Source organism: Spinacia oleracea, chromosome 1, assembly GCF_020520425.1.
Source record: "Spinacia oleracea cultivar Varoflay chromosome 1, BTI_SOV_V1, whole genome shotgun sequence".
NCBI classification, from domain to species: Eukaryota; Viridiplantae; Streptophyta; class Magnoliopsida; order Caryophyllales; family Amaranthaceae; genus Spinacia; species Spinacia oleracea.
The window spans coordinates 51,415,911-51,487,999 of record NC_079487.1 but is presented as its reverse complement, the minus strand read 5'-3'; the positions used below and the strand labels follow the sequence as shown (position 1 = coordinate 51,487,999).

General features: G+C 35.5%; 1 protein-coding gene and 1 long non-coding RNA gene across 7 annotated transcripts in view; both read left to right on the top strand.

Moving 5' to 3' along the window:
* The first annotated feature begins 17,806 nt into the window (after window positions 1-17,806).
* LOC130468140 (uncharacterized) lies at window positions 17,807-52,460 on the top strand. Of its 6 annotated transcripts, none has more exons than XR_008928781.1 (9): window positions 17,807-18,083; window positions 18,335-18,391; window positions 20,279-20,359; window positions 25,019-25,069; window positions 25,670-26,593; window positions 30,331-30,570; window positions 30,661-30,872; window positions 31,367-31,665; window positions 31,750-32,385. It is a non-coding gene; the product is annotated as an uncharacterized lncRNA (long non-coding RNA). The 6 variants fall into 6 exon arrangements; XR_008928611.1 differs by having other exon boundaries at window positions 24,979-25,069; XR_008928659.1 differs by lacking the exon at window positions 18,335-18,391 and adding an exon at window positions 52,172-52,460 and having other exon boundaries at window positions 17,810-18,083; window positions 24,979-25,069; window positions 31,750-32,193.
* Window positions 52,461-60,454: 7,994 nt separating this feature from the next.
* LOC110791816 (pentatricopeptide repeat-containing protein At5g02830, chloroplastic) overlaps window positions 60,455-72,089 on the top strand; it is a 13,619-nt gene continuing 1,984 nt past the window's right edge. The window contains exons 1-10 of the mRNA XM_021996572.2: window positions 60,455-61,190; window positions 61,829-61,916; window positions 63,388-63,592; window positions 66,835-66,942; window positions 68,283-68,447; window positions 68,610-69,203; window positions 70,015-70,080; window positions 70,159-70,239; window positions 70,474-70,571; window positions 71,895-72,089. The exon at window positions 71,895-72,089 is cut by the window's right edge and continues 13 nt beyond it. Of these exons, the coding sequence (XP_021852264.1) occupies window positions 60,614-61,190; window positions 61,829-61,916; window positions 63,388-63,592; window positions 66,835-66,942; window positions 68,283-68,447; window positions 68,610-69,203; window positions 70,015-70,080; window positions 70,159-70,239; window positions 70,474-70,571; window positions 71,895-72,089 (2,177 nt within the window). The 5' untranslated portion in view covers window positions 60,455-60,613. The remainder of the gene's footprint in view (window positions 61,191-61,828; window positions 61,917-63,387; window positions 63,593-66,834; window positions 66,943-68,282; window positions 68,448-68,609; window positions 69,204-70,014; window positions 70,081-70,158; window positions 70,240-70,473; window positions 70,572-71,894) is intronic.

Below are 72,089 nucleotides of genomic sequence, written 5' to 3'. Positions count from 1 at the left end.
ACCCCACCTTGGTCTGGCTACTGCTGCCATGAACATGAATTTTGGTATCTTGGTTCTTGAACTTGCACTTCTATGTGGATAGGGTTCATTGTTTGCAAGATAAACTCTCTGGTTTTTTTGAGTCAAATAAAACCACTTCTCATCAATATGAATGAAGTCATACATGCTGTAATAAGTTGGTTCCTGTGGTATAGTGTAATCCATTATTAGTCTGAGTACCCACCTCATCCTTGCCATTTTGCATGCATCTGAAATGCCTGGATGCAAGGGACTTGAGTGTGGCTTAATAATTTTCCTCTTGATGAGCCTCCATACTGTTGTTGGTCCCAAATTGAGCATTCTTGCAAGATCTACAATGCATGTTCTGTCCCCCATGGCTATTTGTGCAATAGAGTCATATGTGACTTGAACCTTTTTCCTGCCACACTTGTGATACTTACTTTCCACCACATATGAATTCATTGCTGCCTTCTGCTTCTTTGCTTTGTCCCATATTGACCCTATGGTTTTTCTGTTGTAATCAAATTCTATGGCTGCATCCCTTATTGTCCCAAACAAAAGAGTTTCTGAATCTGGAATTTTTCTATTCAGCAGGTACACCAAAATTTCAAGCCTCAATTCATTATTTATTCTAGGAGTCCTAGGCTTATGATGATCTGTTCTGGGTGTTGCTGTTTGATGATGAATTGGTGATGCATTTTCTGATGGTGGTGGAAAGTTCAAATCAAAAAGAAATGGTACCTCTTGAAAGTTGGTAGTTTGCTGGTGCCCTTCCCCTTCTACTTCTGGTACTTGCTGTACATATTCAGTGCTGTTTGGTACATCTTCATTAAACCCAATGTCCCCAAAATCAGCAGCAGTATTTTGAGAAGCTTGTACCAAGTCAGCAGCATCATCACCTACCTCTGAGTCAGAATCGGAGTTAATGCCATCGCCTTCATCATCAGAAAATCCGAGGAAATCGTCATCCTCTTGATCTGAAGCCATTAAGTCCCCTGTTTTTTTGCTATTTAATGCTGAATTGAGGAAGAAATTTTGGTGTTTTGCTTGTATTTATTGAACTTGGTAAAAGTCAGATTTTGGTCTTTTGTGGGGGGAAAGTGACCCTATTTATAAAGGGAATTCACTATGTCAACCCCTCAAAAATTTGGAGGGAAATTAAAAATCCCCTGTTTTTTTATTTGGGGGGAAAATTTGGAGGGAAAACTGAAATCAATTGTTTGGGCTTAATTTCCAGCCAAAAAAAACGTGAGTCATTGTATGCTTAAATCTGATTGGTCCATGTAACAGCTGATGGGTCCCATACCCCATGTGACTGAATTTTTTTTCTGATTTCTTTCATTACTTTAATAAAATATCTACTTTTCTCCCTATTAATTAAATACTTTCTCTCTCTTTACTTTATTCAATTTCTTACACCCAATCATTATTCTTACACCCAATCATTACTCATATCCCAATACAAACCAAGATTCAGTTTTCTTAAACCACACCCAACATTCTTTAGGGGAAGAAACAAAAGGGAATGGAGGGAAGTAATAAATAATAAATAATAAATAATAAATAATAAATACTAAATAATACAATAATAAATAATAAATAATAAATAATAAATAATACATAATAAATAATAAATAAATAATAATAACTAAAATAATACATAATAAATAATAAATAATAAAATAATACATAATAAATAATAATCATAAATAATCAAATAATAAATAATGAATAATAAATAATAAATAATAAATAATAAATAATAAATAATAAATAATAAAATAATAAATAATAAAATAATAAATAATCAATAATAAATAATAAATAATAAATAATAAATAATAACTATAATAACTAAATAATAATAATAATAATAAATATAAATAATAAATAATAAATAATAAATAATAAATAATAAATAATAAATAATAAATAATAAATAATAAATAATAAATAATAAATAATAAATAATAATATAAATAATAAATAATAAATAATAAATAATAAATAATAAATAATAAATAATAAATAATAAATAATAAATAATAAATAATAAATAATAAATAATAAATAATAATAATAAATAATAAATAATAAATAATAAATAATAAATAATAAATAATAAATAATAAATAATAAATAATAAATAATAAATAATAAATAATAAATAATAAATAATAAATAATAAATAATAAATAATAAATAATAAATAATAAATAATAATAATAAATAATAAATAATAAATAATAAATAATAAATAATAAATAATAAATAATAAATAATAAATAATAAATAATAAATAATAAATAATAAATAATAAATAATAAATAATAAATAATAATAATAAATAATAAATAATAAATAATAAATAATAAATAATAATAATAAATAATAAATAATAAATAATAAATAATAAATAATAAATAATAAATAATAAATAATAAATAATAAATAATAAATAATAAATAATAAATAATAAATAATAAATAATAAATAATAAATAATAAATAATAAATAATAAATAATAAATAATAAATAATAAATAATAAATAATAAATAATAAATAATAAATAATAAATAATAATAAATAATAAATAATAAATAATAAATAATAAATAATAAATAATAAATAATAAATAATAAATAATAAATAATAAATAATAAATAATAAATAATAATAATAAATAATAAATAATAAATAATAAATAATAAATAATAAATAATAATAATAAATAATAAATAATAAATAATAATAATAAATAATAAATAATAAATAATAAATAATAAATAATAAATAATAAATAATAAATAATAAATAATAAATAATAAATAATAAATAATAAATAATAAATAATAAATAATAAATAATAATAATAAATAATAAATAATAAATAATAAATAATAAATAATAAATAATAAATAATAAATAATAAATAATAAATAATAAATAATAAATAATAAATAATAATAATAAATAATAAATAATAAATAATAAATAATAATAATAAATAATAAATAATAAATAATAAATAATAAATAATAAATAATAAATAATAAATAATAAATAATAAATAATAAATAATAAATAATAAATAATAAATAATAAATAATAAATAATAATAATAAATAATAAATAATAAATAATAAATAATAAATAATAAATAATAAATAATAAATAATAAATAATAAATAATAAATAATAAATAATAAATAATAAATAATAAATAATAAATAATAAATAATAAATAATAAATAATAAATAATAAATAATAAATAATAAATAATAAATAATAAATAATAAATAATAATAAATAATAAATAAATAATAAATAAATAATAAATAATAAATAATAAATAATAATAAATAATAAATATTTAATAATAAATAATAAATAATAAATAATAAAATAATTAATAATTAATATAAATAATAAAATAATTAATAATTAATAATTAATAATTAATATAATGTTAATATTTATAACAATTCTCATAATAATAAATAATAACTACAATAATCATAATTATTTATTAATAACAATAATTACATATAATATTAATATAATAATAGTAATATTTAAGTAATAATAACGATAATAATAATTATTATATATATAAGTAATAAATGTCAATTTTAATTGCAATATCAAGAATGAAAATAATTACAAAGAAAGATGAATCCGTTCTTTTGAACTGAACTGAATTGAACTGAATGAAGCTGAACTGAACTTAATGGAGCTGAACTGAACTGAACTGAACTGAACTTAATGGAGCTGAACTGAACTGAACTGAACTGAACTGAACTGAACTGAACTGAACTGAACTGAACTTAATGGAGCTGAACTGAACTGAAATGAACTGAACTTAATGGAGCTGAACTGAACTGGACTGAACTGAACTGAACTTAATGGAACTGCAAAAAATCCAAAAGAACAGGGCCTAAGATCATCATAAAGCGTTATCCCCAAATGTATCACAGCCACACATTTCTTTTTATTTTATCTTTAACGTTTTAGGCCCAAATGATACTAAATGATTTTAGAAAATGTAATTTTTTTTTTTGGCAGTAACTACAAAGAGTGATTTCCTTCAATATTTTTTAATGATTCGTAAATTCCCAAAATACGCTACTTTTTCACTTATTTCCCATTCTACCGTCCACGTCAGCAAGAAAGCCGGTCTAATTGTTTTATAAAATCTACAATAAACCGCTGTCTGAAACTGCGGTTTAAAGAGTTAAACCGCTATCTGAAATAGCGGCTTATAAAACCACGCGGTTTTATAAAGTTTTGTTTTAAAAGAAACTGCTATCTCAGATAGCGGTTTATACCATTGAACCGCCATCTGAGATAGCAGTTTGCTTTAAAACAAAACCGTCATCTCAGATGGCGGTTCAACGCTGAACCGGAAAAAAAAAAAAAAAACTTTCTTTCTCCCTTGCTGACGTGGACGGTATGGTGGGAATTAAGTTAAAAAGTAACCTATTTTGGAAATTATTGGATCTTTATGCAATATTGAAGGAAATCGCTCAACTACAAACAGAAAACAAAAACAAAACAAGGAAAACCTAGACACAAACTACCTAAGTTTCCTATAATCTACAACTATTTTCTTAGCACTCATAGTTTTATCCTTATTACATTTTTCTATTACACAGTAATCAAGATCATTCGATATTCTTTTGATATCACCACATATGGTGACCAAATCCATTCTGCAAGCAGGGTAGCATCTGAAAATCTTAATGATATCTATGCAGCTTGTGTAAATCTCTATAATTCGTAAATCATTCGATACTTCGTTTAAGATGGTTTGGGCATGTAAGCAGAAGATCAAGTGATGCCCCGATTAGGAGGATAGAAGGGTGGCAAAGTGATAGAATTGCAAGGGGTAGGGGAAGACCTACGAAAACTTGGAGGAAGGTGATTGAGCACGATACGAGCTTTCTTGGGATCGAGGAAAATATGGCGTTGGATAGGACAGAGTGGAGGGAGAGAATATACATTGATGACTTCATTTGACTTATACAACTTTCATGTTTCATGTTTCTGTTTCTTTCTATTTTCTATTTTCTATTTTTTATTTTTTATTCTTATTTTTAGTTTTTATTTTATTTTTAAAATTATTAAAATTCCTTTTAATTTTACATGATATTTTGAAATGTACTTATTTTACTTATTCAGTTATTTTAAACTTTACTTATTTTTATTATCTCTTACAATATTTCTTCTATAATGTATATACATTTTTCTCTTATCTTACTTTCATTAATTCCACTTTCTCTTCCTTGTTTTTTTCTTTTTACTTGTTGCTCCTTTCTGATTTGATTGGTGACAATGACGATCTCCTACGACGATTCATGTTAGCCGACCCCAAATCATTTTGGGACTAAGGCTTTGTTGTTGTTGTTGTTGTTGTTGTTGTTGTTGTTGTATGTGGAGATGGACCGCTTTTTGAAGACCAACCAAAATAGCCTTCATTTCAGCCTGACAAGCATCCGAAGCTTCCAACTTCTGACCATCTTGAGCAATCAGTCTATTATTATCCACAATGCTCCACCCAATCGCAGCAGTACCACAACCCTTTTTCTTTACTTTCTTCCATGATCCTGCAATAATAAGATTGACAAAAACTGGTTTGTGAGAGTCTTTGATCACATATAGATTATTCGTACCTTCTTGGTGATTACAATTTCTTTTTGGCCACTGCTTCGTCTTAGAAGCCTCCTCTGCTTGCTTTACATGTTTATCAATCAGACACATAATACCAGCTAGTGGGATTAAGTTCAACTCTTCTGAAGATGATCTCATTACTATGTAACCATATTGACCATAAAACAGCCGTAAAGATTATAACACGCGGGCTATTATGCCCGTCTTCTTTCCAAAAGAGATTCAGAAAGTTCTTAATCCACTCTCTTACATCAACATGCTGGTTGGCATGAACATTAATCCCCAATGGTGAAGCTTTCCATGCGTGACTAGAAATGGGGCAGTCTCTGAACAAGTGGTTATCATTCTCTTGTGATGCCTTACATAAAACACACTCTGCTTCCATCATCATTCCTCTCTTACATAAATTACTTTTAATTGCAATGGCTCTATTCATAACCTTCCAAATAAACATTTTCCACTTTGGAATCATATCACATTTCCATAATCTTTTCCAAAACTTATCATCTTTGTCCATACTTTGATTTAAATTCTTCTCCAGGATCAGCTGATTGTAAATGGATTTGAAAGTAGGTTGCCCCGTGCTATTAGCCATCCAACTAAATTGATCATCATTATCCTCTTGAGAGATATGCATATATATACTCAGAATCTCCCTAGTTGTATCAAGAGAAAAAGTTTTTCAGATTAAATGAGTATTCCACCTTCTTTCATTTGGATGAAAAAGGTCTTTAACCTTAACGATTCCACATCTGTTATCAACTTCATCATTTTTAAATGAAACTTTCCTTGAGGGGAGCCACTTTTCTTGCCTAATATCTACATTGCCATGTGTATAACCCTTCCAATACCCTTGCTAGCTTCTTGAACACTTTTGCATAAGCCTTTGAACCCCCATGATGCTTTATAATGGATATCCTTAGATAACGCAGCTTCAATAGGAGATTTCTTATAAGCAGCTTTCATCACTCTTGAAATTAATAAAGATGGAGTATTATGAATTCTAAAAGCTTGATTAGCTAGAAAGGCTTTATTATAAGTGTCAATATTACGCAGACCAATCCCACCCAATCCCTTAGGGAGTTCCAACGTAGTGCGCTTTGTCCAACAAATACCCTTATTATTAACAGAACCCTTCCACCAATATCTCATTAGAGTTGAGTTTATTTGATCAGTAATATTTTTTGGCACATAAAAAACTGCTAACACATTTGAAGAAAGAGCTGTCAGAATAGCAATGATAAGAATTAACCTACTAGCTTGAGACAAACTCAAGTGTTTCCAAGATAGAGTTTCCTATGGACTTTATCAACCAGGGGTTGAAAAGATTTAGAAGATCTTCCATCAACTTCCACATCACACCCAAGGTATCTTCCCAATTTTTCCGAACAAGGGGTACCAAGAATTTGTTTAAGTTCATGTTTTACAGAATCAGGAGTGTTTGGACTGAAGATAACACTGGATTTATCAAAGTTTATTGCTTCACCCGAAATTTTGCATAAAGAATCTATAGTAATCCTTATTTTTTCACAAGAGTTCTTATTTTCTTTAAAACAAAAAAATGAATCATCGGCAAAAAAATAGGTGAGAAATGGAGGGAGCTGACCTTGAAATTTTAATTCCCTTGATACATTGTGATTCTTCCGGCTTTATCATCATCTTGGAAAGCACTTCCATCACTAGAATGAAGATATATGGTGAAATTGGATCACCCTGCCTTAGTCCACATTTGGGCTTGAAAGGCACACTTGGTTCACCATTGATGATGATTGAGTAGGAAACAATTGTGATGCATTGCATAATCCAGTGTCTGCATCTAGCAGGAACAAGCATACTATCCAAGAGCCATTCCACAAATTCCCAACTTACCCTATCATATGCTTTATTCATATCAATCTTAAGAACCGCAAATCTCTCTAAACCTTTCCTTCTTCTTTTTATATAAGTCATGATCTCATGAGCTAGAAGGAAATTATCTCCCATATACCTCTTAGGCACAAAAGCATTTTGGAAAGGACCAACAACCTCTTGCATGATAATCTTCAGCCTATTCGTAATGCTTTTCGAAATAATCTTATATATAACATTGCAAAGGCTGATGGGACGAAATTGAGTAGCTTTCTCTGGACTTTCTATTTTTGGAATGAGAGCTATTAAGGTTTGATTCCATTATCTAAGTATGTAACCTGTTCTGAAAAAATGTAACACTACTTCTGTTATTTCCTTTCCAACAATTTCCCATCCTTTTGGATAAAAAATAGCTGGTATACCATCAGGCCCCGGATCTTTCAACCCACCCATCTGAAACACTGATGTTCTAACATCCTGCTCAGTAAAGTTTTCATTTAACTTGACAATTTGCTGTTCATTTAGCTTTGGGATTAAGTTTCTCATTTCATCTGGAATCCTTACACTCTCCACAATTTCATCCTCTTTAAATAAAGCTCTGAAATGTTTGCATATAACATTCTTGATCTCCTCTGACTCCGAAACCCAATTACCATCTTCATTTTGAATCATTCTGATTTCATTCCTTATCTTTCTTTGTTTTACACATCGAAAGAAAAAAGCAGTATTACTATCCCCTAGTGCAGCTCATTTCCCTTTAGCTCGTTGTTTCCAATATGCCACCTTAACTAAAGCTTTCTCAAAACATTCTTCTCTCACTATTTTTTCTTGTATCATACCTTCATTGATATTGAATTGATTTTGACTATTGATTTGTTTTTGACTATTATCACAAATGCCCATTATATCATCCCATATTATATTGTTTGCCATTTGAAACTCCTTACACCATGTAAATAGATCATATTTTATCTGCTGCAGTTTTCTTAAACATTTGTACATGGGGGATCCTTCTATTTCTTTTTTCCAATTAGTAGTCACAATCTCTTTTGGGCGATCCATATCTAGGCACCAACTATCAATCTTTCTTATCCTAGTCTTTTTCTTTTTTATATTAAACGTATCAAGGATAATAGGAGAGCGATTTGAAACTAAGATTGGCAGATTTAGAATGTTAGCTTCTGGATATAATTGACACCATTCATCCGTAACATAGCCTCTATCTAACCTTTCATATATGCACTCCTCCCTTGTTCTGTTATTACACCAGGTATAATATACTCCATGAAATGGAATATCAACTAATTGCCATTTTTGTCTCAAATTCATAAACATTTCCTTTCCAGGGATACTACTTGACCCACCCAATTTTTGAGCATGATATTCCACTTGATTAAAGTCCCCTATTAACAATGTTCTACCACATGATTTACTTAATAATTCATCTACTGACTTCCACACGTCTTCCCTATTTTCAATATAAGGAGAACCATAAACCAAAAGCAATTCCCATTCATTTAAAACATTCCCCATTACATCTGCCACTTTACAAAATATATAATTAGTGGCCTTTTCAGCTACTGACATCTTCACAAAAGAGCACCAAAAAATTTCTTAGCCACCCACATAATCAGGTGCTTCTACATAATCATACTTGCCGAAATTAAGAATTCTAGATACTTTACTTATAACTTCACTGTTAGCCTTAGTTTCCATCAGAAAAAGCACATCAACTGAAAATTTTCGGATGGTCTAGAGCAAAAATGGAATTGTAGGGTCATCCGATGAATTCAACCCCCTACAATTCCATGCCATAATCTTCATTGGGCCCTTTGAGGTTGATCAGGCTCAACCTCAAAGCCATTAATTGACAAAGAAGCAGAAACTGATACCTCATTTCTCAGTGGAGTTCAAACTTTTGCTCATTGATGAACTTCGATCCCCTCTGTCTATCACAAAATTCCCTTCATATACTGCCTTGACAAAATCATCCATTACTTGTGCATATGAAGGTATCTCCACTCCAATTAACTCACTTCCCTTACACCTTTTTAATGCCACATTTCCATCTGCAGATACAAGAGACTCTTCAGCTGGCCTCTTTTTCATTGGCCTACCAATCTTCCCTTTTTCCATAATCTTTTCTTGAACTGGTTCACGAAATTTGAATTGAACTGTTTACCTTCCAATCACCTGGGTTCAATCTCCCTTCTGGAAAATACTTCTTCAACTTCCTATATTCACGCACCTTCTTCTTACCTTCTTGATTCCTCCTACCTGAGTTTCTTCCTTGCATATTTTCACCTAGAACTGTAACTTGGACAAATTTCAGTTTGGAAACTCTTTCCCTATCATCTTCCTTGTTTACTTCTTCAATCCCATGGATTTGTTCTTCCATAATGACATTGAATATCCGCAGATTTTCAAATTCCTCCCCTGGGATATCCCTTTGAGGTGAATAATAGGTACTGGAAGATCTTGATTGAAGTGAGGCATGAGATTCAGGATACAAGAGAGGTGACTTTGGAGAATCAGCAATGTTTAGATTTTCCCACACTTGAGACCATGATCTTGTTTCTGAAATTGGAATTGAGTCTTCCGAAATATACCATAATAACCGAATTCCAAGTTATGATTTAGCAGCTGATTAGGGTTTTCAGGAACTAGACCAAAAATTTCTTCACGAGTTGGGCTCGTTTGTTGATCATTCACAAGATGAACTTGGTCATTTTCTGCAAACTGGTTCTCCATTTGGGCCGGCCCATTGGACTGCATCGATCCTTGAGACTGAACTGGTCCACCTGTTGGAAGACTTCTCATACCCGAAGGTGGTGAATCTGAAGGTGAACTTGGCCTTCTAAGATTATTTGGCTCACTGAAATATGGCGAATCCTCTTTTGAATCAAACTTGGGTGGGCTAATATAACCAACAGACCGTGGATAAGCATTTGGCAGTTTGGCTATAAGTCTTCTCATTTTAGGCCCAATTAATACATTAGTTTCCTCTCCCTCTTTATTTAAATTCCTCGAGAATCTCAATGAGTTTACTTATCTAGAATAAGAAAAGCTTTGAGAAGCCATGTGGCCTTTAAACTTCTCAGAAGACTTCTTTTTTGATTTTTTAAAATAAGTTGTCTGTTTGGGCCCAAGATTTCCTCGTGGAAACTCCTCGGGAGCTCCAATTTCCCCAATCTTCTGCTTCCCTTTGACACGTCTAATTTCACTACTGGTTCTATCATTCCCCACTGGTTGATCGACCACCATTGAAGCTGCTCTGTTTCTTCCCTGCTCTGGTTCTCTGATCACCGAGTTACCTTGCCTTGCATTATTCACGTAGTAATTTTGATTTGTATATTACACAGTCAGTGTCTTTCTCCCGATGAAGACGATGAACTTGACCATTTACTCTCCATCGATTTCCTTCTTCTTCGACGCCTACTTGGACCTGCTTCATCACCTCCATCGTTTCCTGGGTCACTTCCACCATCACTATCATAGTCCGATCCACCATAGAAATCCAGGGGAGGCAAAGCTCCAAATGCCACCCTAGTAGTACGAAAATTATCATAGTTGGGTAGACCTTTGATTTTATTCGTATATAATGGAGCATTTTCCCTTCCATACATCACCTGCAAGTCACTAGCCTCAATAATAGTTCTGTTCACCTCACTCCGGATTTGATGCCATGGTGCTTCAAAGTTGACCATATAGTGACCAATTTTCCCACATCTTTTACAGAAGTGGAACACACCTTCATATCGAAAGTCAACCCAAACTGATTTCCCATACTCATATTCAAAGAAACACCCAGGAATGAGAGGTTTATTAACCCTAACCCACATTATTGCACGAATCCACCTCTTAAATCCAGGAACTCTTGAGCGTTCATCAAATTTTATCAGATTACCTATCTTCTTTAGCATTGCCTCTGCCATATTATAGCATTGCCTCTGCCACCCTTGTAGAGTGGAAAGTGAGGGGAATTCCCTCAACTTTAACCCATAATGCAGCTTGAGAAAAATTGAATGACCGAAACGAAGCTGCCGGAAACCATGGCGTGAGAATCAAAAGTGCTCCTTGATAGTTTAGAGTGGGATATCTCCCCATCAGGTCCACATAATCATCCCCATTCTTTATAAAGAAGAAGAAAAGATCTTCTTCTTTCCACACCTCCACAACATCCCTTGAACTCCAGGTGAAAACCCATGCCCTAATTTCTTCAATTTCAGAATCTCGATCATTCAGAAACTTCCAAACTACCATTCTCTGGAAATCTTCTTTCGAAGGGTCTTTACTATCTGGTGGCGGGATCACATATGGTCCCCTCTTACGAAGAAAAGAAATTGTAGTATTATTATTCATCATAAAAGACACACTTTTTCGTAGAAGGAGAAAGAAGCAGTGGTTTGGAAAGATTTAAATAGATTGAAAGAACCAGAGAATATTATCTAGATCCTCATAAACAACTATTAAAAGGTTGAGACAGAATCGAGGTACAATGACAAGTACACCAGCCAAAATAGGAAAGATAATAGGAACCATGAAAAAACCAGAGAAAAGGACATGCAGAAACAGAAAGGACAACAAAAGGGAATAAAGGATGTGAGGCTTATTGAATAGCATTTACAGTGAAAGAAATACTATACTTGGTATTTTAAAACTTTTCCAGAAAACAATAAATAACTATTCCACTTCCCTTCCCTTTTCATGAGAAAGCACTGATATCTTGTATCTAAAATATTTTCCCTGATAATTAACATGTCTGACAAACTTAAATGCTACTTAATACGGAAGATGAAGAAGATGAACAGTAAACACTTATTAGATTGGAAGAGTTCTTCTTCTTTTTTTTTTAGTGAGAAAGATTGAGAGTTATTGCTGGAGTTAGTACTTTATTATGGAGATTTTGAGACGAGAGATTATTTATTATGGAAATCCTATTATTGGGTTTTTGATTATAAGAATGTAGAATTATATTTATTTTGGAAATATTGTACTATTTGTGGAATTTTATTGGGGATTATTTTATTTGTGGGTGGCCCATACCCACAGGTCCCAAAATTATTTTATGCCTAATTCTACTGCTAATGATCAATTAAGTACGGTTCTGTAACGCCCCCACTTTTCGGTACCTTAATTATCGGTAATTGTAGACACCTACTTTTGTCCCCATTCCCGAAAGGGAAGGTTCGATGATGAAAACATAAATCTCCACTTGTCAACGCGCTTCCTATAAAATAACGAATCTCAAATCACCCTTTCATTTTAGCCAAAGCTTCCATTTATAGAAACATGCTAAAAATAGTAGCTGCCATAAAAGGTAATTCTAAAAGTAGTAAGAATAAAAAGATAGAAACCTGTCAGAATTAGGTGTTGCACTCCAACATAAATCCTAAAAGAGATAGAAATTGTAAAAGGAATTCTATTCCTATCGCAATTCGATAAAAGAGTTAACGTATTAATTAAACTCATAACGAACCTGACGCATTCCGTCGTAAATTGATACGCACCAAATAACTCGGATTAAGTCTCTTAATGGACTCCGTACTCTAGAGTTCAATCTGACAAAGAATTCTGCCCATATCCTATTTTCAACTCCCAGCCCTGGGCGCCGAAATCTTTGACGCCCAGTGCTGGGCGCCGAAAATACCTGGGACGGATTCTTTTCCTAATCCGTTTCATATTCATATTCCTGAAAATCTATCTTTCTACGCCACGTTTTCCTATAAATAGACCCCTAAAGCCGACGTGAAAAGGACAACACAACACACAATTCCATAATCTGAGTATTGACTCTAGCCTTAAGCCTAGCCTCACGCTGCGAAATTGATCCGGCGTTCTGTCGCAATCGACCCAAAAGTCGAACAGAACGCATCCTGTCCCTTGTAGCTGATGAATTAAGCCTAAATACTGGAACATTGCTTGGAAACCCGAGATTCGTTAAATAAAAGGAGAAATAGCAAAGCCAAGTGGTTAGTTTTCCGAGAACCACAACGCACCTCTCAAGGGTGCGTTGTAATGTGTCCCTCATATGATTTAATCGCTTTCATCACCCTTTTATAAAATTGTCAAACTATTAACTTGATTGATCTATCACGCCTAATAAGATAATACCTTGGACAATTGAATTATCATGTTAGGTACCTTAAATCAATCTAAATAAGATAATCACGATCGATTTAGTGTTATGTGTTGCATATTGCTAAAATCAATTCAGAATAGTTTAATAGTTTAACGCATGTCCCTTCAATTATTTATGCTGAGCTAGTAAGGATAACCTGCCTCTGGAGTTATCGATGAGCACTCCTCTCAGTAGTTACAGTCCCCCGAACTCTCAATATCTGCCCTGCGGATGTACGTTGAGCGATCCCCACACCAGGGATCACAAGGGAACCTATGGCCGTCGTGGTCGAACATAATTGCACTCCCTTTATGTCACGATAACCGGGTTTTGTCAGTTTTTCTCATTGTCGTTAAAAACTGAATGGCGACTCCTATATTACTAGTCGATTGGGTGTAAACTCATAGGAAATCTAACTACACTTGATCTGACGACGTCACGCCCACGAGGGACGAGGTCATGCATTAGCCTCGTGCTTTTTCGACCCCCTCACAGTAATAAAGCGCACTTAATTGATCATTAGCAGCGAAATTAGGCTTAATTAATCCTGGGACCTGTGGGTATGGGCCCACAAATAAAATAATCCTTAATAACATTCCATAAATAATACAATTTTCCCAAAAATAAATATAAATTAATATTCTTGCAACCTCAATAATAGGATCTCCATAATAAATAATTCATCATCTCGATATCTCCATAATAAATTACAAACTTCAGTAATAACTTTGACTTGCAACTCGAGCTCCTTAACCAAACCTGTACATCATCATAAAAATAAAAAACAGGAAAAACACAGAAAAATCCAAAAATGAGTGGAAAACTCAGTAATATTACTCCAGCCCGTCAAAACGGTTTTATTTTCAAAAATCATTGGCACATATCAATCATTAACACTTATTGTTCGGAAATAACTTAATTTCGTTATCGTGAAAAACATGTGTCGGCAAGGAATCATTTCCTTTACTGTTCATTGGCAAGTACATGGTTTGGCGGAACTTTTCTGGGGAACTGTTTCCCTGTTAACTGTAACTGTAACTGGCCTCCACCTGTAACTTTCCCACTTACTAGTTCAGTTCACTTTTCCATGCCGACAAAAGCCACATCGTCTTTATTTTAAAATTAACTTTATAAATATCATCATTATTTCCGAACAACGTCTTTAACATCATAAAATAATAACATACTTTAACATATCATCATAGTCATAAATCATCCATCATATCATTTAGCACATAAATCACATAAAAAACATATAATCTCACATAACACACATACGGGCATAAACATAAACGCTGGACATAAAGATTACCTCACATCCAATGGTCCTTAATCAAAATGATTTAAATCTCTAATGCATCACTTTAGCTCGTTGCTCTAAGATTATCCATAAAAAAAAAAAACCTTACATTAGAAATAAACCCATAATCACCCAAATAAAGATGTATTCAACTTAATAACCAAAATATATCATAAAACTTACTTAGCCTTTGAAAGCCCATCATGATAATAATAATAGTTACTCCATAAAAGCTGGCCCACTTAATTTTACAATCCCTCTTTTGACCACTTGGATTTACTTTCAAATGAATTGAAAATGAGAAGCAGTAGCAGTGAAGCAACGAAAAGCAGGGAACAATGGCTTCGTCATGCTTGACGGCACACGGTGCAGCAAGGGAGTTGGTGATTAAGATTAGCTACTCTAGATTTTGGTTTACATAATTGCTAGTAGGATTGATGATTCATTTAGTAGAATGAATTATAGTAGAGACACATAGAGAGTTTGGTGGTTGAGCTCCATTTCCATGGTGACATAATTGAAGGAGAAGAAGAGGGCTGGGAACCTGATTTACTCACACAGGGGCAATCAGTAATTAAGTATATATTCAGATTTTAATTCTCCTTTTTCTGAAATTTTACTAAAAAATAAAATAAAATAAGTTTTAACATAATTTCTAAGTAAATCTTGAAAATAATACTTATCATTAAAATATTTAAAATTTTCAAAATAAAATATTCATTAATCAGATTAAAGCTTAATTAGAAAGGCTAATTAAAATAATTAGCACATTAGTCAAGTTTAAAAATCTAGGGTATTACACCCTCACCCCCTTAGAAAAATTTCGTCCTCGAAACTGGATATCTCAAAACTTAAGGTCAGTCTAAACTCAGATAATCATACGATGACATACTCTTTTAACAACCCAAAAGGTCATTCACTCTTCTTAAAACTCTTATTCTCAGAACTTAATATCTAATAACCCAAATATCGATTAAAAACCTCAAAATTTCTCATATCCCAAAGATCATACAGGCAGTGCAGAGCGGATCCCGGTTTAAATTGAAGTACTTTATTTATAATTTTTGGATTTTGCAATTTTTTTTTCCCGAGGGGGAATATATATAGTTCGGGCGTTTTATTAACTTAAATCAATTTCATTGGATGTTAACATTATTAATAATGTTCTTTTAAAGTTTCCACGTATCATGCAAGTTGCTTTGGCACCTCCAACCTCTGGCATTGTGAAAATTAATTTTGATGGGTCAGTTTGTAACAACTCTGGAACAGTTGGTGTAGTAATTAGAGACAACCTATATGAAATAATGTTGTTAGCCTTCTCCAATTCTTGGTGAAGCAGTAGCTCTAAGTAATAGTCTCTATTAGCCATCTAAAAAAATATACGACATGTTTTCATGGAGGGTGATAATTTATTAATCATAAATATTTTGCAGGGAAAAGACACTCTCACCTAGTAACCTATAGGAGTGGAGGTAATACGAGTCAGATTGACTTCTTTTTAGTAAAGATTGCTTTGAGACAGTGCTACACCAATTGTAAAGTGATTTCGAGTGAGAGTACATTTTTTTTGACAGGAAAATTAATTCATTAATAAAGAGTCATACAACATCTACAAAAAGAGGAATATCTAACAAATACATGACATATTGAATCAAATAAAGGTTTCCTTCGTCAAAACTATGGTCGTTGAATAGATCTTGCAGTGTAGAACGTCTCCTGTATATAACGCTAGAACATGCGACCTTTTCAGAGAGAGGGTCTAACGATTTGTTGTAGCCGCGAGGATGATTTCCACTTGATTCATCTGAATGTACTCAAAAAATTGATATTTGTTGCGATCCCGCATAAAACTTTACCAACGGATCAATTCTATATAAATCCACTACAAGTGAACGACAAACCAAACAAACTAAAACTAACTCCACCATAGGGAGACTAACCAACAAGGGCGAACTGCCCCCGTATGGTGAAAATTTATTAAATTTAAGAGACAATAAATGAATTAGTTGAAGACAAAGGGTCGGAAATAGTCTAATTTCCGAAGAAATTAGACTATTTCCGGCCTACGGCGGCCAACAAAATAAACCCTAGAAAAGAGAGAGAGAGAGAGAGAGAGAGAGAGAGAGAGAGAGAGAGAGAGAGAGAGAGAGAGAGAGAGTGGCGAGAGATTAATATTGTTTGATGTTCATTTCAATTATTCGGGTGAGAGTACATCAACCCAACATAGACTTGTGGTACTTGATTTTCGAGGTAGAAGTTATATAAGGAGGAGAAGACCACTAGTGGAGCCTAAGATCAAGTGGTGGAAAATTCAAGGGAGCAATAACTAAAATTCGTGGAAAATGCGGCAAGTGAAGGTATTTGGACCGGTGATATGGATTTGGATATAGACTCATATGGACAAGAATGGAGCACACCATAAAGGGAATGACGAAAGAGGTTCTAGGGCAATCTAAAAGAATCATGCCACCAATTAAGGACACATCTTGGTGGAACGAAGTTGTGCAACAAGCTATAAAGAGCAAACGAGAATGCTATAAAGAGTTGGAAAAATGTAGAAGTGATGAGAACTACGAGAAGTACAAGGAGGCTAAAAGGGAAGCTAAGAAGGTCGTAAGAGAGGCTTGAGCAAAGGTGAATCAGGATCTTTATGCAAGATTGGATACAAAAGAAGGGGAAAAGGACATTTATAGACTTGCTCGAATGAGAGATAGAAAGACGCGAGACATCGGGAGGATTAAATCACTACTGCAATTCCCGTAATTTCTCGATGCTATCCCCTCGACGCTGTACAAATTTGCTGGGGGGAAATTTCTGTTCGCGGAATTTCTCGACGATGTTTGTAATCGAACTATTTTCTCGACAACAAAGAGCGTCGAGAATTACCCATGTGTGTGGCACGTGACCTTTACTTAAATTTTTTCCGCTCCGCGTCTTCAAATTTTAATTTAATCGGTGAACCGCCAAACCAAATTAAAACCCTAAAAAAAAAAGAAAACACCTTCATTCACCTCTGTCATCAGTTGTTCGATCTGAGAATCCTTCAACCTCCATTGAAATCTCAATTCACTTCAACCCTCCATTGAAATCGCATCTCTTACGCCACCTTGAACCCTCGATCTCAATTGCGGATTTTCACCAGGTAGGTTCTACATCTCGAATCCTCGATTTTTAATGTTTGTTGTTGGTTATGTGAGTCCATTAATTATTAATTGATTTATAGTTGTTTTTTTTATCGATGATAATGATTCTGATAGAAATTTCAAAATAAGAACCGAAATAAGTTATTATAATTTGATGAGAACTATTTGTTAAGGTGGGTTTGAATCTAAATTTTGAGGCTGAATAAGAGATTAGTGTTACCATTTGATTTTCTGACTTGCTTATTTTCAGATTCTTATGGGTTCAATTTCGTGTTATATGTTGGGATTTTTTGCATAAAGTTTTGAGGTAAATTTGGGATTTTTTGCTATATTTGTTTTGATTGGAAATCGTTGCTGTGATTTTATGGTATTTTTGTCTAGAATTATGATAAATTTAGCATGGGTTGCTTTAGTATCTCCAACTGCAATTCATCGGTATCTAATTTAAAACTACCGCCACAAGGTGCTTCTTTATGGTAGCTATACGCCTATACTTTCCAGACCCCTGTATCTCTTTTATCTGTTCTTCGTGTAGCAGTCTCTGACGTACTTGAAGCTGCTTAATTTCTGAGACTGATGATTTCATTTCATTTAATTTAATTCGTTTTGTTCATGAACTTTGTGCTTTCATCAAAAAATTACTATAAAGCTTAAAGGTTCCGGGTCCTAGTGAAGAGGTTGTGTTCATATATTTAATAATCTACGATTTGAAATTAACCCTAGCTTATTTCTGATTAACTGAGTTTAGCGCGTATATTCCAGATTAATCTTAAGCAAAACCTTGGCTTCTTACATATTCAACAAGTTGAATGAGTCTGTAGACAGACATCCAAGTCTCCAACCAATATAACTTACCATATTGAAAATCAGTCATTAAATCTATATTCTTCCCTCAACAATGCACAAATCTCTTATAGAATAATTTTTTTTTCATGTCCCTGACTAAGTCACTTGTTATTTCCCTATATAAACACCTAACTCTAAGTCTTCAGACAAATACAAAACACTCTCCTAACTTCCTAAGTACATACTCATGGCAGCTCTTATTTGCATTGTAGTTTTCTTGCTTGCTCCTTTTCTCTCCACTGAATTGCTTGGTGTGTTGAGTAATATCACTCATAATATCTCCAGGTGTGCCTTAAGATGTATTATTGTGGAAATCCTAGTTTTTGGGAGTCTAAAGCAACAATTGACTGAACTTTTTAGAGTCATTAATATATGTAACACAACTGTTGACTTGACTTTATAAGAACTGACTAAACTTATAAAAGCAGAACAGTACAGAACTTTTAAAATAGAACAAGACACTTTTGACAGAACCCGACTTTATGAGACAGAACTGGACTGAACCTTATTACCTTAGATTGTAGGGTTAGGGTCAGGGTCAGGCTGCTTTCAGGTATGAAGTCTTGGTCACTAGTGTTGTTGTGTGGCTGTGTGGTTAGTGTTTAGTATCAATTTGTAAGTTTGTTGTTGTTGTTGTTGTTGTTGTTGTTGTTGTTGTTGTTGTTGTTGTTGTTTAACTTGAAGGGGTAGAGGTTGTGAACAATCTTAATGTTTATGTATATTGTAGCCTTTATGCTTTTGTCTGGACTAACTAGGTAGTGTTACTTCCTAATTCTTAGTTATTTTGTTATCTTCATTTCATGTGGTTTCTCTATAGTCTAACTATTTGTTTTCTTTGGGAAATTATTTTCTCATCGTGAAAATTATATTTTATTTAAGTAACTAATAATCATTGCTAGGTGTTGATTAGTATAAAAAAATCAAAACTGAAAAATCTAAATTGTATTTTTATATCGTCATGATCAGCTAATAATGTTAAGATCTATGTGGAACTAAATTGAAGACTTTTCTAGGTATTATTTAGAAGACTAACCTAATCACTAAGTATTAAAGCTAGCTCTTTGAGGTACCAAGTTAATTTTAATAGCTAAATAATTGAAAACATACATTTTTTTTAAATAGTGACTGAAAGTTTAACCATTAGTTTGAACTGAAAGTTTAACCATTAGTTTGAACTGAAAGTAGAGGCTCCAGGTGATTCTAGGTTGTTGACGTGTTGTGGTAGGTGTATTTGTTGTATCTTTATCTTTTGCATTGAATCTTACAATCTTAATATAGCCTTTGATTTGAGATATGAATTATTCCAGTCAATTACTAATTGAATTCGGCCATTTGGCACAAATTGAAGGGGATAACAAACGAACAGAAGACTCTAGCGAAGAGCAAAAGGCTTGTGTCAAGTTGATTTTCACTCCTGTAGACGAACCAGGTGATTAACATAATCTTAGATTTATATCATGTTATTAACAATGCGTGACAAAGTAGCTGGTCTTATTATTTTTCTCATGAATTTGTGTGAAGTGTCATGTTTAAATGTTATGAATTTCTATCATTGTTGCATGTTCCTATTGTTGTATGTTTTTCAATAAGCTGCTACCCTTAGTGGAATTCTAGTTTATTGGCTATCAAATTCTAGATTCTAGGATTTTGTGTGATAAGGTTATTTTGTGGATGTGCGTGGTGCAAGGGTTGTCTAGGCTATTTTTGTTCTTGTGTATACTTTTATTCTCTCGTTTGTACGTGTGTTCCATACTAAAAAATCCTTGAAATAAGTAACGTTTTTTTTATAGACATGGATACTAGTTGGATTGATTTACGCAATGGGGATCCTGCTTATTATAATGGTTGCATGAAATTCATGAAACTTGCAAAGGAGACTCTTATTGAAGGAAAAATACGATGTCCGTGTAACAAGTGCAAGTTAAATAAATGGCACTTCGTAGAAGAAGTTGGAGGACATATTTTTCTTATTGGTTTTCTTAAGAAATATAGAAATTGGATTTTTCATCGTAGAGTCGATGAAGGGAGAAATACCTTTGAAACCCCTAGTGATCTAGGAAATGCAGTAGGTCAAGATGACATGGGATATTCGCTAAGAGAAACTTTTGGTGTTGACAATTCAGAGTCGCATAATGAATCGCAAGACATGCCCGAAGATGAAGGTTCATATGACATGCATGAGGAGTTTGATTTTCATTGTAAGGTAGATAATGAATTTCCATCAAGTAACTCAGGTGAAGAAGATGCTAAGTGTAAACAACTAATGGAAGCCGCTGATGAGGGTTTATATGAGGGATGCACTACTTTCTCAAAGTTATCCTTTATTATACACTTGTTTCACCTTAAGTGTATGTTCCACTGGTCCGTGGAGTCATTTACTTAATTTCTTGAACTTCTAATAGATGCATTTCCTCAAATTAAGGAGTTTCCATCGTCTTATAATGAAGGAAAGAAGACAGTGAACGATTTGGGTTAGGATATGAGAAATTCGATGCATGTCCAAATAATTGCATTTTATATTGGGGTGTATTATCAGAAAAAGATGAGTGTCATGTTTGCCATACATCAAGGTGGAAAACTGTGAGAGAAAAGGAGGATAATAAAAGTGAGAAAGGAAAGGAAATATGTAAGAAGGGCGAGCCAGCTAAAGTAGTGCGATATTTTCCTCTTATACCTAGGCTAAAGAGACTTTATATGTCATCTAAAACAACTAAGGATATGAGATGGCATTTTGACCATGAAGATGATAATATCTTAAGGCACCCGTCGGATGGTGAGGCTTAGAAAAGTTTTGATAAAAGATATGTAGAATTCGCCAAAGATCCTCGTAGTATTAGATTAGGTCTAGCAAGTGATGGTTTCAATCTATATCGTCTAATGAATACCAATTGTAGTACATGGCCGGTGATTTTTGTTCCTTATAATTTTCCACTGTAGCTTTGTATGAAGCCATCATCATTCATTTTGTCCTTGCTTATTCCCAGAAAACATAGTCCTTGGATGGATATTGATGTGTATTTGCAACCATTAATCCACGAGTTAAAGTTATTGTGGGAAGGTTTAAATTCCTTTGATGCGCATAGTGGAAATAAATTTAAGATGCGAGCAGCCTTATATTCCACTATAAACGACTTTCCGGCATATGCTATGTTGTCCGTTGGAGTACAAGAGGTTACAAAGCTTTCCCTACATGTGCCCATGATACTAATTCATATTGGTTTGGCGGCAAAATGTGCTACACGGGGCTTTGAAAATGGTTGCCAATTGATCATCCTTATCGTTCTCAAGGTAATTTATTTGATGGGATAAATGAATACGGGGTTGCTCCGGTCCTTGCAAGTGGGATAGCCATTTTTAAGGAACTAGAAAAGGTTAAGTATGTTTATGGACAATCAAAGAAAGCACAACCAAAGAAAAATCTAAGAAAAGAAAGATATTTAAAGGTGGAACTTCTCATGATGAGCCGGATGATGATGATGGTGGTGAAGAGGAAGCCCAATAAAGTTATTTGGAAAAAGAAAAGTCCACTCTTTGAGTTGGAGTATTGGAAACATAATCCTCTAAGACATAATTTAGATGTTACGCAAATTGAAAAGAATGCTGTGACAATGTGATATGAATTGTTTTAGATATGGATAAAAGTAGATATGATAAGCAAGCAAGACAGGCTCTCAAAGACTATAATATAAAATCTCATCTTTGGCCTCAATCTGATCCAAATTGTGTTAATGACTATTTTCCTCCCGCTGAATACACCATGTATACAGAAGAGAAAGAACGTTTTTTAAGGGTCATAGAAAATCTTAAGGTTCCCGATGGATACGGGTCTAATTTGCAAAGATGCGTAAATATTAAGCAGCGTAAACTTATTAATTTGAAAAGCCATGACAATCATGTCCTCATTCAAGATATTATTCATGTTGCTTTAAGAGCATCGAATGCCACAAAAGTAATTGAATTACTTGAGGAGTTGTCTGACTTTTTCAAGAAGATTTGTTCGACCACTATTCATTCTGATGACTTAGATACCATTCAGTCAAAGCTTGTTTTGACTCTTTGTAAGATGGAGAAAGCTTTTTTACCAATATTTTTCACAATCATGGTTCATCTACTAATTCATCTAGTGGATGAGGTCAAATTTGGCGGACCTGTTCAATACCGATGGATGTATCCCATTGAAAGGTCAATATCTCAAGCCTCTATTTTATTTTATTTTATCATTTCAATTAAAATATATTCAATATTGCTATCTTTTTCTTTCACATTCACTTTCTTCATTCTATAAAAGGTACTTGGCATTTTTGAAATCTCATGTAAGCAATAAAGCCCAACCTGAAGGGTCAATTGCGGAAGGGTACCTCTTATGGGAGACAATTACATTCTGCTCTAGATATTTAGAAAGTGTCGAGACCATATTCACCCGACCGAAAATAAATAAAGATGATGAATAACACCTATTTATATCATTCGGGTTGTCGTGTGGTTGGAAAGCAAGAAAACGTTCGTCTCGATGACAAAAGTTTAAGACAAATCCATAGCTATATTTTGCTTCATTCAGATGAGATGAAACCGATTATTGAGTAAGTAGTGTCATAAGTAACTTAGAGTTACCAACTATTAATTTTTCAGTAACACAATTTTTTCAATGTTTAAAGTGCTTTTATATGTCAAAAACGACAAGAGGATGAATGTGGAGAAAGTCAATCCAACGAAATTGTTGAAATTGGTTGGATAATCAATGAGTTCCCTGAGTGGTTGCGAAATCGGGTTATATATATGCAAGTAACCTTTTGACTTTTTTGTTTTGTATTTTTTTTAAAATCTGTATTTAACCATTTTTAAAAAAAAATTAGGCCTATAAAATAGATGATAGTACAACAGAAGGAAAATTAAGAAAAGCCTTGGCCGGTGATTTAAGTAATTACAGTAAATAACTGAAAGACGTCATTGTCAATGGCTATAAATTTGATAATGTGGAACGTGGGCGATTTCACAAGACACAAAATTTTGGAGTTCTTGTGGAAGCAATTGGCCAAGAGTATTATGGAAGACTCCAAGACATATTCGAATTAGATTACTATGGTTCTTTCAAGGTTATAATGTTCTGTTGTGAATGGGTTGATATACATAGGGGTTTGAAAACATACCCAAATGGTAGTATTCGTGTAAATTTCTCGAAGTTGATGCACACTGGCCGAAATTTGCATGACGATCCATCTGTTTCCTCATCTCAAGCAAAAAAATGTTTTTACATTGAGGATGGGATACAACAAGGATGGTTGCATGTTATTAAGACTAAGCCTAGGGACTTCTTTGATATAGGCGATGATGAGCCTTAAAATTATGCTCTTGCTCCAACATTATTATGCATTGATTTCAAATGAATGGATTTCTTTTTTTATATGTTATTTTGAATTCTTTCTAGAAACATCTTTAGTGTATGTCACTGGTAGAAATATCTTTCTAGAAATATCTTCAGTGTATGTCTTTCTTTCTAGATATTACTTTGTTAGTTTCTATTTTCAATAGTTAAAGGGTGGATTTTATGTGTTTGTTGTTTCTATGTAGTTAGGCTGCAAACGAGTGCAAATAAAATTACTAGCTTGCTATTAAGCATAGGTCACGAGCTTGTGCCTTCACTTTAGTTTTATTCTTCCTAGTGATATCTTTCATCTATTCTCAAAGACATTTCATGATTTCTCCTAAACTTGATTTGCTGCTTATACTTTAGTTTTATTCGTATAACAGTTGAATCTGTGATGACTGCTCGCTTGAATATGGTTTCTCTTTAAACTTGTAATTGTAATGGCTTAGTTTGAGAATATATGGATCCCCAGTACATCAATTTTTTTTTCCGTTTCCCCTTTTACATTTTTTTCTCTTTGTTTGTATATTCAATTACTTTGTTCAGTTTGTTATAGCTTTGCACTCTTCTTGATGATCTGTTGTTTTGACACGTTCGTGCATTGCATCATCCTTAAATAATAGCTTATCAAACTGCATGTTTATTTTGAGCCTTCTATGTCTGGCTAAGAACCATTGCAACAGTCTTACCTCATTGCATATGTGGATTGGCTGTGGGCAACAGTTGCTGCAGCAGTTAAGTGGCCCGATTCATAATCTGCCTAAGATATCATAGGTGCTTCTCTTCTCTTGGTCATTTTTACATCTGTTGAAGCATTTATCATTTTAAACCATTTTCAGAATACTTGAACTGACGCATGCAAGTTATAGGCCAAAATAGCATTTGTCTACATGTGTATGTTGATAAGTTCTTCGAGGTTGTAGACTCTCTCATTATATCTCTGTAGATCCTGGATTTTATTCTAGTTTAGTCTTGGTCTAATGTGATTATCTTGCTACTGTTTGTTTCAAGTTTTTTCCATTTTCAGCTAGATATCCCCTTGCCCTTTGTGTTATTTTAGGTATGTTTTGTAGAGATCATACAGTCAGAAACTGGTTAAGCTTGATACAATTTTATTTGCCTACATTTTTCATTGTCTATATGATGTTGAATTAATAGTCCTTTATAGTAATTAGTCTAGCTTATTGTTAAATTCTCAAATGAATTTAGCATCCTCTTAAGCACTGGCTCCTATTTAGCTTAATTATTCTTTGTTGCAGAAGCACCAAATTTTGCTGAAGAACTCTGATCTCATTATGTCTAGTATTTTTTTACTTTTATTCACATCCATATAAGTTGTATACTTACACACCTCTTATTATTCATGTCTTTCAGGGACGAGATGAGTTATCGTAGCAAAGAAACTAGGATTGCAGCTCTAAATGAGTCTCGTAATGCATCTGAAGTTCCTCCAAAAAAGGCTCAAAGGGCATAAACATCACAGTCAGCATCACAGTCAGCATATCCATACAAAAATCAGTCCACTATCCCAGTTCCCTCGCCCTCACTCAAAAACACAAGGCCTGCATCATCACAGTCAGTCCATCCACCAAAAAATCACCCAACGATTTCAGTGCCCTTGCCCTCACTCCAAAATATAATTAAGGCCGGTATCATCACAGTCAGTCCATCCACCAAAAAATCACCCCAAGATTCCAGTTCCCTCGCCCTCACTCCAAAATACAAGGGGAACTAATGACAGACGGGGGCCATTTAATCCTCAAATTACCACTCCCACTCAACATGGGACTTCATCTTCCACTACCACTAGCAACCCTAATTGGAAAAATCCACTCACTGTACCAACAACTAGTGAACCTAAGGTTTCATCGAAAGGGCCATCAAGGTACAACCCTACTATAGACAAGACTTTTGAGTCACCTAATATCCCAACTGAAAATCCAACAAAAGTCCCACATTCTAGGCTGTCAGAACCACCCAAGCACCCTTCCACTTTGTCTCTTACTTCTCAGCTACCATATGAACTTGCTAAACAGTCTACATATTCGACATCTGCTGCTTTTGATGCTAGTATATTAGAAGAAACACATGATACTCGTACTGGGAGTTCACCAACAACACTTGAGGATGAACATGCATGCCATATAAGTGATAGAAAAGCAACAGAGAAATCCAAAGAATCATGTGATGGAAAGGAAAAAAAGATCATTAAATGATCTAAGTCTCGATGTCATGAGTCGCTCCCAGAATGGCTAAGTACAATTAAGTATGATAACAAGGAGCAGGTTTTGACCATAGGTACACTCACTTCCTCTTATTTTAATGAATAATTTCTTGTCATATTGTATAGATTAGTTGAATTTGTTTCTTGCTATTGTATATCTACACACCTGTAGCTTCGGCATATTCTGATCAGAACCCTTTAATTGATCTGATATATGTGCTTCTCTGCATCTGCTCTTAAACAAACTTTACAAAATACAAAACTGATTACAACACATAACAGAACAGATTTTGCCTGAACAGAACAAAACATAACTGAACCAGGCCATTGAACAAGAAAATCTGCCTGAACTGAACTTCTGCCTGAACAGAACTGAGCCAAGCCACTGTGTAGTTAAAATTTTAGCTTTACCTTTTGATGGCTTTCTTTTACTCAAAACTCATATATCATCATGGAATTTCATATAAGAAATTGTTAGGAACTAAAGGAAAATACGACAAAGGAAAAAACTTAAAGAGCGAAACATGATCATGATCTCTTTTCCTATCCAAAGTATCAACCATAAAATATCCTATATAGCAAATACGTAGTATGCAGTAGTAATGAAATTTTAGTGAAAATCATATCCCCATATGTAGAGTAACAATATGCCAATCAATTACTTGTTGCAATATACAGAACAATACCTTTAATCGCAACATAGTTGGCAGTTCCTCCAAAAGCAGAACTATCAGTATGATCATGATCAATGACATTTTACATTCCCTCATAGCCGCATCTCCATTGGTGATCATAATGCAAGCAGTGGCTCCAAAGCCAATCATGTAAGAACTGTTTAAATTGAATATGACATATTAATTACGAAAAAAAAATTAGGATTATCATCAATCAACTAACTTTGAAGAATATCAATGTAACACCCCAAAATTTGGACATTTTATATAATCAAAAACCCTGTTTTTATTTCATAAAACCATTGTCCAAACCTTGGGAGTGTCACTGCTACATTTATTCTCCTTAGAAAATAAATGCAAAGCAACAAAACAATTTAAAACCATTAAAGTCAAAATTAACTAAGTGGTCTAAAAGGTGGCCCATAAAAATAATACAACCAGTTCTCATAAAAATAAATAACAAAGTTCAACTTAAATTGAAATAGAAATTGTCTCTTGACTAGGTGGTTATTCTAAGCGTCTCCTCACTCGTAGCCAAGTACCTTTACCAACCTGCAAATATAAATAGAAAAGAGACAAGAGAGACGAACTCCCAAAAATTAGATAAACTAAGTAATTCCAACTCCATCCCATAAAATAAATAATTTTAGTTTTGAAAACGTTTTGAGTATATAAAATAAGTAATTTAAACAAAAAGTATCAATTTAATAATTCCATTATTAAACTTATCACATAAGATCAATATTAATTAAGTGAGGGAAAGAGAACGCTAAGGGTCGCGCGTAACCCTTGAAAATGCCAAAGTAGGATGAGTACAGAATGTCCCTAGTGTGCACACCCCTCACTAATTAACTATGGGTCTCCGTGACCGCGCATCAATAGAATTAGGAGGAAGACGAAGCAGAAAGTTTAATACAGAATAATAGAAACCTACTAGAAGCCTATCGGGTCTCCACTAAAGTGCACCGATAGAACAACATCTAGAAGGGCAACATGTTCCTATCCTAACTCTTACGGGTTTTTCCCTCTGAGATTACACTTTACATAATTAGTATTTTAATAAGGTCAAAACATACAGACGATCAACTCACAGATCAAAACAATACAATTAACTAATGAAGTAGGCACATAAAATTGAAACATAACAAGTCCAACCTTATTACTTACAACCTCAATTTTGTCAACTTACGCAACTCACATCAAAGAACTCAAATGCGTTGGTATTCTCCAATATCTAATGACTGTAATAACCCAAACAACTAATGACTATAATAATCCAGAACCACTTTTATTCTCTATTTCCTCAATACTAGTACTACGTACTTCAACTCGGAATATGTAACTGAAGTAATCTTTTTCGTAATATAAGTATAGATTTAAAATAACATTCTCATTATAATACAACTAGTATACATGTTGGTTTATAATTTCACATTGTAAAGCTCATATACATAACACTTAAATTCCTTATCCCATAATAATACATAAACATGTCCAAAATATTTTTCTTAACGGGACCTAAAGAAAATGGACATTGAAAATTACCTTGAACGCGCACGTACTCAAACTAGTAGTCTCCTTGCGTGGTTCCTAAGTAGCCTCCGTCTATGATTACACAAAATTAATGAGCCTAAATTAGAATATCGATCGCGTAGTTGATATGTAAGCAATTCATTCTAATACTACTCCAAAATCCCTTTATTTGATAAAATAACGTATTAGTTGAATTAAAATAGACTGAGTTTTATAAAAAGAAGCCAAAATATTTTAATTTTACAAATAAGAGAGCAAAATCAATTCCTATGTACTACCGCAAATCGATCAATTAACAACTTATAAAACAATTACTATTAAAAGTATTATTATCATGTTTTCCACTAAGGCAACCTTAACCAAAGTGCAAGACAATTGTGAATGGTGATGGACACGTGATTGGTTTACTAAAGTGCAAAAAGAAATTAAGGTGAAGTACATACCTACTGCCAAAGAAGATACAAGAGATGACAGACGGCGCAATGACGAAGGATAATGGAGTTTTCCTTGCAAAGTTTCTAATGTATTAGACACGGCAACGCTGGCTTTTAGGGAGTATATATAGTACGTGTATACAATATTAGGGTTTAATTAGGAGACTTAATTGTATAAAATAAATCTGAAAATATAGTTTTAGTTTCTTTTAGTAAAACTCATTAAAACCTTGATTTTAAACGTAAAATTATATTAAAATACCGAAATAATTTATTTGAAAATACCCGAAAATTCGGGAAATTACAATCAGGCCTAAAATTTTAAAACTCGACCGGTCGGGGTTGGTTGGTCGTGGAAGTCAGTTTGTTGGTAGAGATAATAACATGGAGAAGTTAGCTTTTATTTACTGGGAAAAAGAACATAGTGGGCAGAGTAGTTAAGTGATCAGTTTCTTTTGTTGGAGTGTTCAAATTTTAAAATGTGGAGAAGCATAGAGGTTTTTAGAGGGAGTGAGTAGAGAAGCTACCTGAAGACACGAAAACACTACCAACATGGGTCTGGGGATGTTGATTAAGTGGCAGACGTTGTGAACACTCTTAATATTTCCGATTGGTACTTGTGCCTGAACTATCTAGCTAGCTAATGTTCCTTCTTGTTCGTAGTTCTTTACCTTTGGTTATTCTGTAGTCTACCTGTACTATCTAAAGGCAGAGCTACTGAGATTGTATTTCTGCAACAATTTTGACTAGAACAGTAGGTATTTCCTTGTTGTTCTAACACTTTATCTAGATCAGTTTTGCTATAAATGCACTTAAAGAGTAGTTGCTTATGATTTTCATTCTCATCAACACAAATAGGACACACAGATCAGTGTTATGCAATACCAATAGTTTCAAATCTATCTTGGTTTTGTAGTGTACATTGACTGCAGGCACAGAATGAATCTGTGATTTGGATTTTATGTTTAACGTTAAGCTTCAATTTTTTATGTTTCAATCTTTATGTGCAAGAACATAAAGATAGAACTCTTTCAACATAACAAAACTGAACTCTTTGAACATAACTTGACATGTTTATTTGACCTGACGATCTGTTTTTAACCCCACAGTTGTGTTTCCTTGTCTTTCCTAATTTGAATGATTTAACTCTTTGATGCTTCCTTTTTCCAGATGCTAAGGGTAATCAAAAACTAGTTAGCGATTCAACCAATGGACGTCTGGAACAACAATGCAAGCATCAAATATGTTGTGCACTTCAATGAACTATACCAACCGATTAGGAAAGGTGGGCATATTTTAGTCAGATTCCTTAGAAGCATCGCAAAGCAAGAAAGTTACTGCCCAATTTCTGAAAAGACTTGGGGTCAACTGGACAACTGTTTTAAAGTTGACATCATCAAATTGATTAGAGTATGTTTCTTCTCTCGATTATGCTAATTTATTTAAGATTGAATTTGTGTTAACTCATATGACTAATTTATGACTTCATATTTTTTTAAGGACCACTTTGTGATTCATGATGATACAAAGTATGAGGACCTAGCTCTCCAATGTGTTATAGAGTGTGGAGGCAATATAAATATGAAATTAAAAAAAAGTACTACTTACCGGATGTGAAAACAATAGAAGACATTAAAAAGTATGTGCCACCTGGAGTTTCCAAGCAAGACTGGGTGAACTTGGTCAACTATTGGGATTCATCCAAAGGGAAAGTAAGTTTTTACTATATGAACTTTTACAACTTCTTCAACTTGCTTTTCGACAATGGTTCCTTTCTGCAACAAAGAGGTAACTGTTTCATACAAACATATGCAAGTAACATATCTAGAACTTGTAAAAGTATGTGGCAGTAAGCTAACAAGTACCTCAGGATCATCCAAAAGTCCAAGTGGACTAGAATTTTGATTCAAAAGGTCAACTACAGTCTCATTGTAGTTCCCAAAGAAAAGATTTTCACTGAAAAATTCCTTTCAGCACACAGAAACACACAAGTGAAACACACAAAAATAAAGTCTAATATTAACAATGATCAGAAATCTCATTTCAAGCAATTCAATCTTACATATACTGATATATGTCCTCAATAGCATATTCAGTAATTCCTCTCGTTGGCAAACTTAATATGCATTATCCGTTAGTAGCTTCGTTAAACCCTGATTTTGATTTTGATTTTTCACAAAAATAATGATGTTTAAATACTTTGCAGAAATTGTCTGAGTACGGAAAAGAGGCACGAGCATCTCTGAGTCATTTTCATACTAATGGTTGTACAAGCTTGCGAATACACGTGCTGGTTATGTATAAAACCATTAATCCAACTACTCTACAACTTATAACCGTGATTTGTCTCTTTATAATATTACATGTAACTTGTTTCTATGTATATATTGCTACTTGTAAGAAGATGAACATGGAGAAGATATGAGCCTAATATAACTTTGGCTAGCTTGTTATAAGAAGAAGGATGGAACCTTTGTCGGCAACACATTCACCGAAGACTTTTTGGTAAAGTTCCGATGGTTATTCTTAGCTTGTACTTTCTTTTGTATAATTTTATTCTCCCATTTATTTTTTGTATATGTTATGCAGGATGATGTCAAGGCAAATGATGAAAGGTTAAAGCTTCTTTATCCTCCTAGCTCCAAGTCAATTAAGGAGATCTAGAATGAGGCTTTTGAGGCTACGCTATATAATCGAGAAATTCCTGAAAAACCACAAGGTTATGGATTTGGTGTTCGTAAAGGAGACATTTATGGGGTGCGTGGTGCACTCAGAAAAGCAGGGTTTGGTAAAGGAAAAAGGAGGGTAATAGAAGTGGATAGCATCAATGTCGAGGTATCAAGCTTGAAGCAAGAGAATAAGGAACTTCATAAGAAAAATGAAGAGATAAAAGACAAGTGCAATGAAAATGGAAAGCTGATTAGGACAATGACATCATTGTTTTATCAAGTTTTAGAATCCATTTGCAGTGGAGACGCTTCAACACAACTTATAGACGCTGCACAAACCGCCTTGCGTATGGCTAACCCTCCGGTATTATTGAAACCCTTTCACTTAGCATTTTCTACTGTTTTCTATGACTGATTATGTTAAATGTGTGATGGATGAACTGACTGTATTTAGTTAAGAATTGAACAAACTTTACAAAATACAGAACTGAACTTTACAACACAAAACAGAACTGAACTTCTGCCTGAACATAACTGAACCATGCCACTGAGTAGTTACAGCATAGTTACGGAGTAGTTTGCTTCGTATTAGTCATATACTAGCTTGTATGTTATTCGGAGTATAAGTTCATGCTTATCCATGTAGGGTACTCTTTTCCTTAGTTATGTTGCCTGATGAATAAGTGAGGGCATATAAATGTAGGATCCACCCTCTTGCTTCTTTGGTTGAAAGTTAAATACTCATATCTAACCTTTCTAGTCGAGAGACAGTAACCCAAGGTAAAGAACAAAGAAGACCTGCATAAGACTTAGTATGTCTGCTATCATTAAATAATTGCCTGTAAAATAACTGCAAAAAGAAGTTTTAACTCAGACCTGGAAATCAATGTACAGTGTACATGCTTCAGTACCAAGGCCATAAAACAGAACCGGTAGAGACTTGTTCCATGTGATTTGTAATTGAACAGAAACTCTATGAGTTTGTTCTGTAACAGTTATCAGTGTGAATGCGAGAGATTCTTGTCCTATCTCCTGATCAATTGATCTAATATCAGGTTTATGGATTGAAAAACTTCCCCACACTGTCTGTAACACCCCGTTAATTCTCCTTTTTCTAAAACAACCCTTTTTATAGATATAACTATAGAGAATTATCAAGGTATTATCGCCCGTCTGAAAACGTAACGGCTTATTCAGAATTTTGCAGCGGAAAACATAAAACTACTTTAGGTTTATAAATAATCGATTACAGGTTTAATCTCAAAAACCAATCAACAAAATTTAGGAAATATAAATAATACGACAAGTTTGAAGTCCAAATTAACAAACCCAAGTTACCTAGCAAAACAAAATAAATACAAGCTCTCTAATCCCGATCCCAATGATGCATCATCTTCAGACCTGTAGATGGCAACACTTATTGATCCTTAGAGACTGCTCACCAAAAATGGGTCATCGCAGGATCAATAAGGCATAGCCATGATCAACACATACAAAATAAGCACGTAACCAGCAAAGCTGAGTACTACATACCAAAACAATAATAATCCTAACATGATACTATTAAACGAACAACCCTAACATGATACTAATAAAACATAAGCAAGGATAACCAAAACATAATGACTTGAAGACTATATTTGACTGAACTAGACCTTTGTATCATTAACATTATTTTAATTGAAATAGTCAATGGACTTAGTTGTCTACTAGAAACATCTTCACTAAGGAAGACGAGGTACGGGCGCGACTCCGTAAACCCCAATGACCTGCAATATCGAGGGACTTTTGAATAAAATAGAACCGGTGATGAATAATACCACCATGAACCCCAACTCTTGTTTGTCCGTCACTTTAGACGTGCACAGTCTAAAGCTATTGCTACTCAGTTTCACTTTACATGATTTACAAATTGAAACTCTGTTATGACTCAACAATCACATAAGTCATACAATCAACAATTATTCTCCACTGTTTTTATCTTGGAATTAAGTAAGTGATCACAGAGATGTCAACCAAGACTTATTCCAATTAATCCAACCTTTCCTTTAATACTGATCAACCCCTCTATATGGGTATAAGGTTTCAACTTACTAAACAAGGTCCTCGGCCCTCATAAAGTAGTGAAAAGCTAAAAGGAAACAACGAACAATCGATTTGAATCAATATATATAATAATCTAATGTTCCCAACCAACATGTTCGCATCAATCATCTACTAACATGTTATAATTCTCTTAACGAAATACATATGTTCAACACGTCCATCCAACAATATTAAACATGTAATTCCAACATAGCCAAGTTCATCAACAAATTTCAACATGGATTCAACAAATAACACACATTCCAAGCACACAGGTATGTACGTACCTTGTGTAAACAAACTGATAGGCCACTTTAACGAATTCAAAAATCTCCTATAGAGAAATCTCCGCCTAAAATAATCAAGAAACGTACCCAAATCAATTCCTACTAATTTACAGCAACACTAACGTACTCTAAAAATATCTTAAACATGCTTAGAACATTCCCCAATATTTAAACTTAACTAATTCACTACCTATCATAAATGATTCTTCACCAATAGTCACAATTTATCACAAACTCCAATATAACATGTCCTTTGCAATTTCCAACAACATAAACTAATTTAAACTACTCCAAAACGTAATTAACATGTTTGAAATCATAAAAACAATAACTTTAATAACTTATCATCATCCTACCATGATTTCAAAACTATTAAAACCTTAAAATTCATTCTTTAATAATTAAAAATCATTATTTCAATGCAATTACATTATCTGAAAATTAAATTTATTATTTAAACATAATGTATAATCTGAAAATATAATTTAATCATAATAACTTATAATTTATATTCAATAAACATGAATTAAATAACTAACCTAATTAAAACCCTAACTTATATATTAATCAACCAAAACTGAAAATAATTAATTTATAACATCAACACCAAATCTGAAAATTATAATTTAACTATAAAGATTAATAATTTAATTCAAGAAACATAAATTCAAATTAATAAACTTAATTAAAACATTTAAATAACTTAGGGTTTAAGAAATAACCAAAAGGAGAAGAGAGTGGCTGGCCGACGGAGGGACGGCGGCCGCAGTGCTGGTGGTCGCGGGTTGGGCGACGGCGGCACCAGTGCTGGTGGTTGCGGGTTGGGCGACGGCAGCAGCAGTACTGGTGGTCGCGGGTGATTGCAGGCCACGAAAGAGAAAGGGGGGGATTGATGGTTGGCCGACGAAGCAGCGACGCTGCAGGCGGCGACGCGGCGGGAACGATGAAGGTGGTTGGTTGTGGCTCGCCTGGTTGTGCGCAAAACAGAGCACAAGTGAGGGGGAAAGAAAACAAAGAATAATGAGAGAGAGAGAGAAAGGAAAAACGAAAGAGATAAGAGGTTACCGGCGGCGAGGGTGACGGTGGTCCGGCTTGCAGTGACGGCGGCCGTCGGCTGAGGCGGAGTGTTGAGGGTTCACGTGAAGTTGAAGGAAGGAGGGTTGAGGCCTTGAGGGTTTTCTTGTTCACGTGAATTTGATGGAGGGAGTGTTTGTAATTTTTTTCTTGTTTTTGTTTTTACGTACAATAGGAGTAGGGAGGAAGAGTTTTGGGTCTTATAGTTTGGGCTTTGCCAAGTGGGCTTAGAATTAGGATTTAGTTTTAGGATTTCAAATCCAAAATTAATTAGGATCGTTTTCTAAATTCAATCGATTTTCGTAATTCGATTTCTTTTCAACGTAAAATTCTAAAATTACTCTTGGTTTCATAAATCGTTAAAAATATTCAAATGTAATAAAACAAATATACGTTAATTATATATTTATTTCTTAAATTCATAAATTCTATTTAAATATAAATAATATACATTAAAATATATTAATAAAATTTATAAATTTACGGGGGATTACACTGTCTGTTCCTAAGTTATTTGCAGTGAACATTTATGCAGTATTTTGTTGGAATTTTCTGTAGTAATTGGTTGGAATTTTCTGTAGAATCTAATCAACCTAGACAACATGGAGGAATATTGGCAACCTTATCTGATGATACCTGTAATCCCCCGTAAAATTATAAATATTATTAATATATTTTAACTTATAGTTAAATATATTTAAATACAATTTACGAATTTTAGAAATAAATATGTAAGTAACGAATATTTATTTTTATACGCTTTAAATATTTCAACGATTTATGAAATTAAAATAATTTTTGAATTTTATGTTGAAAAGAAATCGAATTACGAAACCGTTTGAATTTAGAAAACAATCCTAATTGGTTTGGATTCAAACACTTATACTCAATCCTAGTTATAGCCCAAATTGGTAAAGCCCAAATATATAAACCCAAAACAAACCTAAACCCCTTCCACGTGAAACCAAAGATCTCAAATCGCTCCTCTTGTTTCGGCATTCACGTAAAAGAACTCCTACTTCTCTCTTCTCCCTTGTCAGCCGTCGCACCACGCCCACACTGCTGGACCACCACCTGCACCGACGACCACCGACGACCCTCGTGGTAACTTCTTCTTCCTCTTTCTTCTTTCGGTTGTCTTGCCCTGCTCCTCCTCTTCTGTTTTCGTCCTCTCCTTACTTGCTTTCTCTTTTTTTTACGTGCGAAAGCCACCACGCAGCGCACGCAACCACCCCCACCACCTGGTCGCTGCGGGTGTACCCCCCCCTTGCTGCGCCGCTTTGTTTGCACCGTACGTCAGCCATCGCTGACGCCCTACAGGTGTAGACACCTACTTTTGTCCCCATTCCCGAAAGGGAAGGCTCGATGATGAGAACGTAAATCCCCACTTGACAACGCATCTCCTATAAAATAACGAATCTCATTACCCCTTTTCATTTAACCCGAAACTTGCTATTTATGGAAACCTACTAAAAATAGTAACTGCCGTAATTGGTAGTTGTTAAAAGTGGCAAGTCATAAAAGATAGAAACCTGTCAGAATTAGGTGTTGCACTCCAACATAAATCCTAAATGAGATAGAAATTGCGAGAGAATCCTATTCCTAATATGATTCGAAAGTAAGAGTCACGTATTAATTAAAATCCTAACGAGCCTAGAGTTCGTAACGGGCCCAGACGCATCCCGTCACAAGGTTAATACGCACTAAAGGACTCAATTAGATCTCAAATACTCCAGATTCTAGGAATCCGAATCTGACTAAGAAAAACAGCCCAGACCCTATTTTCAACGCCTGGCTCTAGGCGCCGAAATCTTCGGCGCCCAGGCCTGGGCGTTGAAAATACCTGGTACGTGTTTTTTCTTAATTCCTCGTGGATTAGAATTCTGCAATTCTATCTTTCCACGAACTCTTTCCTATAAATAGACCCTTAAGTTCGACGTGAAAAGAAGACACAACACACAATTATATTCTGAGTATTGACTCTAAACCCCTAAGCCTAAGCCTCACGCTGCAAAACTGATCACGCGTTCTGTCGCAATCGATCCATAAATCGAACAGAACGTATCCCATCCCATAATTTGAGATTCGTTAAATAAAAGGAGAAATAGCAAAGTCAAAGTGGTTAGTTTCTGAGAACCGTGACGCACCTCTCAAGGGTGTGTCGTAATGTGTCCCTTTTCCATGATTTAATTGCTTTCCTCGCACTTTTATGAACTGTTAAACTAACTAAAATCTGATTGTTCGATCACGCTTAATAAATATGATATTTTTGGGAAATTGGATTATCATGCTAGGTCCCTTAAAACAATCTAAATCAGATAATCGCGTTCGATCTAGTACTATATGTTGCATATTGATAAAATCAACTCAGATTAGTTTAATAGTTAACGCATGTCCCTTCAATTATTTATGCTGAGCTAGTAAGGATATCCTGCCTCTGGAGTTATCGAAGAGCGAGTACTCCTCTCGGTAGTTACAGTCCCCCGAACCCTCAATCTCTACCCTGCGGGTGTACGTTGAGCGATCCCCACCACCTGGGATCACAAGGGAACCTACGGCCGTCGTGGTCAAACATAATTGCACTCCCTTTATGTCACGATAACCGGGTTTTGTCAGTTTTTCTCATTGTCGTTAAAAACTGAATGGCGACTCCTATATTCTAGTCAATTGGGTGTAAACTCACAGGAAATCCAATTACACTTGATTTGACAAAAAGAAGAGTCACACCCACGAGGGACGAGGTCACGCATTAGCCTCGTGCTTTTTCGACCCCCTCACAGTGGTGACTCCGCTGGGATAGTACACCTATCCCGAACCCAATCGCTCGATCATTAGGTCCCTCTCGCCAGCATGCCCCCTTGGCTTGCACTTGCGGGTTGGCCTCTTGAGCGAAATTCGTCTGCTGAAGACACTACCTCGACCGGGGCATGTGTTGGATCTACGATAGAAGCGGTACCAAGCCAGGAGCAAATAATTACCCATAGAAGCCTATCATAAACTATATGACATATTATTATTGCCTCATTATGGAATGTTAGTTATGAAGGAAATAATGCCCTTGGTCCAAGTATGCATTCAATGATAAGTCTAATAAATGCGGTTCAGTATTAATTAACAAGTTAATAATTCAGTGAGATCAAGTGAGCTGAATGCCTAGCTAGAGGCCGCTTCAGTTCAAGTGGAATTAATGATATTAATCCACAGCTTACTCTTGACTGAACCCGTAGGGTCACACAAATAGTACGTAAACGGATCAAGTATTTAATGGCATTAAATACTCCAACTATGGATATTCGGAATCGACGGATCTTGGTTTCAGTGGGAGCTGAGATCGTCACAGGCAAGAAATGAATACTCCGGAAACGATGATATTGCCGGAAACGGAAATATGGATCGTATCGGAAATATTAATATTATCCAAGTCGTAGATGTTGCCGGAAACGGAAACATGGTACGTATCGGAAAATATTATCGGAAATGGAAATATTGCCGGAATCGGAAATATTGCCGGAAACGGAAATATTGTCTGAATCGGAAATATTATCGGAATCGGAAAATAATTCCGGAAACGGAAATATTAAATATTTGTTCGAAACGGAAATTAATTCCGGAATCGGAAATGTTAAATATTGTTCGTATCGGAAATGAATTCCGGAATCGGAAAATTAATCGGAAGCGCGTCGTACGAATTAGCATCGGACGAGCTTGCTAGACGAAGGCCCAGCACGAAGCCAGGCCCACGTCCAGCAAGCGAAACGCGCGCCACAACACGCCAGCCCAAGGCTGCGCCAGGCCCACCGCAAGGCAGGCCCAGCGCGCGCCCAAGGCTGCGGCAGTCGTGGGCTGCGATGCTCGGGCTGTGCGCGCGCACGGTGCCCCTCGTGGGCTGCTGTGCGTGCGTGGGTGTTTGTGTTCACATACGAAACCTAAAACGTACAGGATTCGTTTAATGATTAAATTCCTAATTCTATTTGATAAATTAATTAAATAAGAGTTTTATTGTGATTCTAATTTAATTAATTCGTATCCTAATTCGATTCCAATTCTCTTTCCATACCCCTATAAATATGTGGCCTGGGTTCACAATTTATAACAAGTTTTTCAAGTATTCAAAGTGAGTTTTTGAGAGAAAAATTCAGACACATTCCTTGCTCAAAAGTGCCGAAATTTTTAGTACCTTAAGGGCGATTCTAGTTGGTCAATCTTAAGGCGGATCCGGACGTACTGTGGACTATCTACGGAGGGACGACACTTGGAGTCCTAAAGACTTGTTCTTGTTCGGTTCGGGCGCAGCTAGGGAAGGCACGCAACAAAGAGTATGCATCTAAACTATGCTAAATGATTATGTGTAAATAATATGTTTTCCTGGCTAAATGGTTTTTCCGCATGATTTATGAATTGTCATATGTATCATAACCTAACAAGTTATGTGTAGCGAAATATATGATTGTGTGTGACAAACTATCCTAGAAAACCAACGACCTTAAAAATTGCCCAAACATTCATAAACTAATTTGCCAAAGAGTTATACCGAAACACGTGTTCCGCAAACCCGAACGATCGCCACAAAAATAAGCGACGCTCGGGATGGCCTGTAACGAATCCCACAAACGCTGCACAACGCGTAAAGGACGTTATTAGGCAAGCACGCAAAATCGAAGTCGCATAAACAAAAGTAGACGCAAACAGGAAACGAGAACCAGCCAGGGACGCATTTTCAACGCCCCTGGCTGGGCGCCAGAATTTCTCACGCCCTACGCTGGGCGCTGAAATTGCTGCTTGGCCTTCCGGTCAGGCCCAGCAGCCACGGTGCCCGCGCAAAAAAAAACACGTAGTAAAAAAAAACTTTTCGTAAAAATTGCTGCAAGGGCGTATGAAAAGGCACTCGATTCTAAAAGCGACAAAAAAAATAAAAATAAATAACTCTTTGTGTCGTTGTTAGGCCTCCTACGATGACAATACTTGGCACCAAAACCGAGCATGCTAATTGAACAATCTTGAATGTTACATGGGCAAAGTATTCAAAAAATAAATGTTCGAATGAAGTCTTCAAGAAAAAATAAATGTTCAAATAAAAAATAAGTAAATCCGAGTCTAGACTAGGCTATGCCAAAGCACGATCTAAATCCTAAGTCTTAGTTGTCTTATCCATAGAATCGGTCCTAATGCTTGGTGTCGTTCTGCAAGTTAAAAGGTTAAACCATATTCAGTCTCCCTTCCTAACATTTAATAAGCACCCATATGTAATTGTCATCCCTTGCTAAGAATCCACGGCCTCAATACGCTCTCTCACCAATAAAAAGAATATATTATAGTATTTGCAAAATGGAAACAGTCACATTCTGAAAATCATTCCCACATAGTCGCACAACCCCCAAAGTGAACCTAAGGTGTCAACACCATTGGCAAAGAAAAAATTAATGGCCTCAAGGCTTATAATCACATTGGGTCACGACTATCATAGTCCTCTCGAGTCACTCGCTCCTTGAAATACTACTAAGTACGGACTAAAAGATTTTCCATGAATGCAACATGACCAACCATGAAAATACCCAAATCGGCATACCATAAGGCTACCATTGGGGTAAAGCAATACACACTAAGAGAGAAGCCGCACTAATGATTCTAGTCTTGCAAAAATAAAAATTCGATCTCCCCAATTAACTACCTCGCCAACATTAAGCAAAATGGCGCATGACAAATGGACACCCAAGGGTTAAAATCTAAAGTGTCAACCAACGAAAGTTATGGTCCAATTAGCCTAAGTCTGAGAGTTGCTTGGTCAAGTATTATAGGCTTACGCCACGTCATTATTTTGAGTCTAGGCCACCTCCTTATATTCCTACATGGGTCATAATCAGAAAATTGATGAAAGTTCGAGTCCAAATCACAACTTCCAATTAAATCCCGGAAACTGTAAAAAATTATTTTCGATGTAATTCTTTCGTTAAATTTCAACAAGGTAAAAATAACATTTTGAATCTACGCTATTTGCACATTTTAAGAAACGACTAAATACGCTTGCAAAGTAAGACAATTTAAAAGGTCCACCCTAGGCCTACTAAAATTAAAGGTCCACCCTAGGCCCACTAAAATTAAAGGTCCACTATAGGCCTACCAAACGAGGCTCACTTAGTCTCGCCTCGTGACTCAAAAACCACAACCATCTACCTTTTAGCCCAAGTAAAAAAAATTTGAAGTATTTATGTTGGGGAGAAATCCCACGCAAAAAGAAGAAAAATAGAAAGAGAAAAGAGCAAGCCATGAAATACTTAAAAAGAAAGAGAAGAGGGAGAGCGAAAAGAGCGAGCCATGAAATACTTAGCCCGTACCTCCCAAAGTGCGAAATTTACCCAAGTAAAAGAAGGAAAAGAACTGAGTCAACCAATCCAAATCATCCCACAAAAGCTACATAAAGTTCTACGATGTCTACCCTTTCCAGTCCTTATGTTCTTAGACGCCTTCGCTCTGGGGCCCCTGTTCAGCTCATTTAACCCATCCATGTTCTCATAGCCATAACCCAAGAAACCATTACCTCGACTCTTGTTCTCGAACTTGTTGTCAACCGCAAACCACGCACGGCCATTGACACGTGCGTCATACCCATTATTTCCAAATCCCAAACCTGCTCTTGCACCACCATTAGCATAATAACCATATAACTTGTTTTGATACATCCTGTTGATATACCCTTGAGCCGTCCCCATGCTATTCATTGGCCTTGGTTGACGTAATCCTCATATTCGACTAATACCTATACAACTTATCCTATCTCATTCAACCCATCTTTCAAGCCGTCTTGAGTCACAAATAAAAAAGAGACAAATGAAAAGTACATTCTACACTCAAAAATGAAAATTAAAAAAAAATTAAAGAATGTGAATAATAAAAAAGAAACTTTGCAAAGCGCCTCTAAAGTTAGTCTAAAAAGAAAAAGAAGCATTTAGTGCATCAAAAAAGGTCCGCCCAGAAATCATTTTCATCGCCCATAGCTGGGCGCCGAAAACTTTGACGCCCCAGCCTGGGCGTTGAAACTCTCTGCCTGCCAAGTTTTGTTCAGAAGTGCTCATCATTTTATCCGCACATACACGGAACAATAACGAACACTTGGAGGGGTACAGCACGTATTCAGATATACGTACCACCAAAGAAATACATGTACTCAATCAAAAGAAACAATATAAAATAAATTTTAGGCTTACGGCAAGGCAGCAGATTAAAATAATAATAAACTCCACTTATTCCACCGTTTCAAATAATACGTTTCCACCTCAGAACGTACTTGTTTAAAATCGGCATTCTAAAAAAACCATTTTCTAGGCTAAGAACTACGCAAGACCTGATTCCAAATTAAATCTATTTAAGGCGGATACGTAGGCAATCCATGATTCGGTCCAACCAATTTGCAAAAATATTAAAGCCTATAGAAAAACAAGAATAAAAAATAGAAGTCCCTTATTGAAATTTAATTACTTGCAATCCAAGTCGAAAGAAAAATTTAAATCAAAGGAAGAATCCAAGTCACCAAGATGCCAAAACGAGCATACATCGAAAAATAATAAGGGCACGTACCCTTGCCAGAAGGAGCACTCACACTCCTAGGCACTTAGCCAAGACTCAAAAGATCGCTTTGCCTCAATTGAATGGGGGCTAGCGCAAACGTCCATGACCTCTAAAGTACTCGACTTGACCCTCCCTAAAGCGAACTAACTCACTTAAAGACCTTCTTTCACCACTAGACATAAGTCGTTCGCTTAAAGAACTTTTTTCACCACTAGACACAGTCATAATCGCCAACAAGTAGTAAAGGCAGTGAGCTTGCAATAAAGAGAATTGTTCTACGGCATTGCCCCATCGTTCCTTCGAACTCAGGGCACCCGTTCATGGTAATTCAAATGCTTGTGAATCTCCTTTGAAAAAAAATAAAAATCAGACATTGACAATAGGACTTGGCACTTAACCAAGGCTCACCCTACTCAGACATATGACACGGGCAAATCGAAATCTGAAACATCATTAATGGGAAGACATAACATCAACTGGGGGCTAAAGATTGAAATGAAAGAGCTAGAGAAAGAACTAAGTATACCTTGACCTTTTGTACAGACATACACCAAGTAAATCTAAGTCAATTTGAAAACGGTTTATATTCCCGCAATTCTGGAAAAGATGGCCTTAAAAGCCTAAAGCATATGCCAGACGGGCACAAGTATATCTTGACGCCTGCACCCTGGCTTCCAACAAATCCTTAGACAGCATTCCAAAAATCATAACAGTATTTTGATTCACTCATGTAATCCTGTACGAACCCTTCTATAAGTCAAACTTACTTAGGACACCTCGGATTGTACACAGTAGGATTCGGATTTTAAATAATTTTCAAATAATTTTCAAAGACTTTTTCGAACATAATAAAGTGTCGTTGGTTTAATCTAAGTATGCGTTTATCCCAATGTTGCAAGTGAGTCAAAAAGATTTCTAAATATGATTATGGGTAAAAAAAAGGCACCTAGCTTTTGGTCAAGGCACACTTCAACATGTGACTACCTTGACCATGGTAATGTCGCACAATACGACATTTACAAGAGAAGTAGCAAATCACTACTCAAACGTACCTCGCACTAAACGAGTCTGGTTCAAACTATTCATGATCCGTGTCACCATGAATGCATAAAAACGTATGCCAAGCATTATAGCACCAAGCCAATCCCGTAGATACAGTTGGGGGCTTGAGAAAAACACTCTAAAAATGCTCGAAATGACGATTTCATCGCAAATTCTCGACGCTAATGCTATACATATGTCATAGGGGGCTCAATCCTAAGCTTTAATCGTGTAAAACGAACCTTAGAATGGCTACAACCCCTCCCAAATTCTAAGCGCTACTTAGAATATATAAAGTCACCCCACTAACAAGGGTAACTGAAAATCGCGAGTCACCAAAACTCCGATCACACTACTGCACATAACGCTCGCCCTACAAGCGCCTGTTACACAGTCTACCTCGTTCCAAAGCAAAAGCGAAAGAAAAAAAAATCAAGGATAAGAACTGTCAAAATATACCCAGAAATCATTTTCAACGCCCAGAGCTGGGCGCCAATATAACGCCCCAGCCTGGGCGCTGAATCTTTCTGCTAGCCAAGTTTTGCCCAGATAAAAAAAAAGGGGGGAAGAAACACCTATGAATCCTCGCATCAAACGAAGTAATAAGCCGTGCAAACCCACGCAGAAGATGCTACACTTGTTCGAACACCTGAACGAGGCATGATGAAGTACTCCAATGCAAAATAATAATATCCCAACACCTGGAGGAATGTTCTAAGACACGCCGTTAGGCCACACAAGCCTACGTCGCACCATAAGTTCAACCGTCCCACGGTACAAGTCTAAAAGAAGAGTAAGGCATATTGCACTAATGTAGGCACGACCAAAGAGCATGTGTAAAAGAGGCAAAGACTACTTATCGCCCAAATTCAAAATGCAAGCCACACGACTTCTACATTAAGGATTAAAGGTAGCAAAATATTACCTACCACGAAAGGGATAGCTCGCACCTACACGAGCGGAACCCCAAGGCATCTTTCTCGAAAGAACCTACAAAAATCGTACGCCAAAAGGAAGCATCCCAACATGCATACTTGGGGGATCCAAGCTACGAAACAACCATAGCAAAATAAAAACCTCGAAGCAAATGTTTGAACAATCAAAAGGGCACGATGTTTGAGCCTACCTCGTAAATGGGCCTGAACCCTATCAAGCTTCTAAGCAAACTATTCAAAATCAGTGCTCAAAAAAAAATGATTCAAGCAAACTGATAAATGGACCGCACACAACGGCCATTCTGTGAACGCTCATTCACACATTCATATCATCATTCTAAGTATCGAACATTTACGAACGCGTTCAAAAGAAGAAAAAAAGAGAGAGAAAAACGAACGAACAAGAGGCCAACTGTGTCATCAAGAAACCTCGCCAGAATTCATTTTCAGCGCCCAGCGCCGGGCGCCGAAATCCTTAACGCCCAGGCCTGGGCGCCGAAATGAACCCAGGCTCAAAAAAGGCCTTAACTTCTATTGGGCCCTGCCGCATCCATTTAACTCGAAAATTGCCAATTTCCTTACTGAAAGTTGCACCTCACGACTTTGTCAAGAGTAGCACACCACTACGAAGATCGCTCGCACTTACGAGCATGATCCCAAACACAATCAAGGACATTACAAAATGCGTATCCCCAAAGAACCTCTTTGACAAGAACTGACCGCCAAGCACGAGTACTTGATAGCTCGAAAGAAAAAAAAATATATCTAAAAAAAAAAGGGGTATGCAAAGTTAAAACAATATTCCCAGACTACGCTGTACAAAGTCCCGTGTTTGGATAATCTCAAAAGAAAAAGAACCGGTTTACGACCTCTAGACAAAGGTCGCCGTTGATACTTATACATGGTCCCCCAATCAAGGACCCAGGTAGTGGCAAGATTGAGCCGTAAAGATTAGCTCAAAATCATGAAAGATGATGACCACAAGACAATGGTCCGTCTAAGCACGTTGTCAACCCACATTCAGGTTACAACTAAACCCGAGCATCCCTCGAAAGAATTCGCTCCTGCGAGAATGAATAAGAAAAGAAATTCTCAAAGAAATCACAAGAACAAATGAAATAGGGACTTGCCCACCTCAATCGGGCAAGATCGCGCCACGAACCGCGCGAGTTCCAAATAGAAAAACGAATTCAGGGATGTCCACCCTTAGCGGACAGGGCTCGCCCACCTTCAGCGGGCGGGGTCTGCGTCACTAGCCGCACAGATCCTCAGTTTTCGAAAAATAGAATCTTCAAAAAACACAATGAAACAGGCTCGCCATCTTTAGCCGGCAGGGTCTACGTCACAAACCGCGTAGGTCCTTATCTTCAAATTTCAAAAACAGATTCGTCCACTTCTATCGGACGGGGTGTCCACCCTTAGCGGACAGGCTCGCCATCTTTAGCCGGCGGGGTCTGCGTCACTAACCGCGCAGGTCCTTAGTCGCTGCAGCGATAACCTTTATCGGTTTTCCCTTATTCCAAAAATTAAAGGATCGGTTTTCCCTTTTTCCAAAAATTAAAGGATTGGTTTTCCGTTTTTCCAAAAAAGAACGATGTGATCGGTTTTCCCTTTTTCCAAAAATTAAAGGATTAGTTTTCCGTTTTTCCAAAAAAGAACGATGTGATCGGTTTTCCCTTTTTCCAAAAGTTAAAGGATTGGTTTTCCGTTTTTCCAAAAAAGAACGATGTGATCGGTTTTCCCTTTTTCCAAAAATTAAAGGATTGGTTTTCCGCTTTTCCAAAAAAGAACGATGTGATTGGTTTTCCCTTTTTTCCAAAAATTAAAGGATTGGTTTTCCGTTTTTTCAAAAAAGAACGATGTGCTGGATTTTCCTTCGTTTTACGTCCCATAAAAACAAGGGGGTTTTCTCGTTTAACTAGCCTTGAAAATGAGAATCTTTAAAAACATTTTTACCTCGTGGTTGGGCTTGGCCAGGCCCAATTACACTTTATAGCTTTGATTTCGAAAACATCTGTAGCTACTCCCAATGACAAAGTGAGGGAGTTTCTACGCCTCTTTAGATACTTCCAATGAAAAAGTGAGGGAGTATTCTATACTATCCGTTGACAAATCCCAATGACACGTGAGGGATATGTCGACATTTCAAGTGATGACCCTTAAGTCAAATGTTATCACTCGGGGGCTCGTGTGACCCTCGCAAAACAGGTCTCATACACCATGGCTTGTGTGGCGCACTCCGTCTAGTACTTTGACCATCGTCTTATTCCAAGACTCAGTCAAAGTGGGGGCTAACTGTAGACACCTACTTTTGTCCCCATTCCCGAAAGGGAAGGCTCGATGATGAGAACGTAAATCCCCACTTGACAACGCATCTCCTATAAAATAACGAATCTCATTACCCCTTTTCATTTCACCCGAAACTTGCTATTTATGGAAACCTGCTAAAAATAGTAACTGCCGTAATAGGTAGTTGTTAAAAGTGGCAAGTCATAAAATATAGAAACCTGTCAGAATTAGGTGTTGCACTCCAACATAAATCCTAAATGAGATAGAAATTGCGAGAGAATCTTATTCCTAATATGATTCGAAAGTAAGAGTCACGTATTAATTAAAATCCTAACGAGCCTAGAGTTCGTAACGGGCCCAGACGCATCCCGTCACAAGGTTAATACGCAGTAAAGGACTCAATTAAATCTCAAATACTCCGGATTCTAGGAATCCGAATCAGACTAAGAAAAACAGCCCAGACCCTATTTTCAACGCCTGGCTCTAGGCGCCGAAATCTTCGGCGCCCAGGCCTGGGCGCTGAAAATACCTGGTACGTGTTTTTTCCTAATTCCTCGTGGATTAGAATTCTGCAATTCTATCTTTCCACGAACTCTTTCCTATAAATAGACCCTTAAGTTCGACGTGAAAAGAAGACCCTTAAGTTCCTAATTATATTCTGAGTATTGACTCTAAACCCCTAAGCCTAAGCCTCACGCTGCAAAACTGGTCACGCGTTCTGTCGCAATCGATCCATAAATCGAACAGAGCGTATCCCGTCCCATAATTTGAGATTCGTTAAATAAAAGGAGAAATAGCAAAGTCAAAGTGGTTAGTTTTCTGAGAACCGTGACGCACCTCTCAAGGGTGTGTCGTAATGTGTCCCTTTTCCATGATTTAATTGCTTTCCTCGCCCTTTTATGAACTGTTAAACTAACTAAAATCTGATTGTTCGATCACGCTTAATAAATATGATATTTTTGGGAAATTGGATTATCATGCTAGGTCCCTTAAAAAAATCTAAATCAGATAATCGCGTTCGATCTAGTACCATATGTTGCATATTGATAAAATCAACTCAGATTAGTTTAATAGTTAACGCATGTCCCTTCAATTATTATGCTGAGCTAGTAAGGATATCCTGCATCTGGAGTTATCGAAGAGCGAGTACTCCTCTCGGTAGTTACAGTCCCCCAAACCCTCAATCTCTACCCTGCGGGTGTACGTTGAGCGATCCCCACCACCAGGGATCACAAGGGAACCTACGGCCGTCGTGGTCGAACATAATTGCACTCCCTTTATGTCGCGATAGCCGGGTTTTGTCAGTTTTTCTCATTGTCGTTAAAAAATGAATGGCGACTCCTATATTACTAGTCAATTGGGTGTAAACTCACAGGAAATCCAATTACACTTGATTTGACAAAAAGAAGCGTCACACCCACGAGGGACGAGGTCACGCATTAGCCTCGTGCTTTTTCGACCCCCTCACAACAGGCCAGCTTCCTCCTCCTCTTTTCTTGGTTCTTTTTTCGCACGCTACACCACCACGCTGCCACCAGCGCACCACCGTGTGCGACTCTTCCGTCCAGTCATCCCTCAGTCGTGCCCCTGTCTGCCGGCAGCCTTGCCCTCTACTCTTTTAAGTTAATTCTTTACCCTTTTATTTAATTAATGTAATATTTATGTTCTAATAATTTAATTAAGGTTTTCATGATTTAAATTATTAGTTTTGATAATTTATATTTAGAATTCAGATTTTATGTTGATATTATAAACTAATTTATTTTCAGATTTGTTAATCGTGTATGAGTTAGATTTTTAATTATGTTTTATTAATTTAATTTATGTTTTCTTGAATTAAATTTATAGTTTTATGATTTAATTATGAATTTCATATTTATATGTTTTGCATAATTAAATTATTGATTTTCAGATTATATAAATTGATTGAAATAAGAGTTTGAATTATTTAAAGTATGAATTTTAAGGTTTTAATGGTTTTAAATCATGGTAGGATAGTTGTGGGTTATTAAAATTATTGTTTCAACGTTCTAGGCATGTTAAATTGGCCTTGGCAAAGTTTTAAACGAGTTTATATTGCAGGAAATTTAAGTATGATGCTTTGAAGAGTTTTCAACGAATTTCAATAATTATGATGCTAGGAAATCAAATATTTAAGTTTTGATATTGGGGAAGGTTCTAAATATGTTTAGGATACATTCAGAATGCTTTATTATGATTGCCAATGATTAGAAGTTGATTGGGAATCCTTGTTGGTTGTTTTAGGCGGAGAATTCTCTTTAGGCGACTTTTGAAAGTGTTAAAGTGTCGTATCAGTTTGTTTACACAAGGTACGTACATACATGTGTGCTTGGAATGTGTGTTATTTGTTGAAACCATGTTGAAATCGTTGATGAACTTGGTTATGTTCAGATTGTTGTTGAACTTGGTTATGTTGATATTATTGATGAACTTGGTCATGTTGAATTTGCATGTTTAATATTGTTGGATGGACATATTGGGCATACATTTCGTTATGAGAATTATAGCATGTTAGTATGGATGATTGATACAGACATGTTGGTTGCTAAGTGACTTGGTTTGTTAATTTGGACTTTAAATTTGTTGTACTATTTATATTTCCTTATTTTCGTTGGTTGGTTTTTGGTATTAAACCTGTAATTGTGAGGGGGTCGAAAAAGCGCGAGGCTAATGCGTGACCTTGTCCCTCGTGGGTGTGACGATTCTTTTATTTCAATCAAGTGTAATTGGATTTCCTGTGAGTTTACACCCAATTGACTAGTAATATAGGAGTCGCCATTCAGTTTTTAACGACAATGAGAAAAACTGACAAAACCCGGTTATCGTGACATAAAGGGAGTGCAATTATGTTTGACCACGACGGCCGTAGGTTCCCTTGTGATCCCTGGTGTGGGGATCTCTCAATATACACCCGCAAGGTAGAGATTGAGGGTTCGGGGGACTGTAACTACCGAGAGGAGTACTTCGCTCGTCGATAACTCCAGAGGCAGGATATCCTTACTAGCTCAGCATAAATAATTGAAGGGACATGTGTTAACTATTAAACTAATCTGAGTTGATTTTAGCAATATGCAACATATAATACTAATTCGATCGTGATTATCTGATTTAAATAGCATTAAGGGACCTAGCATGATAATCCGATTTCCCAAAATATTATATTTGTTAGGCGTGATAGAACGATCAGATTAGGTTAGTTTAACAGTTCAAAAGGGCGAGGAAAGCAGTTAAATCATCGAAAAGGGACACATTACGACGCACCCTTGAGAGGTGCGTCACGGTTCTCAGAAAACTAACCACTTTGACTTTGATATTTCTCCTTTTTATTTAACGAATCTCAATTATGGGACAGGATACGTTCTGTTCGATTTATGGATCGATTGCGACAGAACGCGTGAACAGTTTCGCAGCGAGAGGCTTAGGCTAAGGGTTGGAGTCAATACTCAGAATATAATTGTGTGTTGTTGTGTTATTTCACGTCGAAACTAGGGGCCTATTTATAGGGAAGAGTTCGTGGAAAGATAAAATTGCAGAGTTCTAATCCGCAAAGAGTTAGGAAAAAACACGTACCCAGGTATTTTCAGCGCCCAGGCCTGGGCGCCGAAGATTTCGGCGCCCAGAGCCAGGCGTTGAAAATAGGGTCTGGGCAGTTTTGTTTAGTCAGATTCGGATTCCTAAAATCCGTAGAGTTTGAGATTAATTCGAGTCTTTTAGCGCGTATCAATTTTGTGACGGAATGCGTCTGGGCCCGTTACGAACTCTAGGCTCGTTAGGATTTTAATTAATACGTAACTCTTATTTCTGAATCATATTAGGAATAGGATTCTTGCAGTTTTCTATCCCATTTAGGATTTATGTTGGAATGCAACACCTAATTCTGACAGGTTTCTATCCTTTATGATTTGCCACTTTTAGAAGCTACCTTTTACGGCAATTACTATTTTTAGCAGGTTTCCATAAATAGCAGGTTTCGGGTGAAATGAAATGGGGAATCGAGATTCGTTTATTTTATAGGAGATGCGTTGTCAAGTGGAGTTTTTATGCTTTCATCATCGAACCTTTCCCTTGCGGGAACGGGGACAAAAGTAGGTGTCTACAGTAATCGATTATTTATATACCTAAAGTTAGTTTTATGTTTTCCACTGCAAAATTCTGAATAAGCCGTTACGTTTTCACACGGGCGATAATGCCTTGATAATTCTCTACGTTTTATATTAAACGGTTATTTTAGAAAAGAGAGAATTATCGGGGTGTTACAATACTAGCAGGCCACTGACAGCCAGTAATATTTCAAAAAGTTAGCTGCTAATATACTTGAAATTCAATTATCTGCTTGGTTGAAAGGCTAGGAAGGTATCACCAAAATGCTTGTCAACAAAGACGAGATTTTCTGGTGATATTCTATCTGGTTTAACTGGTGCATATACACCATCAGTGGGGATAAAAAAAATAAAAACCTAGCTCAAATTTAATGTAAAAAGGTCGGGGTTCAATCTCCACTTGGAGTACTTGACATATGTGCCAGCAGATTTTGTTTTATTGAAAAAGTAAATAATTTCAGATATTTCTGTATATCATTGTACCACACAAGGAATCACAAACAATTAGATGGTTATGATGTATTCTTAAGAACATCAAAGTACCATGGAATTACAAATGACTTCTCTAGCTATTAGTTGCATCATCTGCCTTATGTCATCTATAGGGTAGATCACGTACGGGGAGATTTAGAATGTAGAAGTGGATAGCTGCATCATCTGCCTTATGTCATCTATATGGTAGATCATCTGCCTTATGGAATTACAGATGGGTAAGACTGCGCTAGGCTGATCATTCTAGCACATCTTGTTACAACCCAAATATATAGGTTCTTGTTTGATGAACAGAGAATACTCTAGCACAACAATACGAAAGAAGTCATGTTCATTTTAATTCGAAAGTTCCAGTCACCAGTTTGTTTTATTTTTTTATCGTAGACCTTCTCTTAGTTTATTTTTACACTGTGGGAGAAACTATTAACATACTTACCATTTTTTATTTTTTTAAGGTCAATGATGCATTTGAAGAAGATGATGGTGGTGGAAGAAAAGAATCAAGGGATGATGCATAACTTCTTAAACTATGAAGCTCATATTCTTGAAGTTGTAGGCTTTAATTCGAGTGGCCTTTGTTTTGAAGATGACATCTATCTATCTATCTATACTATATATTAAAAGGCGTTTCAAAAGAAGTTTACATGCCACATGGCGCTCTGCTTATTAGTCATTAACTCTATGCGATTTTCACATACATGAAAAAAATGAGAAATATGGTTTGCATAAGGATTGAACCCCTAACCTTGTGTTTAAATAATAAAGAATTTACCACTATGACATGACGTGTTTCATGTTATCATTGCGAAAATAAAAATAAATAAATGAAAATGTTACTAATGTGGTAACCTGGGGCATCGCTCGGGCCCAAAAACTAGTTTTAGAATAACAAGTTAGAATTTTAAAAGTAAACGTGATGTTTTGGAGATACTAGCTAATTAAATAGTTTTGATAATATGTTAACTTAATTCGATATGTTTTGGAGCGAGTACGTACTATTATATAAATTAATATATAATTAGTATCCTTAATTAGTTATCATCTATCGATATCATTGTGTCATTTCAAGTTGAAGTTGTTCGTGCTATAGTTGTGTTTGATTTTAGCCTATTAGGTTTCATGCAGGTTGATTTTGATTCGTGCAAAAAAAAAAATTCTCGACGCGTTTGAGTGTCAAAAGCTACTTTCCGCAATATGTAATTGATCACCCGCAAAAATAATCCTTACGCTATATGGCGTCGAGAATAAACATCACTACTTCAAACATCATCGACATTCTCGACGCTGAAAGGCGCCAAAAACTATATGTAGACACGAAAAACCGTCGAGAAATTCGACGCCATCAAGCGTCGAGAATTTCTCTACAGCCAAATTCTCGAAACTGGGTTTGAGTGTCGAGAAAAATTTTCTCGACGCTTTTAAGCGTCGATAATTAGCCAAAAAAGCGTCGAGAAATAATGCGTTTTGTAGTAGTGAATGCGTGAAAGATGTTGATCAAAAAAATTGGTGGGAGATAAGAAAATCAAGGATAGATGGAGGTTCTACTTTGATAACTTGTTCAATGGGGATCAAGGGCGCTATATTGGGGATACAAGTTAACCTAGACTTTATGCAAAGAATTCAAAAGAGATAAGTCGAAATGGCACTGAAAAAGATGGAACGCAAGAGGGTAGTGGGGCCCGATGGTATACCTATCAAAATCTGGAGATGCTTGGGAGAGAGAGGGGTTGTATAACAACTCTTTTCAACAAGATTTAGGGAAGTAATAGGATGCCATTAGAGTGGAGGAAAAGTACTATCATCCCCTTGTACAAGAATAAGGGTGATGTCCAGGATTGTGCCAACTGTCGAGGAATCAAATTAATGAGTCATACTTTGAAACTTTGGGAGAAGATTATTGAGCAAAGATTAAGGAGAACTGTGAAGATTTCAGAGAACCGGTTTGGATATATGCCTGGGAGATCGACTATGTAGGCCATTCATCTTATAAGAAAACTAATGGAGAATTATCGGGTTAAGAAGAAGGATTTACATATGGTTTTCATTGATTTGGTGAAGGCGTATGATAAGGTAACAAGGAAAATTCTTTGGTGGGCATTAAGTAGAAAAAAAATTCCGAGGAAGTATATTGATATCATCAAAGACATGTATGAGGGAGTTAGCACGAGTGTGAGAACTAGTGTTGGTAAGACCGAATAATTCCCCATTACGATTGGAGTGCATCAAGGTTCTGCACTTAGCCCGTTTCTTTTTGCTGTAGTCATGGACGAATTGACGAGGTCAATTCAAGATGGTATACCCTAGTGCATGATGTTTGCAGATGATATTGTGTTGATTGATGAAACAAAAGAAGGAGTGGAAAGTAAATTGGAGTTATGGAGACTAACTTTGGAATCTCGGGGTTTTAGGCTGAGTAGAAACAACACGGAATACATGGAGTGTAAGTTTAGTGGAGTCCAAGACAGAGAGACAGAGGCGATTACCTTATATGAGAAAATTGTCCAAGGCTCTAAATGTTCTGTTATTTAGGATCTGTTATCCAAAAGGATGGGGAATTGGATGGCGATGTGGCTCATAGAATCAAAGCAGGTTGGTTGAAGTGGAAAGGTGCCACGGGGTTCCTATGTGATCTAGACATGCCCCAAATATTGAAGGGAAAATTTTACCGCATGACAATTCGATCGATTTTGTTATACGGAATGTTGGGCAGTGAAACATTGACACGTGCATAAGATGAATGTGGCGGAGATGCGAATGTTACGTTAGATGTGTGAGCATACAAGAAAGGATCGTTTTAGGAATAAGATTATTAGGAAGAAAGTTAGGGTTGCACCGATAGAGTTTAAGATGATGGGAAATCGTTTAAAATGGTTTGGACATGTAAGCAGAAGATCAAGTGATGCCCCCCGGTTAGGAGGCTAGAAGGGTGGCAAAGTGATTGAATTGCAAGGGGTAAGGAAAGACCTAAGTAAACTTGAAGGAAGGTGATTGAGCATGATATGAGCTTTCTTGGAATTAAGGAAAATATGGCGTTGGATAGGATATAGTGAAGGGAGAGAATATACATTGATGACTTTATTTGACTTATATAGTTTCCATTTTTTTTTCTTTTTTTAATTTTTTTTAATTTTACATGCTAGTTTGAAATGTGCTTATTTTACTTATTTATTTATTTTAAACTTTACTTACTTTTATTATCCCTGATACGGAGTAATATTTTGTCTGTAATATATATACATTTCCCTCTTATCTTTCTTTCATTAATTCCACTTTCTCCCTCTTCCTTGTTTTTTATTTTTTAACTTCCTGCTCCTTTCTGGTTTGATTGGTGACAATGACGATCTTCTACGACGATTCATGTTAGCCGACCCCAAATCATTTTGGGACTAAGGCTTTGTTGTTGTTGTAAATATTTTGCAGGGACAAACTTAATGCCCATGAAGATACAGGTATTGCTGAATGATGTCAAAGAACTATTGAATAATTTTGATAGTATTTCTTCTCGCCACATTTTTTGAAAAGTCAATCGCGCATCAGATTATGTTGCCGCCTTAGGTCATCCCATACAGACCCACCACAAATTGATTGTAATACCTCGTATTTTTATAATATTTATAAATATATTTTATTATATTTATAAAGCATTTTACGATTTATTATCGTTTAAATAATATTTAAACGCATTGCATTTAATGTATTCTAATTAATTAGAATATTTATTATTTTAATTAATTACGAAACGAATTTAATTCTTGAGTCGGGAAATTAAATGAGTTGCAAATGATTTTTAAAGCTTCGGGTTTAAATAAAAAGTCCAATTCGTTTTATTAAACGAGCCCAATCCAAACAGCTTAATTTAAATCCTAAGCTAGCCCAATTCATTTAATTCCTAAGCCCAACTCAAATATCCTAAGCCTAGCCCATCAAGGGATTAGGGAGCCTATAAATAGACTCCCCCATCATTAAATGAACCCCTAAAATTTCATAAAGCCCCTTTTTGATTTCTTGCACCTCACTCCTCTCCTCTCTTTGCTCGGCACACCGCACGCCCGCACAGCAGTGCTCGTGCGCCCGTGCTACTCGGCCTCACGCCCAGCGCTGCGTGCCTCGCGCCCGTCGCTCGCACGCTCCCTCTCTTCCTCTCTCTCCCTCGCGCACAACGCGCCCCTGCTTCGCTCACCTTCCCTCGCGCACAGCGCCCACACTCTTGCCTTCTCTCGCTCTCTCCTCGCGCACAGCGCGCGCCCCTGCTGCCCTCGTCGCAGCGCGCGCCCCTGTGCCTCGTCCCCTCGCTGCTGCGCGCACACACACGGTCGTGTGTGTGTGTTGTTCGTGTTCGTTTTCCAATCTCTTTTCGCCCAATCACATTAATTCGTGGTTGTTCCGTGCTATAGGCTGGCTTGGTATAATTCTCTTCTTCCTTACCTATTCTATTTAAATTCCGTATTTTAAATTATTATATTAATATTGTTTTGAGTAATTAAAATGCTGGGAACCGGTTATGAATACCGTGGTTTGAGGATTTGTGTGTTGTGATTCATTAGGTTTGTTTTAATTATCAAAGGATGAATTTTCAGATTTGTTTATTGAATAAAGCATTGATTTTTATGATAATAAACTAGTGTTATTGGGATTTTCAAGTTAGGGTTTTAACCTAGACCTAATGAGTCAATTGATTAGCCTAATTAAGTGATGATTTTAATTATGATAATCAATTATATTTTCAGATTTGAATAAAGGTTTAAAGTGTCGATTTTTATTGATTTTAAAGGCGGAAAAAGTATGTTTTCGTACTAGGGATTGATTTTGCAAATTGAGACGATTTATTATTGAAAAACGATTGAATTCTAAAGTCTAAAGGAGGTTTTAATTTTTATAAAGTTGCTGGAAATTTAATGAACATGAAAATAATTTAAGTTTTATTATTTTGGTGATAGGAGGTGATTTCTAGTTGAATGCTCGTTATTGCAAAGTGGCCCCTACGCTTAGGTATTCAAGGTACGTACAAGTCTAGGGCGACCACACCTTTTGTCAATGACATTACATGATTGTTGATGATGTGAATTACATTATGTGGAATCATGTTTATTTTGGTGAACGAGCATGTGATTTGTGATGTTGGATTTATTGGATTAATTGTTGAACAAGCATGTTGAAATTATTATGAGTATGGATTTCATTGTCAATCATGTTGTTCAATATTTATGCATGTATGGTTTATTTCACATGCAAGGGATGGATTATTTATTTGTATGCTATTGTACGGGATGTCTAGCATACTTTGAACCATTTATTTATACCTCGTTGTACTATTTATTTTACCACATGTGAAGGGTTAGCTCACGTAAGCCACCACACATGTAGGGTTCAGTTGGGAATATTATGTATGAAATGAATTAGGATTTGTCGTGCAAGGGCACAACCCTCATGTAATGTGCATGATGTGGAGTCTCACTTTGGTGGGGAGGAACATGGTAGTAATATCACAAGTGTCTTGCTTGGTTGATCACAAGTCTTAAAGCATTAAAATAAGATTGTTTTGGTTGTTGTTTATTAATGGTATGTATGCATGTTGTCGAGTCTTGAGTTCGCCTTTATTAAAATATTAATAAACGTAAAGTGCAACCGGAACAAGCTTCAAAACTCTTGGAACGTATATACCTTGAGTATGAACAATGGGGGGAGTCTTGCCGGAAAGCTCGTACTCCTACTAATGATACAAGACGTTGTTTCATTTATATTATGCGCAGGAATTCCGTCGGTATGGCCCGATTTTATTATTATTATATTTGGTGTATGGTTGGCTCCCATCACCTTTTCCCTTTGTGGATTATTCTTTTGGCCCGTTCGAAGCTTATTCTAATTAAATTGTGAGTCAAGAGTCGAGTCTTGTGTCTCATGATTGTTTGTTAAGTATTATATGGCTTTTGCATGTTGATTAGTACTTAGTGAGTGATGCATGTTTTAGTTTCATTTACTCTATGCTTGTAAGTACTCAGCTTTTGCTGACTACGTGCTTTGTGTGTTTCTGGTCATGGCCTTTGCCTTAATGACCCTATGATGATCCATCATTTGCACTTGCTTTGTTGGGGAGTAGAATAATATAGCAGGTTGGTAGATCAAGTACGATCGAAATCATGTGGATTGGGATGATTGAGAGAGTTGCATGCTTTCGTTCTTTGAAACTATTTTATTTAATACTTTAATTATGTTTGAAATGTTTGAATTATTTATATTTTGGGTTTTGGGCCGTTATGGTTCCAAATTGTAGGAGGCCTCAATATTTCATTAATTATGGTTTTTAAAAGTTAGTTGACATTTAATTCCGCTGCGTAATTCTGGTAATAGCCTTAACCGTTATCACGGTGGCGGTAATGCTTTAGTAATTCCTTTATTTTAAGTTGGAAAATGGTTTAATAAAAGCAAGGAATTATTAGGGTGTTACATTGATCTATACATAATAAGTTTTCTTATTTTATATTCTTTGGATAAATTAGTACACACTACACAGTGTTGAGAGAACACTATCCTAACTTTTATTGTAGGAATTTTTGTGAGAAAGGACCTTTTATAATCCAAAAATTGTGACAAAGGACCTTTTAAAAAAAAGTTGTGAGATAGGACCCAAATCAGTTTATTTGTTGTGAATAGGGACCAAAATCCATTTTCCGGCAGTCAAAGCCAATTTTCCGGCGTTGACCTCCACGTGCACGGCACGTGACCCCATTTAACGATTTTTTCTTTCTTTCTTTCAGGCTTTCCCTCCCAGCATTCCCCCCAATTCCTCGTGAACTAGCTGAGAAACATAAAAAAAATTGTATTCTCTCTCTTCTTGACTCTGTCTTCTTTGCCATTTTCTTCCTCCAAATTTTCTTCAATTTTCTTCTATGTAGTTGTAGGCATTAAAAGTGTGATAAATGCCATGTCATCAATTCTTGTCCCAAAAAAGTCAAATGTTGACTTTTATTATTTAAATGTCAGATAAATTTGGGTTATAAATAAAATAGGCCCATTTTAATCAAATGACGTTCATTTAATAAAAGTGGGTTATTTAAATGAGCTTAAGTAAAAGGCCCACTCGAATTTTCGATATTCCCTTTTATTTCTCATCAAACGAATGACATCTTCTTCTGGAAATCCTAGCTATTCTTAGCATGATATTGGGGAATCTCATTGCTATTACTCAAACAAGCATGAAACGTATGCTTGCATATTCGTCCATAGGTCAAATCGGATATGTAATTATTGGAATAATTGTTGGACACATTAATAAAAGTGGGTTATTTAAATAAGATTAAGTAAAAGGCACATTAATCCATAAGAGATAAAACCCTAAACCTAAGAGGAGGATATAAAAAGTTTTCTCTAAGTCATTTGGCAGACAGACTGAACGTAATATCCAAAAACACACTACTCTCCAGAAAACCCTAAGACTGCTTCCAAGCATACAAGTCGACATCAAATTTCGGTGGAAGAAGAACAACAAGCACAAACGCCTTTCTATCTCCATACTACGTCATTGAAAGAGATCAAGCCCGGTGGCCCTCGCTCAAGACGTCCGACAAAACAAATTCTTACAGTTGTAGAGATCGAATCAGTGGATAAACACATTAGAGATTGTACCCAAATACATAAATCAATACAAATTATTTTAGCTTTGTTATTTTGCAGACCCTAAATTTGTGTTTACAGTAGTATAATAAAAAAAATGGAGAAAGAATTTGTTCAATTACAATCTTGATTATTACACTACATCGAACAAACCCCCTTTGATTTTCGTGAACTCTTGATTACAATCTTCTTCATTAATTAATTCCGAGTTTTCACCAGATTCATCACTATCACTTGGTCCATTTAACTGCATAGAGGTTGCTAGTTGAGCAGAATCATAGTCTCTCGGCCACAAGGAGTTACCCAACTGACCATCAGATGTACGTATTACCAGATAGCTGCAGCAGACTGCTATCTTTACCTCGCCGTCCTATTAGAGGCCACTCGTGGTTGTGCTGACCCTTGTAGATAATCTCAGTTATATGACCAATTGACCATCAAAAGAGCGCTCCACCTACTTCTTAACAGGCCAATTAGGAGTGGTACACCGGTAATAGCTTCGCGGGTATTCACTTCCTTTCACTTGCTTCTGCCCATATTTTCTCCAGTTATACCCATCATCTGCTGGCTAATCAACAGCTACTGGGAAGTTATTTTGAGGCCTCCTGTCCTTGCTCAGATGTTCTGATATTGCCGAGCTGCTGTGCTTTGCATATGAACCCTAATTTAAACAGTTGACAAATTGAGAAATTGAACAAAAAAATTTGGGGCTTTCACTTTTACCTTGTACGAAATGCCACAAAAATCAAAGGGGATTGAACGAATTTTATTTTTATTACACCAAAGAGAACGAATTGAACAAAAATAGAGGAAGAAAATGGCGAAGAACACATAGTTAAGAGGAGAGAGAATACGGTTTTTTTTTTTTAATGTTTCTCAATCAGTTAACTGGGAAAAATGGGGGAATTCTTGGAGGGAAAACCTGAAAAAAAATAAAAAAAATTAGTTAAATGGGTCACGTGTCGTGCACGTGGGGGTCAATGCTTTGATCGTCGGAAAATAACTTTTGGTCCCTATTTACAACAAGAAATCTGATTTGGGTCCTATCTCACAACTCTTTTTAAAAGGTCATTTGTCACAATTTTCGGACTATAAAAGATCATTTTTGACAAAAATTCCTTTATTGTATTAAAAAAAAAAAATCAAAAACAATAATTAATCCTGCACCACCCACGCCGGAAACTATCTTGTTACGTGGCCCAATATAAGATAACACATCCAAATTTTTTACTCCATTGTTGTACTGTTCTATCAACACCTTCCTCCAGAGCTCCAAAGTCCAAACTATGAGGAATCTGGTAATCATCACAGGTTCTTCATCCTCCATTGTTGCCTCAAGTCGTTACAACCACTACCATTTATTAACCCCAAAACAACCTCCATTTCTCTCTCTTCACAACTTCATCTTCCTTTCTCTATCGAAACCCACCTCCACAGCTCCACCTTCTTCTTCATCTTCTACCTCTACACCCCTCATTTCTCCCCATTTTTACGCACCGAACTTCAATTCGTCTAAAGTTGATCTTAAATTCTATGCGGAAATAGCTTCGAAGCTGGTTGATGATGGGAGATTCGACGATTTTGGGATGGTTGTGGAGAGTGTATTGAGCTCCGGAGCTACTGGGTCTTCGTCTTTTGGTAAATTGTTGAATTCAAAACTTGTAGTTTCAGGAATTATTAAGGGATTGAAGGAAGACAGAATTAAGGATGTTGTTGGATTGTTGGGATGTTTGCCGCAATTGAATGTTAGTATTTTGGGGATGTTTGATGGGTCAGCTATGGAGTTGCTTAAAAAAGAGTGTTTCAGGATAGTCAATGAGGGCTATCTTCAGGAAGCGGTTGAGTTAATGGAAGCATTAGCAGGTAATTCTATTTCTTTTTTATGCTTAAGAAATCGGGTACACGAGCATTTTACGACATTCTTTTTTGCATAATTGTGACCTGTGAGAGTACACCTTTCTAAGTTGGTCGGAGTGTGAAAATCAGTTCCTGCCATAAATCATTGTTTGCACCTTACTGTTGCTTAGTACTATCTCGTCTTTAAATTATTGTCACATGATAGTTTAGAACTTGATTTAATCAAAGTTTTAAGGCTATTGCTTTTACTTGATTATTAGAGATGACAATTGACATGAATGTGCTTGATCGGAGGGGATATTGTGTTCACATTACCGATAATGTCTTGGTCTAGTGGTTAAGACCGAGGGCCTATGTACAATAGACAATAGGTTTCAGGTTCAATTCCGCCCGCCCCCATTTGTAAGTTATATTGCCTTCGTGCCCCATATTGTCTTAATTTTCTTGTCATTTTTACTTACTGTTGGTGCGTTCTATTAAGAATATGGTCGTAGACTTGTAGATCACTTGAAGATGTTTCCATTACTTCAATTCTTGAATGCCTAGTACACATTACCTTGTTGTTTCCAATTACTTATTGCCTTCTAAAATAGTTACGAAATTTGTAATTTAGTTTTCTTCAAACTTTTCATTGAATTATGCAGGTTTCCAATTCTTGATCAAAGACTTGATAAAGCCCAATGATATGATAAAAATATTAGTCAACAAACGTAACCCTAGCTTGGCCGTAAGGTATTGTTTCTATTCCCAGTTAATTTGTTGGTATGTATGTTTCATCTTACATTGTTTTGTGGGACGAAAGAACTTCTTGTTGTGCTAATTTGTTAATTTAATTCTCCTGTGATCCGGTCATTACATCTCAGTAAAGATAAGTAGTGACTTCAAAACTGCATTTATCCTGTAATTCCCTTGTGAAAAGTTAAGTTCTGACTTCATGGTGCATTCTTCTAAAAGCTCTTAAAAATGATCCGTTTATGTGCAAGCGTCAACTTAAGACTTGGCTCGAAATCATATGGCTTCATCTTTTAATTGGCTTGTTTGGAGAGAGGGCTGCACAGATGTTACAATTTTATTGATAGGCACTTGCAACTATCATTACACTCTAGTATATTCCAAAATGAAGCTAAATTACCTTGATGCTGTTAGAAAGTTCTGCTTCATCTAGGCTCCATTTGATTAATATAATCACATGTTAAATTCTGAACGAAATACATTTCCACTAAAAAAATACAGTAAATGACATTATAATGAAAAATGGTAAGAGTAAAACGTGTTCTATTTATTCATTTTGGTTTGAGTTGGAAATGCTATTAAAAATAGGGCAAAGCTCAACCTATTCTCTTCTAGAACGATGACAATTTCTTCTGTATGAGGAAGCATCAAATAAGCATAGTATCTCCAAATTAGTGTATTTGTGTTATCAAATTAAATAGAATAAGGTGTTGAAAAGCTGAAGAAAGAAAAAAAGAGAATGTGCATTGATTTGAGATTCATTTTCTGGATGACCTACAAGCATCACCTATCCATTACCACATGTTAGGAGTAAATTATAGACTATACCTTCTGTGTTGTATTTGTTACTCCCTCCGTCCCTTAATACTCGCACCGGTTTGACCGGTGCGGAGTTTAGACATTTGAATTGACTTATTAATTTAATGAGTGTTTGTTGATAGTGGGGTATTTTTTTAATATAGTTAGTGGGAAATGTGTAAGGGGTGGGAAGTGGTGAGTGAGAGGTGTTGATTTTTAAATGATTTTTTGTAGGGAATAGGGGTGTAGGTGGGGTAGTAGGTAAGTGTGAGAAATAATATAATATTGGTAAAGATTTCCATTTATAGAAGCGGTGCAAGTATTAAGGGACGGCCCGAAAAGGAAAGCGGTGCAAGTATTAAGGGACGGAGGGAGTATGTTATTTTGTAATAATGGAAGGCACTGGTCCCCTGTTCACTTGGCTTGGGTTCTTTAGCACAGCTCGGGATCCAAATGATGTTTGTGTTCAGATCTGTGAGTCTGATCTTCTGATTGGTTACTTTTTGTGTATTTTTGTCCTGTAAGTACATAAATTTATGAAGTTCTGTTCAATGAATTTTACTTTACGTTTTTTGTAGATCAATTTATTTTTAGAATATGATTCATAATACGTCCATAGATAAACTGTAAAATTATATGTCCTCTTAGGTATTTACAAAATCTAATTTGGCAGGTATGCCTGTCTACTTCCGCATGCAGAGATATTGTTTTGTACCATAATTAAGGAATTTGGGAAGAGAACGGACCTGGTTTCTGCTATAAAAGTATTTGAAGCTTCCAAACAGAAGTTGAGTGGTCATAACATGTATGTCTACCGCACTATAATCGATGTTTGTGGCTTATGTGGTGATTGCATCAAGTCCAGGTTGATCTATGAGGTAGCTTCTTTAACAGATACATTAGGATAAAACTCTGCTATGTGTCATGGTGGATACTGAACATTTTGTTTTAATTGTACATTTGACTGGATTATGGTGCATGAGGTATGAATAGATTGATAAGCTGCTTTCCCTTTTGTAGTCCCTTCTCAGTTTTGTTTCTTTACTGGATCATAATTACTACTTTAAATGTATGGTGTATGCCGTGAACATTTATGTTTCTTAGTTGCTTTTGATTTGTGTGCTTGTGTTTGGGGAGTCTTTCTAAAGCCTGTATTGAGCAGTGAAGTAAGAACAAACCGTTGAGAATTCCTCAACATTTATGTTTCCTAGTTGCTTTTGATTTGGGTGTTTCTTTAGGCTTTGTTTGCCTTAATGGAAAACATTTTTAATGGAAAATGGTTTCCCATGAAAAAAAATTGGAAAATTTGCCAATTACTACCTCGCTCTTTGGTGAGTTTGTGAATTACTACCTACATCTTTAAAAGTTGTCAATTACTACCTACATCTTTAACATTTGATGTCAATTACTACCTAGTTGTTATTTAATCCATTTTCTAACCAATTAGTCAACTAATAATACCATAATCACCCTAATTATATATTAATTATTTTAATTACTAATTAAAAATTGAAAACATCTAAAACTTTTAAAAAAAATAAAAACAATCAATTTTATATTTCTACTTCTCTTCGTGGTCTGCTTCTTATTCCTCTTCGATAAAGCTCTTCAATGGAGTTCTTTAATTCTACTCAGTTTTTTTCTCTTAAATTCTCTTCTTCCCTTCTGCTCGAGTTATATATGAAGAAAAGGCAGGAGTTCCTCGTACATCCACCAGCTTGCCAGTGAAAACATACTTTCTGATTTTGATAGTGTTGTGGTTGTTTGTTTCCGAGTCGATTGAATACTCGATTACTGTCGTCGTTTGAATCAAAATCCATTGTAGGAAAGTTAAAATTGGAGAAATATTTTCCCTTCATCTAGAACCCGATTAGAAGAGAAGAGGAGAATTGAAGAAAAGAAAAATCTAGTAGTAATTGAAAATCTCCATTGAAGAGGAATAAGAAGCCGAACAAGAAGAGGGGAGTAAAATTGATCGGTTTATTTTTCTCTTTTTTAGGTTTTGGGTGGGTTAATTTTAAAGTAATTTTGTGGTTTTTTTTTTTTTTTTTTTAAAGTTTTAGATTTTTTTAATTTGTAATTAATAAGTAATATATAATTAGGGTGATTATGGTGTTTTTAGTTGACTAATTGGGTAGAAAATTGATTAAAGGAACTAGGTAGTAATTGACATCAAATGTTAAATATGTAGGTAGTAATTGACAACTTTTAAAGATATAGTAGTGATTGACAACTTTTAAAGATCTAGGTAGTGATTCACAAACTCACCAAAGAGCTAGGTGGTAATTAGCAAATTTTCCAAAACAATTTCAAGGAAACACAATTGTAAAATAGTTTTCCTTTGTTTGATTGTGTACCAGATTATAAAGAAAAATGATATGGAAGTGGAAAGGAGAGGATGGATGGATGGGAGGAGAGAAAAAGGGATCTATGGGGTTCGAGAGGAAACGTGGAATTCTTTCCTCACAAAAGGAAAATTTCTTTCCACCTTTTGGAAAATTGTTTTCCACCCCTTTACCAAACAAACAACGGAAAATGGAAAAATCATTTTCCTAGAAAGTGTCTCCGTCAAAACAAATGGAGCCTTAGTTCAATAATCAAACAGTAAGCTATTCTACTGAAATTGTTGTTTGGAGGATTCATTATTGAAACATGTTGCTGATATGATTTGTGAAGAGAATTTTAAAATGAAGAGATGTAATTAGAAAGAGACATTGGGATTAATTTCCATGAATATCAACATAGAAGCCTGTAACCATTGATATGCTAACCTAGAATTTGGTACACTAGAGATTGCACATAATTTACGTATGCAAGTTTTACATACTCTTAAAATGCATCTAGTTCTTGCAATGACTATGCGTATTACATAACATAGGGATGGTTAACCTAGAATTTGGTAGACCAGAGATTGCTAGTAATTTACTTAAGCAAGTTTACCATATTCTTACAATGCATCTAGTTCTTGAATTGACTATGCACATTACATAATATAGGAATGGATATATTGATTTGTGGATCGATTTTGTAAAAATGAAGAGTTATGTTAATTATGTTTAGGAGATGCTGCGACCATAGCTCTCTAGAGAGTTTAACAACTGAGGAAATTTGGTTAGTAACATCCCTTGTTGATAAGGAAGCTAACTAAGTCCTGACTTTCTTATTGTATTTTTATCTCTTCCTGAGTCTAACTGCTGGACACTTTGTGCAATACGACACTTAAATGTTTCCGATCACAAACCAATACAGTAAAACTCTCTCGACGAGCCAAATCCGAGGACTCGGAGCATCCAGTCCTTCAATCCCTTAATTCCTGAGAAATTTTATGAATAAAATCTGAGTTCTCTTCAGAAGGATTAGCAGAGGCACATGCTAGGGCGGCCGTAATTAAATGAGAAATACCATCATTTGCCTAATTCACCCTTATATAGAGGTCCCACCTTGCAGGCTTGTACCTGCATGTTGTGGAATCAATTCTCATAGAGTACATGTTTGTGATTATTTGAAGTCAATGAGTGAAACTTGAGAAAATAAATACAAATAAAAAGCTCAAAAATAAAAAACTTTCATTTATACATTGGATTTTTAAAAAAGAATTGAAGTCAGTGGCAGTGAAAAGAGAGAACTTATAGAAAGGAAACATTTGCTTATTTTGTTTGATTTTAAGGAGTAGAGTAGCTGATTTCGGAATGGTAAGACAAGAAGGGGAACAAATGGAAGCGAACAAGAAAAAGAAGTATTGAGGCAAATTAAAAGGAAAATAAGGTCAGGCAGTTTGTACTTTTTTATTATAAAATTTGAACCCAGTTATGATGGTACCAGGACCAGCACAGGGTTTCATGTACACCCTTAACCACTCTGCCGTGCTTCCTTACATGATACAAAAGTGATGTATTCTCTGTAGGGAGCAGTTTCTGAAAATTGGTTGGCAGAAATGAGACCAAGGGTATCAGGCATCTGAATTCTTGAAATTTGTCTGCAAAAAAATGAATTTTAACATCTACATTCCTCAAGGATAGTCTATCATGATTTCATGCCATGCTTTTATGCAAATTTTCCATTTAGTCTTGTTGTTACTCTTGTTAGCCCCTGTTTTCTGATGCTTCTGTAATTACTGCAGGATCTCCTGATCCAGAAAGTTACCCCAAATATCTATGTTTTCAACAGTCTCATGAATGTAAATGCCCATGACTTGACTTACACAATGGAAGTGTACAAGAAAATGCAAGTAATGTCCCATCTCAACTGTAGAGAAGTTCTCATCATGCATTGATTTGCCAAATTCTCCTTACTGAAACATATATTTCTTTCCATTATTTTCATTCTCTCTCTGTGATTTTATGTCATTGGTCCATATCAAGATGTACTATTTTGATTTTGATTTTGATTTTGATTTTGATTTTAATTTTGATTTTGATTTTGATTGTACACAATTTAGTCAATGAGGTTTAACAAAGATATTATGGATAAGTGTTATTCTGTGGTTATAAGCATGGAAATCACATAATGCATGTCACTATGTCCCACTATTGGCGGTGTTGGATATAATGCAAAGTATGGGTTTTAAGTACTACTATTTGGTGGGAATAAGTTTGTCCCATATTGGTAGAAAAAGGAACTTTTCCCTTGTTTAAATATGGGCATGTGATGTATATACTTTGAAGCACTTCCCTTAGTGGTTTGGGCTAGAAGGGGCATTCCACGCGCACGCCACCTCCGTCCGGCTGGTTTGGGTCGTGTTCGTGTGTCACTTGACACGTGCGCGGATTATATTTCCTACAGGCGGCCCAAATATTTAACCAACAATTATACCGGATAGAGAAATTTTCACAATATGATTATATATATATATATATATATATATATATATATATATTCCATTATTAATAGTATTACAATTAATTTGACTAAAATATTACCAAAAATTATTTTTAGAAAACTATTATTATGTGGCATGTATTATTTCCATAATATATATAAAAAAATATTTTTTTCCTTACATAAACCGTAAATAAAATGGATAGATATTTTTTTTTAAAATAGAATAGAGATTTTTCTTAGGAAAAGAGTTTTGGCGGGAAAATTTTAAACTATGAAGTGACACGTGTCACTCCTGGTGTCTGTTTTAGTATAATGTAATAGATTGTTTATGCTTTATTAAAAAATTAGTACTGCCACAGTTATGAATAGTATTGTTATTGTTAAGGGCAAGAAGTTAAATATGTTGATGTTGATTTCAATCAGTTCACATTTCTGTTACAAGTCTTTTGGCGCCAATTTCTCTATTGAAATTCTGTTACAAACAGAATTCTGTTTCAAGTGTAATTAGTCTTACGCTCAGTTGGTTAATAGCTGTATAAATACTTGTAATAATCACTTGATTACATTCATTCAATAGTAAAAAAATACTTATACTTCTATCTCTCTTATTCTGTTTCTCTCTCTAAAGCTCTACTCTCTCTCTCTCTCTCTCTTGCATTCTATCACCATTGTTGGGTTCTTAAGATGTGAGCTAACCTCCTGCATCAGTTGTCAATTTGTCATTCTCATATACTTTCTTTCCTCCAGAATTTAGGCGTCGAGACAGATATGACTTCTTATAACATCCTTCTTAAGTCTTGCTGTCTATCGGGAAGAGTTGACTTGGCTCAGGAGATTTACAGGGAGGTACTGCAATTGGAATCAACTGGAGCAATTAAAATAGATGTTTTTACTTACAGCACAATTATCAAGGTATTTTTTACATGCATCTCTGGCTATTCCTTGATGCTTCCGTTTTGTCACATATTGCACTAGTTGTGCATTGTATCTCTCTGTTTACATTTGCGGAGTGCAAAGTGCAATTATGATGTGTAGTGGGCACAATTTATTTCAACAAGTGCATGAAATCTCCAGGTATTTGCAGATGCAAAAATGTGGCAAATGGCTATTAAAATTAAAGAAGATATGTTATCAGCTGGTGTTACTCCCAATACGGTAACTTGGTCTTCTTTGATCAGTGCATGTGCCAATGGTGGTCTTGTCGACCAGGCAACTCAGCTATTTGAAGAGATGATTGTGGCCGGTTGTCAACCTAATTCACAGTGTTTTAATACACTTCTTCATGCCTGTGTTGAGGGATGTCAGTATGACAGAGCATTTCGCCTTTTCAATGCCTGGAAGAGTAATGGATCTCCCGAAAACTTTATTGAAGATGATATTGCCAATCAAGATGGAACTTCAAGTGTTCTGCAAACAGATGAAAATTCTTACACAAATACACCGCACATCATGGCTACGTCACGTCAGTTGAGCTTTGCTAAGAGTATTCCATTTAGTCCCACAACTACAACATACAATATACTTTTGAAGGCTTGTGGTACTGATTTCTACCGAGCAAAATCTTTAATAGATGAGATGAAGTCCTTGGGTCTTTTTCCAAATCATATCAGCTATACAATTTTAATTGGTATTTGCGGAGCAGCAGGAAATGTAGAGGGTGCCTTACAGGTAAACAATAGATCTTTTCTTTTGTTATTGTTATGGGATTATATTAACTTCTACAGCGAGTTGGAGATAATGCGTGTTTGACATTTTCCTACATATTTAGTTTAATAGGGTAGTGCCTTCTTTGGGCTCCACATGTTTAGTTAGTAGGATAGTGCTGCTTTGCGCTGTTTACTGTATAAATATCTATTCGATAAGGGAACACCTGAGGTATTTGACCATTTGGTGTCCTCAGTGAAATATCTATTATACCCTTATCGTGTTAAAAAAATCATCTATTTTAGAATAAGGTCATTTCAAATAAAACGTATAGAATCTTTCCATTTATCTAAACAATTACTTACTTCGTATAACCTTTATTTTTCAAAACTACCATAAAATGTACATCACACACGCATCTCGTGCATAACACTAGTTGTATGGAGACTATAGGACTTGGTAATGTAGTTTTTTTTGGCCTTGTTTTAAATTTTCATTTATTATCATTGGTGCAAAGCAAGGTTTAGTTTCTGAAGTGCATCAAAGGCTGTCCTAGGCTTTGAAGATAATAGCAAGATGAGAACTTAAGATGCACGCATAAGGGTGGGTATAGGTTTTATAACTCCACGTCTTGACTGAATTACATATTCCAGTGACCAAATCACTTGATTATATCTTGTTTTTTTTCGACGGGCACTTGATTATATCTTTGAATTTATGTCAGTTCTCCACCTGAGGAATTATCACAATGCTGGTTTGCTTCTTGTCTTGATAACCTTTCGTTATCAATCGATGAACTTTATAATATTTATATTTCATTTCTTTACCCTTGCAGATATTGAAATCCATGATTGACTCTGGAATTAGACCTGATGTTATTTCTTATACAACTGCTATAAAGGTTTTCTTCTGTCGCCTTGAACAAATATCAAGATGAGCTTGATCCAGTTGTTAATATGTCTGGCCTTATGAATTTCAGGTTTGTGTGGAAAGTAAAAACTTGAATATGGCATTTTCAGTATTCTCAGAAATGAAGAGGCACCGCATTAAACCAAATTTGGTAAGTTTGAACTGTGAATTATAAGAAAGTGTCACTGCATTCTTCTAGCTTCTCTGTGTGTCTAGATCTGGTCGAATTCCTACTGCAGCAGATTGGCATGCCTATTTTATGTATGTCTTTTACATGCACGGTCGCACAGATAGGTTATACAGTCTCTTTAAGAGTCGTGTTGTGTTTGTGAATGCCATTCATGCTTCTAATATCTGATGATTAGTGAAAGCCTGCTTATACCAGGTGACATATAACACTCTGTTGAGAGCCCGTACTAAATATGGTTCCCTACAAGAAGTTCAACAGTGCCTAGCTATATATCAAGATATGCGGAAATCAGGGTAAGTACTAAGATTATAAGTGTCTCACATAGTCATATTATGTCTTCTTCGCTTCAGGGTTCCTTTTTGTTGGTCTACTTTGTCTACTTTGCCTATTCACTAGTCCCCTGCAAACCCATCCCTTAACAGTTGATATTAGGACATAAATTGTTACCATTCAGTTACTTAGAATGTAGTACTTAGACTTCATAATATTACAAAAATATGTATCGCTTTTAATCTGAAATGAACTAGCTGAAGTGTAAAAGGTGTCCATACACATGTCAGAATGTCAAATTTGTGTCAGTGGACCTTGAGGTCAAAATGAGAAGTCTAACTAACTCATCAGGTCCAGTTGTGCCTAAATGACCTTCTTGTATGCTATATTCACAAGATAACAATACTTAAGCTGAAACAGGAATTGGACTCGATACATCTCATGCAAACTTGTCGAATGTTCATACTATTTTGGAACTTTGATCCCCAGGGCCGGCCGTATTGTGCGGCCTAAATTATTACAGATCTTTCTCGGTTGCCTGTTAACCTCTCTTGGGGATAAATTTTCTACCTATGTCTATGAGGCTGCATGAGGTGGTGATGTGGCAATCATCTACAGGAATTGCCTCACTTAATGCTGAAGATATTTTCCTTTAGTTCAAATAAATTGGAGTGGAGTTCACTTTGATCACCCAGTACATGGAAATAATGTGGTTAACCATGAGGAGTAACGGTCAACAAGGGAGTAATATCAAATACAGTAACTTGCCATTAAATTAGTTGAGTTTCAACTTTCAAGTACAAATAGATTCATCAACAAGAAAATGGTCCAATGATAGTAGGAAGAATTCTTGCCATTATTAAATACTTTTGAATTGTTACTTTAGGATTCTATAACTAGTGTATATCTACGTTCGGCTAATAGTCATCATTTAGAAATGTTCCTTCTTCCTTATTCTCTCTGTACTACTCCCTGTTCTTTTTTGAATACCCCGTATTGGGGCAATAAAAAAGGGGCGGATTGGAGGGAGTACTTTTCTATTGTATTATTTTCTTGAAGTCTACATCAGTTCACTGGTGTATTGGACGACATAGAAATCAGGTTGATTTACTTAATATTTTCTCTCTTAGTCTGTAGTAGTTAGTAGTTTATCGTTGGCAGCCCCCTGTTAGATAAGTTGAGCCCTTGGCGAAATTTGTTCAAAGAAACCTCCAACTTTGTGCTGTAACTTATAACTGGTGATATTGATCAATCATGCATGATACTATTCATTCCACGGCATGCCATGGCTCTGTCGAAATAAGATTTGCTCACATCCTTCTTGGTTCATTATATTTTTCTGTCAGCTACAAATCCAACGACTACTATCTAAAACTACTTATTGAAGAATGGTGTGAAGGAGTAATTCAAGGAAGCAATCAGGAAGGACAACCTAATTCACGCAACAAAGCTGACATAGGGGAAATGCGAAGTTTGATTCTTGAAAGGGTAGCAAGCCATTTACGGAAGAATGTGGTTAAAAGCCTCGCAGTTGATATTCA